The following is a 67,563-nucleotide window of genomic DNA, read 5'->3' on the forward strand; positions in this document are numbered from 1 at the left end:
CCCCCCAATCGAGGTCCGGGAACGCAGCTCTCCCCTCAGCGAGTGGCGCAGGGCTACCCAGCCCGCCAGTCTCCTTTCGCTCTTCGGACACGAGACTCGGCTGTAACAAATACGCCCCGCCGCCAGGCCTCTCCGGCAGGTCTCATCGGACCGGCTCCGGTAGAAGCACTCGGCCGTCCCCGGCACCGCATCGGGTTTCCGGAAAGCCCACAAACTGGGACCCCAACAATGCATGGGATGCCCACCCGGCGGCCTTTTCCTTGTGGGCGGCGGGGTCTGCCAGGGACCCCCTGCTGGGCGGGAGGAAGGACCTTCTGGGGCGAGCCTTTGGTTTCCAAGCCCGGCGGGGGCGGGGGCGGGGGCACACTGTTCCGCGGAAGGGATGTCTTCGGCCACGGATTCCGTCGTTCCCGCCCGCCCCCGCCTCCCGTCCCATTCGCCCAGCCGCCCCTCCTGCTTGGGAAAGAGACGGGCCGGGGCTTTCTCACCCGCTTCCTTCGGGCTCGGCGTCTGCCTCGGACGTGTCCAGCAACCCAAGGCGCTCCCCCTTTGTTCCGCCGCCCCTCAGGCCCGAGGCTGCAACCACGTGGCCTGCCCTTTCCATGGGGCTCCCCCCGCCAAAGGGCTCGTTAACAGGAAAGCGTCTCGGCATTTAATTTTAATTAGGCATCTTCGTCTCGCCGAAGAATCTGCGAGCATCTCGTCGTGCGCGACCAAGAGGCCCGTTGATGGGGACGCTCACAATGGAGAAAGCCGTGGGGGCTCTGCACCCCCAAAACATTCTGCCCCCGGAAGCCCCTCCAAATCTTCTTCCCCTTTCCAGGCAGTTGGAAGCTCCAGGGGGGCCGCCTTGCTTCCTTCCCGGGCCTCTAATACAGGTGGGAGGTCAGTGGCAGTGGGACAGAAAACGGGGGGGTGAACAGATCAACCGCCAGGCACCCTTCAGGTCTCCCGGTCTTGAGTCTCCCCGTCCCTCTTACGGCCTTGGGCTCTCCTGCCCCCCCCCACTTCCTGCCTTGGCAGGCTAGCTCTCCCTTGGGACACCCTGACCAGGAATCCCTCCAAAAATCCCCGCCCAGAAGTGGACCTGCGCAGGCTGTGCCCAGTGGAGCCTCGGGAGGAAGAGGAGCCGGAGGTCCAAAGGGGGAGCCAGGAGGACACCCTTGGTGATCTAAGCAGCCTAGACTGCCAGCTCCCTGCAAATGATTGGCACCTGAGCTCCCCGTACCTTTGGTTGTCCCAAAGGTGTTTTTTCAAGAGGCAACTGGACTTTCTTCTTTCTTTGAAGACGTTTCGCTTCTCATCCAATAAGCTTCTTCAGCTCTCAGCAGCTTCTTGGATGAGAAGCGAAACGTCTTCAAAGAAAAACCAGAAGGTCCAGTTGTCAATTGGGACAACCAAGACCGGGATGACTAAGAAGCTCCACAAAGACTTTGGGATGGCTGGCCAGAATGGCGGTTTTCATCAGAGAGGGTGGGCATCAAGGAGACTCGTCTGCTCCCCATTTTGGATGCTTTAGATCTTGGCTGTGACCGGTGTGGCCGCGGCTGCTGCTGCTGCTGAACGGCCTCAAAGCGGGAGGTGGCCAAAGCTGCATCCAGCGGCCTCCCTGGAAGCTTCGCTGCCAAAGAGAGCGCCCTCCCCAGCTCCCCAGACCGGCCCCCACTAGCCCACCTTAAGCTGAAGGCCGGACGGACTTGCTGGGCAGAGTAGAAAAGCAGAGCAGCACCATCTAGTGGCCATACTCGCATTTGACACTCTAACTGGTGGCGCCCATGCCAAGAATGGGAGACGGCTCCGAAGGTCCTTTTCCTTCTAGGCAGAGATATCCATTATAAATATATTTTATAATCATTAAATAGATGTTCTATTTCAGTTTATATCTATCGGAGTGGAGGCCGGGCGGCTGCTTGCTGGGACGTCAAAAAAAAAAAAAAAAAAAAGCAAAGTGCAAATTGTCTGAGTTTGAAAGTTTGAAATTTTTCTCTGGAAGGAGAGACCATGCAGAACCTCAAATCTTATGGATTGAAACAATTAGAAGAGATTTAAAAACTAAGTTATTATAAATGATTTAATGAAAATTTGGGGAAAGTACAGGAACAGATTTAACAACAGCAGCAATAATAAGTACATCAATAAATTGCAGCTTCCTGCTATAACAACAGCAGAACTGCAAAAAACCCTGTGCTACATCGTATATTTTAAGAAGGTCCTTGGTTGATACCTAGGACGCTGGTAGCAATCCGTACCAACCATCAGCACCAGTCAATGGTATTTGTGATGCATTTTTGAATGTTCAGTTGACTGAGGTTCATGTTTAATGAATAAAGTATAATAATAATAATAGCTTTTATTGTCATTGTACATCATGTATACAACAAAATTGGTTTAGCCTCTACTGGTGCAATCCATAACAGTACAAGTAATTGTGTGTGTGTGTTGGGGGGAAACTAGTCATACATTTCCACATGTACGTGGAGTGATTGTGATTGTGTTTAGGAGTCTGACACCCCATGGATAGAAGCTGTTTTTAAACCTGTTTCTCCAGTTGGCTATAGTTCGATGTCTTCTGCCCGATGGTGAAAGTGAAAAGAGACACCGGCCAGGGTGTGAATTATCCCTAAGTATTTTCCTTACTCTGCTGAAACAGTGAGACCTGGTGATGTCATCCAGTGGTGTCAGAGGGCAACCAATGGTTTCTTGTGCCAAATGGATCACTCTCTGTAGTGCCTTCCTGTCCACAGCTATTAAACCAGCATACCATACTGATATATAGTATGTGAGGACACTTTCTATCGTGGACCCATAGAAAGAAACCATCAGCCATTGTTCCAGCTGATTTTTTCCGCAGGACTCTAAGGAAATGAAGTATCTGTTGAGCCTTACTAACCACTAGGGACATGTTGTTTTTCCAGGTGAGATCTTGACTATTGAGCACTCCCAAGAATTTAAAAGAGGAAATCCTCTCCACAGTGGGACAAGTTCCTCTCTGTGCTTCTGGAAATCCAGCACCATCTCCTTTGTTTTGCTAGTATTTAGATGTAGGTTGTTTTTTTGAACACCACTTCTGTACTTCTTCCCTGTATGCTGATTGGTCCCCTCCAGTTATAAGCCCCAGCACAGTTGTGTCATCTACAAACTTTGTTATGTTGTTGGTTGGATTTGAGAATATGCAGTCTTGTGTATACAGCGAGTACAGGTAGGAGCTGAGCACGCAGCCCTGCGGGGAGACTGTGCTGAGCTTCAGGGTGGAAGATGTCAAGGACCCAACCCTTACTGTGTGTAAGTCTTAAGCCAGTCACAAGAGAGGGGAGGGAAATTCAGGCCAGTCAGCTTTTCAGTGGGAATGCCTGGGAAGATGGGGTTAAAGAAGGCCGAGCTGTGGTCTATAAAAAGCATTCTGACATAATTCCCAGACTTCTCAAGGTGTCTCAGTGCAGTATGTAGAGCAGTGGCAATGGCGCCTTCTGTTGACCTGTTGCTTCTATAAGCAAACCGGTGTTAATCAAAATCTGGTGGAAGACCAGGGATCTCCCTGTGCCTCCGAGGGATGGGCAGGTGATAAGGAAGGGTGATAGGGGACTACGCCCTCTGTCTGAGCCCTCTGGGGATCCTGGGGAATCAGGCTGGGCCTCCTCCAGTGTGGGGAGCCTGCGGGGGGAGTGAGATCTGGAGGGCAACTGAGTCCCTAATCCTCCTCTTGGAGGCCCTGATGACCCGCACCTCCTTGCCGGAGGTCTCCCTCCTTGCGGGCCTGGGGGGTGCTCTTCTTGGTGGAGGACCTCCCTCTGGTGACTGGGGGAACTCCCCTGGAGGCCCCCTTGCCCCGGTCTGACTCCCCTGGGGATCTAGGGCCCACTGCTCCCCTGCTCAACGCTTCCGCCATTCTACTCACGGTTGCGCCATTCACCACTTCCTCCTTCCTGCCAGCCTTGGCTCGGCTGCGCGTCCTGCCGCTTTAAGGCTCCATGCCCTCCCGAGCTTGCCGGCGATCCGCGGACTGAAAGCCGGCCCACCGCTAAACTCTGGGCCCTCCCTGGATTATCAGCAGAGTTCAGGCCCCTGCAGCCTTCCTTTGGCTCCAGTGGTGGCTCCAGCGGTGGATTCTGAGCGTCCGCAGCATCAGGCATGCCAACCACGCGCTCCACTCATGTACATCAAGATGGCCGCGATCCAAGTTGGTGACCTCCGAGCCGGCGGTCCAAGCTCTCTGCTCCAATCCTCGGGAACGCTGGGAGGATGTCCTCTTGCTGGGCCTCTGACTCCTGCAATCCCTCAATGCCTGGATGTCCTCAGAACTCGTGGCTAGGTAAGAGCTCCCCCCCCCCCGCAACCGCCGGCTGCTCGGGGCTTGTGCTAGCGAAGTGGTAAGGCTCTAGTGCTAGCAGCAGGTGAAGCACGGATGAGGAGGAGTGATCCAAACGAAGGAATAAAACTGTTGGAAAAAATCTTCGAAGTGAAGGGAGACTTAGGAAAAACACTCCTTCTGGGCCGAAGACTGAGGTTAATCTGGGAGGTCAGGAGGAGGAGCGGAGGTGTGGCCTCAAGATTTACCTCAGTCTCCAGGGCAAAAGAGCTGTGTTAATACCCAGTTGTGACTCCTCCCACGCCTCACTTCGGAGACTGGGCTCATTCGCATCCATAACTCAAGTTCATCAGTTTTGTCAACAAAGGATCTCGCGTTGGTTAGAAAAACACTGGGCAATGCAGGTCTAAGAGGCTGCTTCCATAACCGAGCTAGCAAACCAGCTTTGCATCCTTGTCTCTGCTTCTGCTCTCCTGGCCGTCCCAGGCCCAACAGCGATCCATGGAGAGCCCAGCAGTCTTACTGTGTCACTCGGTATATTATGAGACCACTGAAAGCGACAGTTAGTTGACTAGAAGATCCAATCTTTAGTGGCTCCCAGTTGGGTAGAGACTAATTTTTGCCCACTCGCTCCACTGTAACCCCAGGAGTTCAAAGGATCAGCGTCTACATGCGCCGCCCTCTTGTCACAATTGACATTTTAGAGTAAGATTAATCGGTGGACTTTTCATAATTTGTATGGATTTTAAGATTTGTGAGTCAATAAAACCAGAATGGAACCTTATGAGAAGATGACTCAAGAGTGGATTGAAACCTCTCACTGATTCCAGCATTCACACACCAGCATCCTTATTTGGGAGTCTTATTATTATTATTATTATTAATTTGAATGTATTAGCCAGTGGACTCTTAATAGAATAAACGTAGTAGAATAAGAATGTTTTAATACAAGAGTCTAAATATTTATTAGAATTTAATTAAAAATTATGGATAAAATTTAATCCTGAAGCTGAACAAGTTAAAGTTTGTGTGATTAAACAAATACATAAAATGGATACTATTGATATCCAACAATGAGAATCTTAACAGTAAAGTAATATTAACTTTACTTCAAATAGCACGCTTAAAACTAGGGTGTACATATTTTTTCATTGATATATTACTTCAGTTTAACAACTGAACAATCGTGTTAAAATGGCTCCCAATTTTTCAAAATAAATTGGAAACGTGATAAATAATCTTTCGGCTGAAAAAAGTCAACAGTTTTGGAAAGGAAGATATCTTAAGGCGCAACACATTTATCCTGCCCTCTACTTGCTCTTCAGCTACTTTATTGCCAAATTTTCATAACATTACATTATTTATGCAAAAAACCAAACCACCCCAATTGTGGAAGCCACACAGAGGGGTGAAAGCCAGGGGTGAAAGCCAGCGGGGGGTTCTGGAGAAGCAGGAGCGGGAATTTGGAGTAGTTCGGATAAACGGCCAGTGCAACCTCTGGCCGGGCCCAGAGTGGGAAGAGAATGGGGGTTTTGCAGAATCCTTCCCCTGCCACGCCCACTGAGCCACGCCCACCAAGCCACGCCCACAGAACCGGAGGTAAAGAAAAGAATGGGTGAAAGTGCTTTCATGGGGCCAGCAGAGCTGGACAACCACTTCTTGACTGAAACGTTCAGAAAAGCTCAGAGTCGGGCTTGATAAGGGCCAAGGTGGCGCAGTGGTTAGGGTGCAGCACTGCAGGCCACTTCAGCTGACTGCAGTTCGGCTGTTCAAATCTCACCGGCTCAAAGGTTGACTCAGCCTTCCATCCTTCCGAGGTGGGTGAAATGAGGACCCAGACTGTGGGGGAAATATATGCTGACTCTGTAAACCGCTTAGAGAGGGCTGAAAGCCCCTTGAAGCGGTATATAAGTCTAACTATGGCTATTGCTATATTGCTGTTGCTATTGATTGCCTTATTATTCACATCTTTTACTAGGTTGCTGCTTGTTGCACACTCTCAGTTACAGGGAGTCCTTGACTTACAACAGTTCATTTAGTGACCATTCAAAGTTACAAAGGCACTGAAAAATGTGACTTATGGACCTTTTTCACACAGCCATTGCAGCTTCCCCAGGGTCACGTGACCAAAATTCAGGAGCTTGGCAACTGGTTCCTATTTATGACGGTTGTAGTATCCTAAGGTCACGTGACCCCTTTTGCGACCTTCTGACAAGCAAAGCCAATGGGGAAGCCAGATTCACTTAACAACTGTGTTACTAACTTAACAAATTCAATGATTCACTTAATAACCGTGCTAAGAAAAGTTGTAAAATGGGGCAAAACTCACTTAACAAATGTTTCACTTAGCAACATAAACGTTGGGCTCAATTGTGGTGGCAACTTGAGGACTACCTGTATTTGGCTGTATGTGCATGATGGAATTTATGTTGAAAAGCAAATAGGATTCTGTAGATGGAAGGGTGGCTGTGAAAGAGAAAACCCGCTTGCTTTAAAAAGAACATTGGCTGCTGTTGGCCTTGGGAGACTTTTTAGTAGCTGATGGACCCCATGAAACGATCCCATGGAAGTCGGTGCTTCTGAATTTGTGCAACCGTCTTCCAGGGGGACTCCAGTCCTGGAAGGAGCTGCTCCTCCGGGCTTTCTTCCAGGCAACACACGGATCTCTTGGACTCACTGCTTTCTCTTTCTGTTGGTGGTGATGGGGGTGACGTCAGGCATGGGTGGCTTTGTCTGCCTCCTCCGTGCTGAGAGCTTCCATGACCTGGAAGCCATCACGATGTTCCTCGGGCACCTATGTGAGGCCAAAAGGAGAGGGATGATAAAAGGGGCCCCCTGTCCCCCCCCCCCGTTTTCTCTCTCCTCCAGGCCGCCTGCAAGCATCCACGGTCTTTGGATTCCAGCTTTTGGTCCTTCCCAAAGGAAAGGTTGCCGGAACCAGAACCAGTGTGTCTTTGGCCCTCCGGAGGCAGAGCTGGCCTTTCCAGGCCACACTGACCCAACGTGGCCCACGGCCTCAGAGGACCAAAGGTCTCCCATCGTGGCTATTCTGCACGTCCACCATTTCCCCTTTCCCTACTAACCTGAATCGTGTGGCTCTGTTTGCACCCAAATTGAGGTTTACAAAAGAAGAGGCACAAGCAAAGCTTCTTCACATCCTGTTCCTGCAACGAGCTCGGACTATCAGCAGGGTCACAATTCTCCCCGTCTCGTTCTAGCTTAGCATATGGCAGGAACCAAGCCCCTGTGCGACATTCTGGGATAGCTGGTGCTAAAGCTAAGCTTCTTAGGGTGGGATTGGGGGGGGTCCCTTCCACTGAGGTCCCAGAGGAAAGGCAGGCTATAAAACAATCAGCTCCCACCCACCCACCCCGGGGGGGGGGTCAGGGGAATACACTGATGTGGCTTAAAGGGCAGCCGGTTTGACCCCGAGGAAGCCTTCAAATACCTCCCAATAGATTTGATCCTCGAAGCAGAGAGCGTCTGGGGGCATCGCAAGGCTTCGCATCTTCAGGATGGCCCCTAAAAGAAGAGAGCAGTCAGAAGAGCAGGGGATCCGCATTGCAGCGGGAGGGGAGGGGGCTTTCCTGGAAGTCCCACTTCAGAATGGGATTGGCCCACCCTTCATGCCCACAGACCTTGTCAGTCCAAGAACCTGGCTGGGGGCTCCATAAGAAGAACCTTTTCTGTCTTTTGGAACATCAGGCCGCTCAATGCACCCCACCCTCTTGGTCTCCCAAAATTGCCTTCAAACCGGCCTCTGGTTTTGGCCCCCAAGGGAGTGGCCCATGGTTAGCGGACCCCCACCTCCATCCCATTCAGGGATTGCTTCCTACTTTACCCAATTTTTGTTAATGTTGTGGGGTTTATGGTTCTTATATTCTTGTTTTTATGATGTTGTAAGCTGCCCGGATGACAGTGAGATGGGTGGCGTAGACATTTCATAAATGAATAAAAACGTCAGGGCTGTTTCTCAAGCCCCTTCAGGTCTGGGGCTGCATCCCACCCCCTTCCGAGGCTGTATGAGACCCCCGAGCGAGAAAACGTCCGTCTGTGTGTGGAAAGTAGTGGAAAGAGCTGCGGGATTGCTTGCCTCCCCCATCCCCACTCACCCACCAGGCTGCCACCGACCGTGGCCATGCCCAGGGAGACCAGCAGGCCCAGCAGCTGGAAGAGGCTCTGTCTGGTGGGGGTCCTGTGCCCAGCGGCCACGAGGGGGAAGACGTCGGCCATTCTGCAGGAGGAAGACGGCCCCCGTGAGCCAGCACAGCCTGGCAGATCCCAACCGCCTGGGCAAAGCTTCTTTTGGGAGGAGAGCCAGAGTGGGAAGCAGCGTCCCTCCCAGTCCTAACCCTCTGCCTCCCCCCCCACACCCTGGTGGCACTCACCCCTCTCCATAGGCATCTGGGGTTGCTAGAGCGGCCACCAGGGCGCCAAGGAGGGCACCGAGCAAGCCGGGCATCCCATGCAGGTTGTGTATTCCGCAAGTATCCTGGATCTTCAGCCTGGCAGCCAGGATGGGCTGGGCAAGAGAGGGAAAGAAGGTAGGAAGCCTGAGAACCGGACCTCCTTCTCTCCTGGCTGGCACCGTGCCCACCTCCCCTCCTGGGCTCTGCTGCCGAATCCTCTCCTGCAGGAGACACCAAGGGGCTTTGGCAAAGCTCGGGTCGGGCGCTGGGCCTACCGTGAGGAACCTGAAGCCGAGGGTGGCCACCAGGCCGGCCACGCACCCGGCGATCAGGGCCCCAAAGGGAGTCAGCACCATCTCGGCCGAAGTGCCAACGATCACTCCGCCAGCCAGGGCGGCATTCTGGATGTGAACCTGGGGAGGGAGGGAGGGAGGGAGGGGGCAGAGAGAAGAAAATGACCCAGGAGGAATTGGGGGGAGGAATTCCAATTTCATTTGGCATACATTACACTTAAAATTAAATTCCATTCAGTTAATAATCAAATACAGTATTAAACATAATAAAAGGGGAAAGTAGGAGACAGGATTACTGCATACGTATTCCAGGCAGTGGACATGGCTACCCTTGGTAGGAGGAATAAAAGAGGTGGAATAAAATAATAGAGATGCTCCCGGTAGTTAATGGCCCCCTGCCTGAATTGTGATTTGGAGGCAACATTTGGAGGGGCTCAGGAGCCACCCTGGGCCTGCCGCAAACCTGGCCTAGGACCCCTGCAGTGGCTCCTTTGAGTGACCCACAGAAAACATCAATTAGTGTAATGGAAGAGACCCCCCCCCCACGGCTTTTAAAGCAGAGGAGCCGTTGCAGACGCTGGCAAAGCAGGTGATTTTGCAGTCCTGCCCCCCAACATCTGGGGGTACAAATCAGACCCTCCCTCTCTGGAACTGCCTGGGGACAAGGGCCGCCTCACCATGTCCAGCTGGCCTCCGCGGTTCACCAGGGCAGAGATGGCGAAGGTGGCCAAGGTGCTGGACGCCAGGGAGAAGTAGGTGTTCATCACCGTCCGTTGCTGGTCATCCCCGTGGGCGGTCACAGCCGAGTTGAAGCTGGGCCAGAAGACCCACAGGAAGAGGGTGCCTGCCAGGGACAGGGGGGGGGGCAGGGTTTCTTTCAGAAGGAGCAAAGCAGGCCTTCCCTCTCCTCCGGTTCCCAAGAGTGGCTCACAGGCTAATAAAGGGATGGGCAGGGACGGTCGTGGGCAGCCCTAAGGCCTCCCTCCTTGGACAACGTGTTGGACAATTGCTAACGATCACCCGTATTTGTCGTGGCGTACACAGACCCCGAGTGAGGTTGAAGGGGATTCTAAGCAAAGCTTCCACCAGAACCATAAAGGAGAGACCTGCTCAGCTCCCTCCACCGGAGCCTCTCCGGATCCAGCTCCTCCTCTCCTAGAGGTGCAAAGCCCAGCGCCCCTTTGGCAGCCTCACCAATCATAGCAAAGAGGTCCGAGTGGTAGGTGGAGCCTTCCCGCTGCCGGCTCTTGTCTAGGTGGGGCCGGAAAAGAACGCGGGACACCATCAGCCCGAAGTAGGCCCCGAAAGCATGGATGGTCATGGAGCCCCCGGCGTCCTTCACCTGAGCCAGATGGGGGAAACACTGCAGGGGGGGCGGCTTCGACAGCGCTGGGCCAACCAGCGTAGTTTTCAGCACCAACAACTTTTTAAAACCTTCTACCTCCTTCAAGGCACCTCCCAGGATTGTAACCAATCTTTATTCCCACAATTCTCTATTCGTGTTGATTCATTTATTTATTTCAACTATTTATGGAGCTACCCATCTCACAGCAGCGGCTCCCGGTGCAGCACCTGTCCCCCTGGTAGAAATAAACCAGCTCAGAAACCAAAAGCCACAGAGCCGACCAAGCCTCTTGAGCCAAGGGCTCCAGGCTCAGAGGGCCCAGGGAGACCTACTGAAGGAGCACCAGGGATGAAGACGAGTCTGCCCCATCCTTGGAAGGAGGCTGCCCTGGCCCCAGGCTCAGGGAAATGGGGGCCAGAGCGAAGACTCAGTAGGTCGCAAGACGCAGGGGTACCAAGAGACCCCCTGCAGCTGGGTAACATGGGTGGGGTGGGGGTGGGGGGAGGGAGGGAGACGTTCTTTGGGGCTGAGGATCGTTGTCAGAAGTCAAGGACAGGAAGCCAAAGCTCTGCCAATCGTGAAACTAGGAATGGGTTCATACAACTATTAGCCCCCCACCCCCCCCCTCAAAAGGATGGCATTGCACTCAGTGCGGGTGGGAATCAGGAGTGTTGCACTTTATGTAGCTAACTGTGATGGGATCTGGGGCTGAGTTGCAAAGAGCAACATCGTCACCCTTGAATCGTTCCTGGGCGCAGAGAGGCCGTCCTTAATTCTTCGCAGAGAATTACGCAGGAGGTGCTTTTGCCCAGCAAGATGCTGTCCATTTATGGCTATTTACGGCTTTCAGAACTTCCTGCGTCGTTCTGGGCTTCCCCTGCCTGGCCTATTCCATAATGTAGGCTTAATGGTGGTTTGAACGGATTGACTTTGGATAACCGTCTCTTGCCCTGTGCCCATCCCGTCCCAAGGGAGGAGGGATCAGCCCCCCACAGGGAGCAACTCACCTGAAGGAGGCTGAGCAGGACATACTCGTTGATGCCAAAGAGGGTGACTTCCAGCCCGGCCATCAGCAGCAACTGGACGGGGCTGGTCTTACCCAGCAGAGCCCCAAAGGAGATGAGGACGGAGCCCGCACAGAAGTCCGCGTTGATCATGCTGGCAAGAAGACAGAAGTGAGGGGGGGGGAGAGAAAGGGCTAGCGGGAGATTTCTCCCCCATTCATAAGGATTTCCAAAGAGCCTGCACTTACAATGCTTGAAATGGGGAGGTTGCGGGTGGAGAGGGAGTGGCTCCCCCACCCTTCCTGCCCCCACCCCACCCTCAAAGCCTCCCTCCCTGCAGGAGAAAAGGCCGCCTTGCTGTGCAAACGGTGGCTCAAGGCTGCCCAGGCTGAGCTGGAGACAAAGGCAACGATAGGACCGGCTGAAGCCAGAGGTGGCCAGGGTTGGCTGTGCCGGCTTTGGGTCCTGTGGGGAGGAGCAGGAGGACATGGCAGGAGAATCTGGGGCTGCAGCTTTGCCTTGCACCGGGCAAGAGATGCACAGGACCCCTCCCCACCTCCCTACTCCTGGCTGAAGCCCCTCTCAAAGTCCAGTCGGGGGCAGCTCTGAGATCCAGATGGCAGCCGATGGGCAGAGCAAAAGAGCTTTGAATCCAACCTCTGAGTTACCATCCACCATCAGCTGGAGGTTTCAGAGAGCCCCTTCTTTAGCTGCAGACTGCACCCCTCCCCAGGCCTCTTGGTTTTTGACCTTGGTTCCTAGTGCCCCACCATGATTGCCTTGGTGTCTGCAGGGTGGCCAGAAAAATTCAGACGGGGAGCTTTAGTGGCACACTTGATGTTTCTTAACCACCCCCTTCAGATACTCTGACGGCCAGTCTGTGTCCGGAGGAGGGGGACTCCAGGTCTTCAACAAGGAATGGGGGCGGGATTCGGAGGCTGAGTTGGCCGCCCAGGGATGGGCTCCCACTCAGCTCCATCTTCCTGTCCTTCTGCTGCCTCTGCTTAAGCTCAGGTCACCCCTTTTGGGGGCTCAAGGAGGCCAAGCCTTGCTTGCTCACCTTTCTATGCCCACGTGGATTTTGCCGTTGTGAAAGGTGTGGAAAAATCCCTGGATGAGGACAGACCACTGGAGGGCAAAGGCGGCTATCAGGAAATTGAAAGCCACCCCACCGAAGCTGTAGCGTCTCAGGAAGGTCATCAGGAAGCCGAAGCCAAGGAAGACCATGACGTGGACGTCTTGGAAGCCTGCAGGAGGGGAAGGGCCGGGTCAGCAGGGGAGGAGAAGGAGGATCCCGGGCTCTGAGGGGATGCCAGCACCCGCCTGACAAGCCAAACGTCTCCCTGACTTCCAGCTAATCCCCTGCTCAGCTTTGCCTCTTCAGCCGGGGGCTCCAAGGCTGAGACGGCGGCGGCAGCTGCATAATTGGGTCCCCAAAGTGGCCTCATTCGGTCGGGCCGATAAGAGTGAGTGTGTGTGTATCACCTGCACGGCAGAGTCCGTTAACGGCTCAGCAGGTTGTGGTGCAGCTGCTCTTGGCCGGCTGAGCACAGCCCCGTCTCTCAGGGCTGCTGTTGCTGGAGTGGGCGGTGGCAGTTATGGGGCGGGGCGGCTCCTCCTAGGTTGAACCCTAAGCCCGGCTTACGTGCAGCCCGAATTCAGAACTCCCAATGCATTCAGGAAGTGGCAACGGCTGAGGCCAAGCAATCCCTGGTCTGAAAGAAACGAGGTTTCCTTTAGGTTTGCACAGCAGCGTTTCTCAGACTTGTGGACCTGGAGCTGTGGGGACTTTAGCTCCCAGAACTCCGCAGGCAACACGACTGGCTGGAGAATTCTGGAGCCAAAGTCCACAGATCTTGAAGTTGCCAAGATGAAGAAACCCGGCTGCCCCCTCACCCCTTGCGTCTCTGCTGCTCAGGGCCTGGCTGCCTCCCAGGGGAAGAGCTGGGGGGGGGGGGGGTCCCGGAAGACAATTCAGGGGAGATGCCGGTGCAGAGGGCAGCAGCTGCGGAGCGAAAAGAAAAGTGCTGATGATTGCAGAAGGCCGGGTGGCTCAAGTGGGTCCTCAGCAAGAAACGGGCATCAAGCATGAAGAACAGAGCAATGGGAAGAAGGAAGTGGAGGAGGAGGAGGAGGAGGAGAATCCTTTTCCTGCTTCCCAAACTAGCTGTCAAACCACTGTTTTGCTTAAACACCAGGGAATCAGTCCCTGGGTCTTTTCCCCACGAGACCAGCTGGCCTTTCTGCAGAGGGGGGGGGGGCTAAATGTGTGCAGGATGTTCTGGCGAGCTCAGCGTGGGGAAGGAGCAGCCTCTCTCCGGCTCTCGCTGCCCATCAGGAGAAGGAAAACCTCCCACTGGACGGGCGGAGGGACGGCGGAAGCTGGACCCAAGAGGGCCATCTGGCCTACTGGGGCACCTGGGGCCCCAGGGACCGACTGGGAGGAGAAAAGAGCCTTGTGTCCCTCTGGGAGGGGCTGGGTAGGACCAGCTGGATTCCCAGCTAGGAAGAACGGATCCAGCTGGACCCAAGACTGGCCCAGGTGTGCCGGGCTGGGACCACAAGCTCTGGGACCCTTGTGACCGTTTGCCCACTTCTGCCAAAAAAGGCAAAGGTGGTAGCTGTGTTGTGGGGGGGGGATCAGCTCCTCAGCCGCCCATTTTGTGAGTGTAATCGTGGCCTGATCAAAGAGCCAAGGTGGCGCAGTGGTTAAATGCAGCACTGCAGGCTACTGCTAGATCAGCAGTTCAGCGGTTCAAATCTCACCGGCTCAGGGTTGACTCAGCCTTCCATCCTTCTGAGGTGGGTAAAATGAGGACCCAGATTGTTGGGGGCAATATGCTGACTCTCTGTAAACCGCTTAGAGAGGGCTGAAAGGCCTATGAAGCGGTATATAAGTCTACTGCTATTGCTATTGCTAAAATAAAAGAGGGCGCAGTTGGCCTGACTCTGGGAATCTTGTTGCTTGCTAATGCCAAGGATCCCAAGGCAGCTTCGTTGTCTCAGCCGTTCCTTCCTGCAGGGCCTTTACAACCGAATCAAGATTTAGCTGTCTTTTTAAGAATGCATAAATACATCCACAAACTGGTTTGCTGGATAGTCAGCCCCCCCCCCCCAAAGTTAAGCAAGTGATGGGTGGAGACCAGCAGGTGGGACTGAGAAGGTGTGGAAGCCATGTGGAGGAAACCAAAGGCTTCCTCCATGAAGCAGGGCTGGATGTCAACATCTTTAGCAAGGGGTTCTCTGCCAGGTTCCCTGCTGGGTGGCCGTGGCATGGCGGGGGGGTGGGGGGCCTTTTTGCTCTCCCTGGGATCCGGAGGCTTTCCTTGAGCCTCTGGGAGGGCGAAAATGGCCTCCGGAGGCCCCCTGGTCTTCCCGAACCTCTGGGAGGCCCATTTTTCACACACCCCCGAGCCTCTGCACATGCCCTGCACTTACCTGCGTCCAAAATGGGCCATGTGGGAACTCCTGGGAGGGGAGGGGTGGTGGGGCAGGGCGGGGCCAGCCGTGGGTGGGATTTGGGGGCTTCTCCAAACTGCACAGAATCTTAGCTAGAGGTTCTTCCGAACCCCTGTGAACCCCCAGTAGCCCATCCCTATGAAGCTGGGACTTAACTAGGTTCTGCACTCAAAAACACCATTCAGAAGGCATCTTGAGGCGATGGCAGCTTCCCCAGTTGCCTGGGGCAGGGGAAGAGTTGATCACAAGCGCTGCTTTCCCCTGTGAATCAGAAGGGATCCCCAGAGGATTCCCAAAGCTTTCACTTCCTCCCCCCTACAGGAACCAAACTGAAGCGAGAGGTGTGTAAGTGGGGAGCGTTTGGGGTCCTGGCTCATCCCAGGCAGGAGAGCAGGAGATACTCACTTGGGTAGCGTGGGTAGAATTCGTGGTCCAGGGGGCCTTTGCTGTGCAACTGCACATCCTCGTGCCACAGCCGAGGGCTGGTGTGGCTGTCGTACTGGACGAAGAAGGCGAACAGGAGAACCGTGGCCAGCTGCAGGAGAGCGCAGAGCAGGGGCAGCTTCACCCTCAGGTTGGTGGGGTGGCCCGACATGGTGGGAGAGAGGAGAGCCGGGTGGGAGTGCGCCAGGAAGGGCAGCCGCCGAGTGCCCTCTTTTCCCCTGGGCGTCCTTTGGAGGAGGAGGAGGAAGAGGGGAGGAGGCTGTTTGCTCTCTGCTCACCCTGGCCGGGAGCCACCTGCTCTGAGGCGGGGCCAGCGGGGGGGAGTGTGGGGTGGGCAGGGAGCGGGAGGGGCGTCCCGGCCAGGTGAGGGAAAGCTGGCTTGGGCACCTTCTGCCTCCAAAGAGGCAAAGGAAGCAGGTTTGGCCTTGGCACCCCAGCCGCGCGATTGGGGGACCCCCTCTTTGGACCCAAGTGGTCCTGAAGGTCCCTCTTTGGACCCAAGGAAGGTTCTCCCCTTGCAGAGACAAAGGACCAGGAGACCCTCTGGAGGGTGCCAATTGCTCACCCTGGCATCCCTCTCTCGGTGGCCCCGGGTGTTTGGCCAGGGAGGGGCAGGGCAGGTGCTGCCAAGGGAGAAGCCCAGAAACCAGCCCCACCTTGAGAGAAAACAACCGCCAAGGCTTCCCTTTGATGAGGCCTGGGGTTGATGAGTTCCCCTCCCCTCTCGACCTGTGTGGCTGTGTGGTTTATTTTAATCACGTGTATTGTGTTCTATGTTCCCTTTCCCCCCTTTGAGTTGTTCGCCGCCCTGAGTCCCTCCCAGAGAAGGGCGGCATACAAATAAACGAAATCTGGAAAAAAAAATATCTTCCTGCGCTGCCCCCCCCTCCACAGAACAGCCACCAGGCCTCAGTTTCTGACATTAGTGGGGTCCCTGGTCCCCACACCACGACCTCAGTTTTCACCCAGGCTGCCCGGTGGGAAGGCTCCATCGAGGCTCTGCCAATCTCCAGCAGTGCCAGGCTAACCGTGTCAGCCGAGGAGCCCCCCCCCCGTCCTCAGAGGGGGCAAAAGCAGCCGGAGGCAGCCAAGGTTTGGCTCTGACCGCAACATGTGGGGCTCCTTCACACCCCCAGCAGCCCCCCCCCCCCGCTTCGCTGAGCTGGTCAGATGCTGTGGGTGGCCCCTGCACGTGGCAGAGGGCCCTGGGGACACTGGCCCCCCCTCAGCCCCCTCACCACTGACCCTTGCTCCCCTAGTGAGCAGATGCCGCCTTTTGCCCTAGATTGGAAAGCAGAGGGCACCCAAGTAGAAGAAGCTCATTGCTCAGTTAATCATTAAGTCTGCCGCTGGGGTCTGTTTATCTTCGTTCCCCATCTGGTCGTTTCAAGGTCTTGCAGTCCCTCCTTGTGGTGGGCTCTGCTCCTAGGATGCTCTGCCCGGGTGCCGGAGGGCTCAGTACCTTTCCTGAGTTCCAGCCACTGGGCCCTGGGCAGAGCCCGGCAGGGCTAAGCGGCTCCCAATGGACGGACTTCAGGGAAGAAGCCAAGGGAGGGGGCAGAAAGTCCCCCCCCCACTCAGGTGAAATGCCAGGTAGCGATGGGGGGGGGGGGAATCTGACAGAGGAGGCCGAGGGATCTCTCTGCATTCTTGGGAGTCCAGGCCAGGGTCCACCTTCGCGGGGGATGCCAAGGGCCCTTTACTGATAATTGCACCACATCCATGTTGGCTTAATCCTTCTGCCCTTCCTGCAGATTAAAGGAGGCTTTGTTCACCCTTTAAGCCCTGAAGTGGTTGTTACATGTTTGCATAGCCGCCATCTTTGCGGCTCTCCCCGGCCCCTCTCAGAGTTTTGAGCCAGAGTTTCTCAGGGTAAGAAGGTCCAACTTCATTGTGTTAGCTCTTCAGTCAAAGCAGTCAATAAGTACAAAATATCCAGGTATCTTTTAAGAAACCAGCCCTATTTCAACAGGGATGAAAACCAGAATGAGCCCCAACAACCCCAGCAGAAAGACGGGGGCTCTCCAACTTTTGAGTTGCAGTCGCTCCCTTCACTTTCCAGGAGGATTGCTCTGCCTCCTCCTCACCAGAAGGGGGGAGGGAACTGCAGAGGAGTCGCCCCCAAAGTCCAGGGATCTCCTTTTCTCAATGGAGGAAAGGCGGACAAAACCGCTTCCAAATGAAGTATTTGCAGAGTCCCAAAGGCACCAGAGGAAACTGTTTGTTCTGCTTCTCGGACCTGGCACGGATTCCTTTCCCTCCCGTTTAACCTCCCGTGTAACCTCTTTTTAAATATCGCTGAGATTGAAACCATTTAAAAGGCTTCCTTAGTTGGAGCAGCCTAAAGCTCCCTGGCCAGAGAGTTGTACGGAACTAAGAAAGGCACACGTGATGGACACAGAGATATGTAGGAGTGTATGGGGGGAAATTCCATCTGTGTTTACTGTGATCACAATTATGCACCTTAAATTCTATTTAGAAAAAGTCTGTAAAGTTGAAATTCTTCTTTCCTCAGATTCAGGGTTTTCAATACAGCCGGAGACCAGCTCAGCATGGACTCCCCAGATGGGCTTCCTTTTCTACTCTATCAAGCCAGTTTGTCCAGGCAGAAGAGGAAAAACGGGAGGCTTTCAACTGAGTGGTAACCCCTGTATCCGTTTAACGACGGCTTCTCATTAAGTGGGCTCCATTGGCCAAACGCTGTTTAAGAACTTGGGAAGGGGACATCCAAGCAAGGTATTGTGAAAAGGAAGAGCTGCTCTCATCATTTATTGGGTTTGTATATACCGCCCACTCGCAAGAGACTCAGGGCGGCTCCCTGGACCAGCCTTGCAAAAAAACGAGACTCCAAGGAAGTCCCTCCAGGGCCTTTGCAGGAAGCGGGCACGAGGGCAGGGCCTTCTTTCTGCCAGCCTGGTGCCTTTGCCGGCTGTGACATGTTGCCAAGAGTGTGACTGTCCCACAATCCCCACGATGGGGAAGGGCCGGCTTCTTCGGACCCCCTGGTGCGTCTTTCAATGATCCTAAGCTGCGAGGCTTTCACTGCGCAAGATCCAGTGGGAAGGGAGCGAGCCTTAAAGAAGTGGGCTGGCACGAGCTGAACGTCCAGGGCAATAAGCCACCTTTAAGCCAGGTATAAGCCTCTGGGCAACCCTGGGCCGAAGTGAGCAGGAAAGGGAGGCGGTTTCTGATCCATCGTGTGCCAGTCACTATGGAGACCATGAGGCTGCCTTTTGCAGAGCAGGAACTCATCAGCTGCGCAGCCACAGATGATGGACTCTCACACAAGCAACGGTTTGTTCGTGCTGGAGGGAACAAAGCGTCCTGGGCCTTGGTGCATCGTCACACACAGCCAGGACTCTGCAACAATGGCCCAATTCTCCTGGCCCCACGTAGAGGGGGTGGCACGGGGAGTGGCATCCTTCCTCCCTTGCCCCCTTTGCAAGGGACCCTAACTCAATATATGCCCTTGCATATGGCCCTATGGCTTTTTCCTATCTGGAGCAGGGAAGGTGGCCCAGGAATTTTGCTACATCTCCTGCTGGAGTCCAGCCACAGAAGATTCAGCCTGGTCTGAAGGAGCATTTGGAGGCCTGAGTTGGATGGGCAGCATTTCACCACCCCTCTTTCTCCTGATGGCCACTGTCAGCCCTTCGACAGACAAGGAACCAAACTGTGAATTCTACTGGATGGTTAAAATACAGAAACTGAATCTTGCAAGTGTGAAAGCTTCTCTTCCTCACTTGCTTTTACTTCCCAGGAACTGTGTGTGTGTGTGCTTGTGTGCTTGTGTGCGTGTGTGTGTGTGTCTGTGTGTGTGATGCTTCTGAGATGCTCCCCACACCCATTCGTCTGTGGATGCTGATTGTTGCCCGGCTGCGGCTCCCTCATTCTACCCCTCCAAGGATATCCCCGTAGACAGTTGCATCTCCAACTGCCCCTGTATTTCGACTAGGGCTGCCTGGTTGTGTGGATCAGCCATATGTTACCCAGGAGCATCTTTGTGGCCAACCACTAGAAACCTTAAGATAGACTTTGGCTGCAATCAGATTAGATGGTCCCCTACTTCTCTGTCATCTGGCCAAGGAGGCAGAGGAGTGGACTAGGAGGGTCAGGTGGAGGGAGGCAGCTCCCTCCACAGGGAAGCAACCTGTTGCTGAGTCCCAGATGCTTGGGAGGAGCACTGCCTTCCCACCACGCCTCTTCCTCGCAATCGCCTCTTCCGCCTCTCAGCTCCTCTTGACGATCACACAGAAGTATTTTCCATTCAGTGAATGTTAAATGGAGTTGGGGATTTGTCTGTATTTGTGCTTGTGGAAGAACAGCATTTTAAAAAACTGTGTCGAAAAAAAATGAAAAGATTGCTAAAATATATGCTTAAAATACATGCAAAGATGCAGGAATATTATAGAAGCTTTCTTGAGCTCTGAGAAACAAATGTTCTCCGCTTTCTCACTCACCGATTGCAACTCCTGGCAATTGGCTACCGGAACAGGAAGATTTTAGAAAGGCCAGAAGTCCTGGCTGCACCAAGAGATGAGTTGGGTCCACTTTAGAGGAACCTTCCACTGGATTCCAGGGATTCAAATCACCTTGGAGTTGTGCATCATTTTGAGCACCACACGTTACAAGGAGCAGGGAGAAGCTGGCGTGAGGAGACCCCTCCCAGGAGCACAAAAATAATGGAGGGCGAGGCTTGGGAGGGGGCTCCAGGGGGGCGGGGGCCTGCTTGGGTTGCAGAAGGGAAGACAGAGGAGAGAGAGACCTCCCAGGGGGTTTTGAATGGGAGAGCGGGAGAAGGGCCAAAAGGCAGGTTTTTAAACTCCCACTCAAACGATGGACACGAGTCGGCCCGGGCAACAGAGAGGTGCCAGGTTTGTTGACATCAGGTGCCCGAATGCTGAGGCTCAAGGAAAATCGCTTCTGTGGTTGGAAGCTGCAAGTGGCTGAAGCTGGTGCATTATGGGAAACTCTCTGGGGCTTTCAGCATCCCTGCACTTTGGTCTTTGGTCTTGCAGGTCCCCAACCCAGCACTAGGAGGGTGTTGACCGTTTGTCTGGATTGTTCTTCCATAAAGGCAGGCTTGTTTGCTGGGTGTTGCCCTGTTTGCCAGGCCAAACAATGGGCAGCTGTTTCCCCTCCTTTGTTTTCGTGTGTCCTTGGAACAAAGCCCTGGTGCTGGGGGTGCAAGTGGCGACCCAGAGAGAGAGACGCAGAGGGTGGCAAGGCGAGCGAGAGAAGGAGGATGCCATTTCCCAGAAGGACGAGGGGACCCTGCTGCTCCTCTCGGGCTCTGAGCTCCAGTCGGTCCTGATGTGGCCTGTGGTCCTTCCTCAGAGGCACCGGCAGATCTCTCTTCCTGCACCAGGATTTGGGCAGATCCCTGAGGCTGGATTCAGAGGAAGAATGACCGGTGGGTCACTTTAAGGTGACCAGTTTTGATTGGGGATTTGCAGATGAACTGCTGCACCAGGTACAGCTCTTATTGATTCGTTTGTTACTTTTATATGCTACCCAGCTCGTTATCCGAAATGATTCTGGTTGGCTGACAAAGGCATAAAAGCTTAAATGGGAAACCTTAAAATTAACAGCCTTAAGTAAAGACTAGAAACCAAGCGCTCCTCCTCCCAGGTCTTATCAAAGACCCATCATTGCTCAGCAAATCAGTTGTAAAAATAGTTTGAGTTAGTAATTAACAAAGCAAAAGTGTCCAGAATTTATTCAGCCTTTTTTCTTTTGTTTCCAAGGGAAGATCAGGGGAGGGGAGCCGAAAACAAACAGGGTCAACCTGAGAAGACTTCAGCAAATATTTGGGCGTAGGTAGAGGTGAATCCCTGCCTCGAAGCCCCTGGCTCCCATTTCCCCCTCATCTTCAGTCTTCTCCCATGCACCCCAAAAGCCCTGCTGGTCCTCTGCAGGCGAAGAAGGACGCTGGCCAAACTAGAAGGGGGTGGCAGCATGGAATGAAAACGGCCTGCAGAGATTCAAACACAGGGCCGTCCATCGTCTTTTGCTGGCGTTCTGGCAAGAAACGGGTGGTTGGGCATGACTGACCGAGCTTAGTTCTTCTTGATTTTCATTCTTCAAAGGCCCAGAACCTATTCAGAAGCTCCACTTTCAGGGTAGATGAAGATCTATGACAGGGGACTTCAGACAAACGGCTGCCCAGTTTTTAAGCACCCACGATTTCTGAGGGCAACTTCTGTTCCACTGGTTAATTGTCCTCACCGTTAGGAGGTTTCTCCTTAATTCCAGGTTGCTTCTCTCTTGGATTAGTTTCCATCCATTATTTCTTGTCTTGCCTTCTGCTGCTTTGGAGAACAGCTTGACCCCCTCCTCCTCTTCTTTGGGGCGGCCCCTCAAGTCCTGGAAGGCTGCTATCATGTCTTCCTTAATTCTTCTTTTCTTTAGACCAGCCAGACCCAAACCCTGTAGCTGATCTTCCTATGCTTTAGTCCCCAGGCCTTTGATCCTCTTGGCTGCTCTTCTCTGAACTTCTTCCAAAGTCTCAACCTCTTTTTTGTAGTCTGGTGACTGAAACTGGATGCAGGATTCCAGGGTTTTATAAAGCGGCATTAATTATGCTTCGCATGATCTTGATTCTATGCCTCTGTTTATACAACCCAGGACTGTATTTAGCTTTTTCGGCTATTGCTGCACACGGCTGGATAAGCCCCCCCCCCCCCGCCGCTTTCGTTCTCTGTATGGAACAAAATAGGCCCTCCAGTCATCATTTGCCCCCTGAGTTGGCAGCGGCAACTCAACCCTTGAGCCTGGCTGCCTCTTCAGGTCTGTAATGCGCTCTACATGGGGCTGCCCTTGAAGAGTGTTCAAAGACTTCAGCTAGTCCAGAATGCAGCCACACGAGCGATTGTGGGTGCACCCAGGTACACCCACGTTACACCTATCCTCCGCGAGCTGCACTGGCTGCCCATCGGTCTCCGGACACGCTTCAAGGTGCTAGTCGTTACTTTTAAAGCCCTACATGGCATCGGACCTGGGTACCTGAGAGACCGCCTCCTGCCGATTACCTCCCAAAGACCAATTCGATCGCACAGGCTTGGCCTTCTCCGGGTTCCATCTGCCAGCCAATGCCGGCTGGCGACCCCCCCGGGGGAGGGCCTTCTCTGTTGCTGCTCCAGCCCTCTGGAACGAGCTCCCCGTGGAGATCTGGACCCTTACTACCCTCCCGGCCTTCCGTAAAGCTACCAAGTCCTGGCTGTTCCGGCAGGCTGGGGGCTGTTAAAGCACCCAGCCCCGTTTTAATTGTGACTGTTGTGGGTTTTAAAATTGTTTGTATTGTCTTATTTATTCCCTCCCCTGTTCATTGTGAGCCGCCCGGAGTCCTTCGGGAGTGGGCGGCATACAAAACCAATAAACCTAACCTAACCTAAGCTTCCCTATTGCTGAGGGTGCCAAGGGCCCAAGACCCACCTGATGGCAGCAGGAGTTGGAGTTGGGTTTTGCCGGCCCTAACAGAGTCATCCCTGGGGGGGGAGGGGGGTGTCCAGAAGGCATCCATCAAAGGGAGTCCCATCTTTCCCCATCTTTCCCCATCGTTTCTCATGCTGGTTTTCTGTACGTGGGAAATGGGGGAGGGAGAAACGTGTCTGTTTTGCAGCTCCCCCCTTCGACTCTCTGGCACCGGGAAGCCTCTCTTGCTTGGAGGGTCCAGGAAGGCCGTCCTGCTCTGAGCCAGTCTGGGGCGGCTGAGACAGTTTGGCCTTTTCCCGCTGGGTGTCGGTGAGGTGCTGCTGGGCTTCAGTGGGCGCTGGGGTGACGGGGCACCTCTCTCCTTTTGCAGTCACACCAGGCACCAGCTGCTGCTCAAGGGATGCCTCTGTTGCTGCTCCTGGTCTCCCTGTGCCTGTCTTCTGCTCCCGGAGTCCCTGCCATCTACCAGAGGCCGAGTGGGACTCAGCCAGGTATGCCATGAATGCCCCTCCTTGGCCCAGCTGCCCCCGGTGGTGCCTGCCCCAGAACGCTCACCCCTGCTTGCAATGTGGCCGGGGCCCCTCCTCCCCGGAAGCCCCTCGTCCCCCTTCTTGTTCCCGGCTTGTACTGGTGCCCAGGCCGTTTCCTCAGGGCCGCCCAGTGGCTTGTTGCAGATGCCAATGTCCGTGCCCTCTTCCCTGCCAGGGCAAACTTAATTAGATGGATGAATCTGCAGCCCAAGGGAGCTTCCCCTCCTTGCTGTTGGCCTTATGGCTGCATGAGCATCTCTGTTCCCCCCACAGCAACTCCTGCCCCCTTGCAGTACTTGCTGGAGCCCACAAACAAGATAGTGCAGGCCCGGCGGGGAGCTTCGGTCACCCTGCCTTGCATCCTGTGGGTCGTGCCCCAAAACTACAAGATCAGGTGGAGCAAGGTGGAGCCAACAGAGTACCTGGAAGTTGCCATCCTCATCAGCAATGGGGTCCATCACAAAACCTACGGCCCGCTGGGCAGCCGTTCTCACCTGAAACGCAGCCACCGCTATGACGCATCGCTGACCATCTCCAACCTGACCTTGGAGGACGAGGGCCGCTATCGCTGCCAGCTTGTCAATGGCCTGGAGGACGAAAGTGTCTCCCTTGTCTTGCACCTAGAAGGTAGGAGGGGCTCCCAGGGAAGGCACAGGGCCCCCCACCCCAACTGCGTCCCATCCACCCAGGGAAGCAGATAGAAGGAGCCTTTCGGCAGAGGGAGCCCATTGTGCCGCATCTCCCGTCCCTTGAGCAGGGCGACCGTCCGTGGCACAGCCTCCTCCGCCTCCTCTGAACGGTGGGACTGTCGAAAGGGGGACTGTCATCCTGCTTTGTGGGAGGGGCTTCTCTCCCAGAGGCCAAGGTTCTCGGTCGCTGGGGGTGCAAAGCAGACAAGCTGCAGACCCTTAACTGGGGCAGCCCTGGCCTTTTGTGGTGAGGATGGGGAGTGTATCTGCACGGGCTGCCCAGCCTCTGTCCGCTGCCCCCTGCTGGCCTCTCAAGGTCTTGCCCCTTTTCCTCCAGGGGTCGTCTTCCCCTACCAAACCAGCCAGGGGCGCTATCAGTTCAACTACTTTGGGGCCCAGAAAGCTTGCCAAGAACAAGATGCCCGGCTGGCCACCTACCAGCAGCTTTACCAAGGTAAGCAGTTTGGGCCGTGCGCAGGAAATGATGGGAGACTCGAGAGGTCCTTTTGTTCCCACTCACAGCGAAAATCTATCTATGTGGGGGCTGAAAGTCAACACCAACCTGATGGCGCATAATCAGTCCATCGCTCCCCCTCCCCAAAAGCCCTTCCAAGGCAAAGCTCAAAGGTGACGCAACTGGAACATCTGTTTCCTCACTGCGTCGTCACCTGGGAGGTGATGAGGCAGTGAGAAATAATTGGCCAAGTTTCCGAACCAAAGATAAGTGCGCTTGTAACCCTCCCATCGTAATTTCATAATTCAGTGAATTATTAGCACAGCAAATAAGGGTTGTAAGGATCCCTGGAGATCATGTAATCCAGCCTCCTGCCCACTACTGAAAAGTACCACTTATGGCACCCCCATCAGATGAGCCCCCAGCCTCTCAAACACGGAAGCCGCGGAGAGCCCCCTGCTTCCTGAGGCCCCGGGGGAGCAGGTCCTCCTAGGAGGAAATGCCTCCTGAGGCCCAGTCTCTTTACTTATGGCTTCCACCCAGGCAGCCTCATCCTCCCCATGGATCTTGCCCCATGTTCTACCCTTCAGCTGTGGCAGCTACGTGGTCTCTCTCTGTGGGCTTCTTCTCCATACCAAACACCACCCAACTGGAGCCCAAGCTCTGGTCATCAAGATCACTCAGGCAATGAACGCCCCCCCCCACCAGGCATTCCAGTTATTTGGGTTGCCATCCTCCTTTCTATGCCCTGCAATTCTCAGGAATGAAGGGCAGCTGGGTGGGGGGTGTGTGTGTTTGCATTGGTTGAGCTTAAGGATTCCATCCAGCTCCTCCCCTCCCCTCCCCTTTCTTCAGTACATGGACACTGTGGCCTCTTGTGCTCATGGTCAACTACGGTCCTGGAAGTGGGGAGGGGGAGGAGGAAGGGAGGGACCTGGATGGACAGGCTTGGGAAAAGGTCACGTCAGCAGAAGAGAGGTGCTTGGGGCAGAAGGTAAAGAACGCTTATGTGCTTCTTAATGGTGGGGGAGATCTTTGGACCAACTCCTTCTTTACTTCTCCAGAGAGCAGGGTGGGAGGTTGTGCTTGTTCACCCCAGGATGGCAAATAAAATTGGGGGGGCTTATATAATCCCTCCACACCCTTTCAGTTTCTTGCTAAACTTCCTGTCTCTCTGTGGCTCCTGCGGCCCTAATGGCTAATTAAAAGCAAATCCCTGGTGGCCTCCCAAGGGTCTTCCGGGGCCCCCCAGGGCGGCAGGAGCCAAGGCCTCCCCCTCTCTGCTCCTCTCCTAGCGTGGACGGAAGGGCTGGACTGGTGCAATGCCGGCTGGGTCATGGAGGGAAGTGTGCACTACCCCATCCGCAACTCCCGGAAGCCCTGTGGAGGCCTTCTGCTTCGGCCCGGGGTGCGAACCTACGGGCCCAAGGACAAGCTGAAAGATCGCTTTGACGCCTTCTGCTTCACTTCGAGCGGGCAAGGTAGGTGGAAACTGGCCGAGGGACCCCACCAGTGAGGCCCAGATTGGGGGCAGCTTCTTTTCCCCCATTCTGGAAGGGACCCAGAAGGCGCCAGTTTCTCGGGCCTCCCCTTGGAAGGAGGGCTGTGGCATGGATGGGCCAAACCCATTTGGCAACTTCCAGACTTGCCCCTGGTGCAGCTCATGAAGCTAATGGGCACAGTGAGGCAGGCCCTCCACGCCACTTCAGTCTGGACTGGGTGAAGCTTCCAGGTGGCCCTCAAGGGAAGCCCTACGTAGAGCAGTAGCCAAACTGCAGGGTGACCAGGCTGCCATTGTCCAAAGGGCCGCCTGAGGTACCAGATGAAGCTGCTCAATGGCTTCCTGGGCAGGGCTGCCAGCTGCTCTCCAGGAAGACCTCCAGCTTGTGGGCCCTCATGAATGGGGAAGGGCTGCCCTGCCTGATGGAGCATCGCCCAAGATCAGATTGCTAAAAGCGACCCCACCCAGAATAAACCCAAGCCCCCCCCCTCTTGCCCCTCCCTCTCCTCTGGTCCTCTTGCCAGGTGGGAAGGGTCCATTGGGGGGAGTGCAAAGCTTTGGCTGACAGCAGCTGCGCTGGGGAATCTGGGCCCTGTAGCTTCTTCAACTCTTGGTTTTTTTTTTGTGGGAACGCACCCCCATTACTGCTAACCGCCCTCCGTTCTGATTTGGGCTGTGAAGCTTCTTCCCAACTCTGGCTCTCACGTAGCCACCCTCTCTCTCCCCCCCACTCTCGCCCCCCCCCCCGCTCTCTCCCAGGCCGTGTCTATTTCATCAGGGGCCACTTTAGCTTTAAAGAGGGCCTGCAATCCTGCCACAATGACGGAGCCACGGTGGCCAAGGTTGGGCAGCTCTACGCAGCCTGGAGATTCTCCCAGCTAGACCGCTGCAATGGGGGCTGGCTGGAGGACGGCAGCGTGCGCTTCCCCATCACTGCTCCCCGCCCGCACTGCGGGGGGCTTCCAGACCCCGGCGTCCGCAACTTCGGCTTCCCCAGCAAGCTCCGGAAGAAGTATGGCGTCTACTGTTTCTCTGCCAAGTAGCAGCGGGAAAAGCCCCCGGCGGCCACGGCTGAAGGCAACGACCCAGGACGCCAACAGGCGCGGTTCTCCTCTGGCCAAAATCCACCCGGCTCCCTTGACGGGGACTTTCCCTCATCCCTTCCTGGAGTCAGAGTTGGTCCTGTTGGTCCAGGCTGTGGGGGCTTTGACCAAACGCCTGTCAGGCTGAGCACGGAGTACGGGAATGGCTTTGTAAAGGCCTCCATCTCAGTGCTGGGATTCCAAACTTTTTACTACCGGTTCTGTGGGCGTGGCTTGGTGGGCGTGGCTTGGTGGGCATGGCTTGGTGGGCGTGGCTTGGTGGGCGTGGCAGGGGAAGGATACTGCAAAATCCCCGTTTCCTCCCCATCAGCTGAGATTCGGGAGGCAGAGAACAGATGGGGGCGGGGCCAGCCAGAGGTGGTATTTACGGGCTCTCCAAACTCCTCAAAACTTCCGCTCCCGGTTCTCCAGAACTGGTCAGAACCTGCTGAATTCCACCTCTGCTCCGTCCCTGCTGATATCCTGGGAAATTGCTGCCGTTCTTGAGGTCTTAGTATTAAAATTGGTCAGCCCTTTGCTTTTGTTCCACTCTGCAATCCTTTAATATAAGAAACGCTGCCTGGACGTCGCCAAGGGAAAAAGGACGAGGCGAAGGACAGAGCAATGTGTCTACTTCAATGCCCTTAACAAACTAGGTTACCAGCTCCAATTTCTCCACTGAAATAGGGAACGTCTTGGTTTCACTGACATTATTTAATTTAAAAAGTTATAATAGAAATATTAAAACTTTTCTATTATTATTTTATCCTCCGTATTACACTTTCTATGGACATTCTGTTGGCAAATATGACAAAGGATACATTACAACATGGTGAAATAAGTTGTCCATGATGAAACAAGATATGAACAATTATTAAAATAATCCAGCAGATACGTAGCCCCAGGACTGGGCCAAAATATACAGAAACTCAGCATTCAGTGGGTTGCAAAGGGCGAAGAGGGAATCCCCCCAACTCAGTGGCCATGAATGAATCCGGTGGCCTTGAGCAAATCTCCAGGACCCTCTTGGTGGGTGGGTGGGAGGCATCCCAGGGACAGAGTCCCATCAGCCAGAGAAGCAGGAGGCTCCCCACCACTATTTGGGGCGGGGTGGGGTTTAAGGCTCTTGGGGAGAGCTGTGGGTTTGAAGAGTTAGCTATAAGGTGAGAAGGGCAGCCCCCACGGGGGATGGGAGAAAGGAGGCCACCCTTAAAAAGTCTGTTTAAAGAACCATTTAGTTATTAGATTATCTTTATGTGTACACAGACAGTATAATAATAACGTAAAAAAAACCGAGTAAGAGCAAAAGGCACCACATTCTCCTCCCTCTGTACTAGATCACTTAAAGGTCTCTTTTAATTTGCCCTGTGGGGGGAGGGGGCTGGAGGGGGGGGAGTAGAAACATCACTTATAGCAGGAGAATGGGGAAGGGGTGGGCAAAGCAGCCCCTGGCATACAGGCTCCCCTTTCTCATGCCCTCAGTAGAAAGAGGCTTGCCCCCCCCCCTTCCTGCTGCCCTAGGAAGCCCTCCCCTGCCTTGTACTTCCGGACCCCCTCAGTTCCCATGGCAATGAGTGTTTGCACTCGGGAGCCCCTTCCCACAATGCCCCTGGCCCACCCTGCTGGGGCACCCAGGGCTCCATCCCCCCCAGAGAAGCCCCCGGCTGCCCAAAGTTCCCCAGGGCCCCTGGGCTGGGGCAGCCGGCCTCTAGGACTCCGGGGGGCTGCAGGCAAATTGCGGCTGCTGCCACTGGCCGTTCTCCTGGCAGCGAATGAGGGGCCAGCGGTGCTGAAGAAAGCCTTCTGGGCACCAGTATCGGAGGACGGAGTTGACTTCGTAACGCTGCTTTGGTTTGCCAAATATCTGCGCATCGGCCACTTTGGGAGGGGAGCTGCAAGAGACTGGGGAGAGAAGTCCAAGGCTCAGTTGGGTCCCCTGCTGCTCAACAGCTGGGAGGGGGGGATGCCCAGTGTGGTGCATTTGGGTGCAGCATTGGACCATAAGTCCCAAATGACCCTGGTCTCCAAAGCAGCCTCGGCCGGAGGGGGATGACAAGGCCCAGCGTAGCTGAAGGGCCCCTTCCGGCACAGCCCCAGGGCCCCTCGCCCCACAGGGGAGGCCCTGGGTTTCTTTCAGACAGAGACTGTCCAGCTTCCAGTGCCCAAAGGGTCGGTCGGAGGCCCCTCTCGGCTGATCCTAGTGTCCAGGGACCCCCCCCTCCCATTCAAGATCTCCCTGCCAGGCAAGCAAAGGGGGGTCACACCCGGAGCCTCTTCTTCAGGCCTGTGAAAGCGGATGAGCTCAGGGGCCCAGCCTGAATCCTCCTCGGGTGCATCTCTTTCCCCGACTTGTTGCTTTGCCGTTGCTTAGACTTTTGCAGGGTCCTGGAGGGGAAACCAGGAGGGGGTCTCGCTTTGGGGGTTTCTCCCCTCGGATACTCACTCAGTCCCATCTTGCAGGTGAAGGGCAGATGGTAGCCACAGGGGACGTCACTCCACTTCCCGTCCTTTCGCCAGGAGAGGCCCACGCAGTTCTCCCCGTAGAGGAAGTGGCTGTCCGGCTGCCCGTTGTGCCAGTTCTCGTAGAGCTTCCAGAGCAGGCAGAGAAAGAGAGAGATCAACCACTCGGGTCTGGGCTGCTCGTGTGGGCAAGGCTGGCAAAGGGCGAGGGTTGCCCAGGACGCTCGGCCCAAGCAGGGAGGGACTTTCCCTATTTCCAGACTGGAATGGCTGGGCTGCTCCGCGGCGTCAGTGGGGGAAGCCGTTTTCCTTAAAATCTCCCCTGACTGACCGGATAAACACAGGCAGCTCCAGTGGGCACTGGGCAGCTGCGGCGCTGTGAGCCTTTTGGCTTGGTCCACTAGTAAATGCGAAGGATGAGCCCACTCAGGATGGGGCACAACAGACAGAAACCTCAGTGGGGCTAAGGACCCCCCTCCAGCTCAGACCACGCAAGGAGGCACCACAGGCACAGAGTTGAAGACCCCCTCCCACTTGGGAGACCCCACCCATCCTACCCCAAAGGCCTCCTTTCGGAGGGCCCCCAAGGCCTCTCCAGAGGCTGGCAGGGGCTTCTGTGGGGGGGGGGTTCTACAGCCTCGCCCCTTTCCCGAAGCTTCAGAGTCTTCAGCCCAGGGAGCTTCCTGAGCTCCACTTACCAGAGGACTCCCGTCGGACCACTGGAAGTCCCCTTCAATCGTGCGGTCGTTCAGGCCGATCCACTGGTATTCTTTGTACTGATCTGGAATCCAGGAAGGGACTCTTCAGGGAAAACACCCTTCAGCCCCCCCTGCTCTGGCCCAGATAAGGGAAGGGCACCACAAGAGCAACCAGAGCAATGAAAGCTTCCTTCCTTCCTTCCTTCCTTCCTTCCTTCCTTCCTTCCTTCCTTCCTTCCTTCCTTCCTTCCTAGGGACCCCTGGATCCCCCACCCCTTCCCACTGCACAGGTGGAAAGGCCAAGAGGTGAGGGAGAAGAATGGGGGCCCTCAGTGAAGGGGAGACGCCCAATGCCCGCAAGGGCTGCTGGCACAGGTTTGCTCAGGCAGCCACGAGAGCTGGACAATCCCACCAGCCCTGCAGCTCCAAACTGATCCAAGACCGAGACCCCTACTGTTGATGAAGCTCTGCTCCTCTGGAGACATGATGTTGGCCAAGTGCCCCCCGTGCTCTCGGCATCGGGTCTCGGCATCCTCCCAGCTCCTCCGGGCAGAGAAATGCTTGTAGCAGAATCCTTGGAAGGCATCCCAGCCGGGCTGGCACTCCCTCAGGCCTGGAGAGAGAGAGAAAAGCCGGGATGACCCCTGCGGCTCAGGCCTTCCAAACGTGGAAGGAGGCGGGAGGGCCAACTGGGCCTAGAATAGCACGGGATGCCCCCTCTGCCCCACAGGATCCAGCCCCCTTGCACAGCATCCCCAGGAAGGGGGCCTGGCAAGTGGGAAAAGGGCGGCTGCTGCTGCTGCTGCTGCTGTTTGGAGGCCTGTGAAGTGACCCCCAGGAGGACCCCCTTTCTGGACCCCTCCCCTCTGGCTCAATTAGAGGCATTGGCTGCTGCTCAGCCCTGAGGGAAGCCCTGTGCCCGGACCCCCTGGCGGGCTCTTGGCCAGCTTCCCTGGGCCCCAGTTACTCACTGACATTGCAGGCGTCCCCTCCGTATCCCGGCAGACAGAGGCACCCCGGGCGCCCCCTTTCTTCTGTGCAGGTCCCTCCGTTCCTGCAGGGGTTCGGCACGCAGGTGTCTGAAAGCAGATGGGGGAGGCAGTGGGTCACCCCGGAAGGTTTAGAGAGACACCCCGATCCCCCCACTTCCCTTTGCCCAGCAGACGAAGCTCAACCTCTTGCCCCAGCTGGGCCCTTCAGGTGGACCTATGGGGGGGAGGAAGCAGGTGGCAATCAGGAGGTGATCAGGAGGGCTGGAGAAACAGTCCAGATAGAATTATGACCGTGGGAGATGGCTGGGTTCACACAACCCCCGCTCTTCTACACCAAGGCACAATGGGCTGTGGAATATCCAGGCGCCACATCAAGCGAGTCCCGTTTCTGTGTGATGCCATGTTCAAGCGACAGGCTTAGCCTGCTGGTTATTTTTCTGAGCAACTGAACCATGAATTCCTGCAACGCTTTAAGCCACAACACACCAGTAGTGGGTTCCATGTCCTGTTGCAACCGGTATGCTGCGACGGGGCCGGGCATGCTTGTTGGGCACGCACGCTGCGCACGCCTGCGCACACCACTGCCCAGCCACACTCAGCTGCTCGGCGGAGGTCGCGCAGGTGCTGCATGCTGTGCGTGCGTGTACGATTGGCCCATTTCCCTCAAAAAGCGATAAGGAACGTGGGCGGGCGGGCAGTGGCCATTGCGCCCAGCTACCACCTGTACGCCCGTACTGGGGCACACCGCCCGGAACCCACCACTGCAACACAGCTGAGCCAAAACTAAAGCTGAGCCAGCTTCACGCCTGACTATGAGAACAAAGGCTGGACGGTGGCATTGGATCCTGGGCAAATGTGTGCAAATGCAGCCGTGTTGCCTTGAGTGTTTCTGTGACGGATGAAATGGAAACCCAGTTTGCCAAACAATTGCAGCTGATTAGCCAAGAAGAAGGTGGAAGGCCATCCCTGGGAGGTCCCAGTTGCTGGGGAGGGAGACCATTGGCCCCCTGCTGCCTCAGGGGACTCACCTGGATCAGCTACAGCCCAGGTGTCCGCAGCCTGGTGGAGCTGAGCCAGAGGCAGCCTCTCCAGTCTTGGGGGCTGTTTGCTTCTCTTGGCAGACTTTTCCCACCCTCCTCCTTGCCTTGCCCCCCCCCCCCAGTCAGCAAGGATGGGCAGGAACCTCAGCAAGAGGCTGGGGGGGTGGGCGGGGAGGGGGGAATGCTGCAAAGATGCTTCATCAGCCTGGGATCCCGGGTGGAGGGCTGCCTCGGTCACTCCTTAGAAGGTCCATGACAGGTCAACACCCAGGTTGGGCATTGTTAGGGGCTCCAAGTGTCGGAAATGCCTGCAAAGCCCCCCCTTCCCTTTCATCTCTCAGAGGATTTTGTTCCGTTTCCCCCTCCCCCTCCCTCCCAGGTGACCCCACCTCCCTAGAGCGAGCACCGTGGGGAGAGGCCGAAGTTAACAGGGGATGAACAACCTGACACCCGGTTCTGGAGGTGGAGCTGGTCACAGTCCGTGGAGTGGAAAGGCCCCAGGGGCTCCGTCTCTCCCCTTGGCCGCCCTGACACTCCGTGCCTGGTTCTCCCCTGCATAGGCCGGCTGCCTTTGGCCCGGCAGCTGAGCCAGACCGGATTAAGCGACCGCAAGGGCCTTGCCCACCTCAGCTGAGCCTGCCTGGCAAGGCAACCCAAGGGCAGCCTTAGGAGAGGAAAAGCAGGCACAGAACGAAACGGGGATGGGATTAATTCAACAAAACAGGCCTCAAGGAAACGGAGGCCCCGAGGAAGATTGCCCGACATACACAGCCATTCCTCCGAAAAGCTACTTTTCTATAGGCAGAGGATTCATGATGGAGCTGCTCTGATGTGTCACTGCTGCCCTTCTGTGGGCCGGGCTCCTGGGCCAGCAGCTGCCAGCTCTTCTGCTGCTCCCACCACTGCAGCAGCTGCAGCACACGAACTTCTCATGGAGAAGCTGCCGCCTGTGGCTTTATAGACTCCTGTAGCTGGCGAATGGATGGCCCAACGCTCCTTCTTCCTCTCAACAGCCAACGGAAATGTCTTTGAGTGGGAAGGGAGGGAGGGAGGCAGGGATAAACCAGGGAACCCCGCCTGTTGCCCACGGACTTTGGCAGGGGCTGATGGAGAATGCAGTATATTCTTGACGAGGAGGTTCTCATCCTTCTAACGTTGGGCTGGGGGCAGTAGTGAAAAGTGGGGGAGGGAGGGCAAGGAAGGGCCAAGCGTTGGCTGTTCCGAGGGCTCCTAGCTTCCATCTCTGCTTCTTTGGCTACAGATACGCCCTGTTTCCAAGTTGCCCCGGAGGAGAGCCAAGACAGAAAGGTAGCTAAATACAAACATTGACAGCCCATTCCCCATGGCTGGCGCTGCAACCATTTTGCCAAAGAGAGAGAGAGAAAGCGATGCCAGGCGACAGGACATGAGCAGATGGCAGTGACCAGGGAGGCCTCCTCCTGCCTCCAGATGCAGCCGTGGGACCTTTAGCCTCTGAAACTTCCCAAATTCCTCTCCACATTTCATCTCTTTTGGTCACCAACCAAAACAAAATGCTTGAAAGACCCAATTTTGAAGGATCTCAGTTGAAAAACCCAGCGTTTCTGGTCACCTGGTGCTGAATTCCAAGCCCAGAGCCTATTTCACCCTCTTGTGGAAGTGAGAAATGCCTGCCCAAAAAGCCTCAATGGGGGCCATGGTTTCCCCAGCCACACGAAGGGGGAGTCAGGGGTCAGAGGACCCTGAAGGCCTCCCCTAACCTTCTTTCGCCCTCCCCTCCCCAGACGGATTCTGAACCCTGGCCACATTCTCCCTTCCTCCATTTGAGAGAGAAGAGAAGCTGCTTGGATCCCAGCGGTGAGCAGAGGGTTGACTTGATGACCTCAGTGCCCCTTTCAGCTCTAACGGGGCTCCAGCTATTCCCTGAACTCAGAGGAGGGGAAAGTTCATTAATGCAGGAGAGATAAGGAGGAACAGGAGGGAAAGGAAAGAAAGACAGAGACAGGTAGAGACATCCAGACAGTTTTCTTCTAGAAAGCTTTTAATTTCTTATTTCTTCCTCTCTTTCAAATTAGCCTCCTTCCTGGTCCGTTTTTTTCGTGGAAACCGTGGTTAAAAACACTTCATAGAAGTAGGAGAGGCTTAAAGAGCCCGAACTCTCTAGGGTGGTTTGTGTCTGCGGGTGACACACGTGTGCTTCTCTGGTTCCTTTGCCTTCCCCAATCCTGGAAATGAGCAGGGGGGAGGAGGAGGAGGAGGAGGAGGAGGAGGAGGAGGAGGAGGAGGAGGAGGAGGAGGAGGAGGAGACACAGGAAAGTGCAGCCTGAAAGGAGACGCTGAGCCAGGGATGGGCTTAGTGTGGCAGGACAGCCAAAATAGTGGCCAAGGATGCCAAGGCCATAGAGCCAAAAGGATTACCTGACACGCTGCCAGATGCTCCAAGGCTGGCACTTTCAGTGGGCAGAACTGGCCGAGGGTGGGTAGTAGTCAAGGAGGCCTCCAGGAAGGGGGTGCTGAAGAAGTTCAAGCCCAAAGGGCCTCCAGAGGGGACGGCCTCCGGGTGCCCTCCTTTGTCCGCAGCTGGCACCGTTGTCCTCAGAGTCGGTTCCGGCTCCTCCTCCGACGCTTCAGCCCAGGGCTCCTCCTTGCTCTCATCAAGGCCAGCAGAAGCCTTCGAGGCAGCCGCCGCGGCCTCATCCGGAGGGCTGGAGACGGCGACCGGGGAGAGCCCGGCTGGAGGTGGCCAGGAGGAGCCCGAGTGGTCCCCACTCTCTTCGGGCGAGCCGGCTGGGGTCATGCTCAGGGACGGGAGCAGCAGGAGAACCGGGGGGGTCCCTGGGAAAGCGGATGTCCCTGGAGGCTCAGCTCCTGCCTCTCGGGGAGGACTGGGGTGGCGAGGGACTGCCGGCCCAGAAATGGGGCTGCTTTCGACTCTCCGGGCAGAAGAGGTTCCTGCGCCAGCTTCTTCCGGTGGCCTGGAAGCGTGGCTGGCACTGGGGGTCCTTTCGGTGGCTGCCTCTGAGGGAGACACAGAGGGACCTTGGGGGACTTTGCCTACGGTCTCTCCCTCTGGGCTGGGGGAGACGCTGGCTGCCGTCTCCCAGGAGGGCTCCACAGGGCTGTGCACACCGTGGGGCCCCTTCTCATCCCTGGCCTCTCCATCCTCAGCCTCCCCTTCATGGGGAGCTGCCTCCAAAACCTCTGGCTCGCCTTTCTCCCTCTGTTGCCTTAGGTCTGGGGTGGGGGCCTTCTGGGTCCTGAGCGCCTCCTCTGTGCTGGGCCCCATGCTGGGCTCTCGCTCTGAAAAGCCAAAGGAAATGGGTGAGGGAGAGAAGACGCCCAGGGAGGAGCCCCGGCCGCCCCCTTGGCACCCACAAAGCAAAGGGAAGCCCCAGCAGCACAGCTTCGCTTCACACAACAGGCTGCCTCTGCCCTCCTTTTCTGTACAGGTGGGCATGATCAAACATTCGTGCCTCTTGTTGCTTTGTGTCAAATTCTAATCAATTTCCAATTAATTGATCCAACATCAACCATCAGATGTTAATCAGCAGTTCCGATCAACCTGCTCTCAAATATCCAGGCAAAACTATTAGGGGAATCTGGTGGGCATGGAGGTTCTCTTGTCACACACAGGCACCCACACACACAACTACACACCGTGCCCCATCAGGCACAGGGAAGCCCACCTCTTGCAAGGCCCCAGCAGCTGCTGGCCTCCAACTGCCCCTCCCATCGCCTGACAGGGTTGCCTCTCCAGACCATCAGGGAGATGGCCACAGGGATAGAGCCCATGGCCACTGCTCTGCCACTCCTGAGTAGAGCTGGACAATTGGGGTCTAGGATGGCGATGCCTAAGCTTTTCGGCACTGAGTGCCAAAACTGGAGTGTGCAAGTACACGCCAGAGCACCAGAAGAGAGTAGCTGTCCAGCGGGCATGCGCCTGGCAACACCTGGAAGAGCAGCTGGCAATGGCGCGCGTGCCCACAGGGAGGGCTCTGCCCTCAGTAAACATGTGCCACATGAGGCGGCTGGGAAGGAGGGGTCAGCTGGGGCAGGGGCCCGGGGGGGGGAGGCAGCTGGGGCCAATCGTCCCGTTCCGGACAGTTCTGCCTCCCCCCATCTCTCTTTCCTGCCTCAAGAGGGCCTCCCTCTGACCGTCGTCTCTAGTGCAGACTACGGGACAGAGTCCCACATACAGACGTGGAGCTTCTTGGTGGGATCTCACCGCTGTGGATTGTTTTGGTTTTGGGGGAAACTGAAAGCGCTTCGTCCAGGGTGGTTTGAAAGAAAACGGGGGCAAAGGAAATGAGCCTAAAGCCTGCAAAAACCGCTGGCCCCCTCCACCCCCCCCTCCCAGAACAGAGGGATTGGAGATAAATAGACCTCAGCACTAAAAGCTGTTTGGGTGGTCTGACCATGGCTCTTAGCAACGGGGCTGCTGGTGCAGCTTTCAGTGTGTAAAAGAGCACACAGCGTACTCTCTCCCGCACTCCCTTCCTCCTATCCCTCTTCTCCGAGAGGGAGGGAAGGGAGGAAAATACACAGGATAGGCAGTTCAATGTGCTGACTGGAGTGGAGATGGTGGTGGCTGAGGAAGGCAGCCAAGGTCACCCGTGGTTCTCAATTGGTACAAAGTTATTTTTTCAGCACCATTGCAACTTCGAGTGGTCGCTGAATGAAGGGTTGCTAAGCGAGGACTGTCTGCCTAGAAATCAGCCGCTGGAGGGAGCTAAAGTTCCAGGCAGCGAAAAGAAAGGGGAGTCTACCAAATGGCAAAGGAGGGTTCGGCACTTCGGGCATTTCAAAGAATTCTTGAAGAACTGGGAGAGAAACGTAGAAGAAATTAGGCAGCAATTTATAGCGCCTGTAAATGTATTTTTTGAAAAAATAAACAAAGAGAAGAAGTGAAAAATACGACAGACAACAATACGGAAGAGTTTATGGATAGACAGGATTAAAAGAGGATGCAAATTGCAGCTGATGGGGAAATATGGGAAAATAAAGAAATTGAGGATTACAAAATAGCAAAGACAATCTGAGTAGAAATACAAATTACAAATCAAGAGATGAAAAAAGATCTGGGCTGGGACTTCTTTCTGGACTTACAAAGGAGGGTTTTTAAAACCCCAAGAAATATTTGAGACGGGAGAAATGGTGAATGGAAATTCAATCCTATTATAGCAACTTCATGAATCAACCATGAACATTGATAGAAAGAAAGGAAAGGAATATGAAGTTGACTTGTTTGATCTAAGCTAAAGTAAGAAAAAAATTATAAAGTTCTGGAAACCCTTTATAGACGTTTTGCTGACAATTGAACAGAAATGAGGATTTTTGGATCTGTGTGTGGCCAGGGGGGGGGATTATGGGAAGAAATGAATCATGTATGTAATCAATTGGGGATTTATTAATTTGCCAGTATTTGTTGCAGAGTATTGCGAATTGCCCCTTTAAATATTCCTTTTCACCCTGTCTCCTTTTGTTTCCTAATTTCAGTTTCTCTTTTAACTCGTCTTTGAGTATTTTTTCTTTTTAAAAAGATGGCCCTTCCCTCCCCACCACCTACCAGGCCCATGTCGCCTGTCACAGCTGCCACCTCTTTCCTCCCGCTCTTCTTGGCCTCCGCTCCGCCTGTCACAACCGCCTGGGCCACCCTCCTCCTGGGGCTCTGGGTGGCTGCCCCCTCAAAGGCCCTGCTCGGCTCCTCTGGCACCCCAAGGGGGTCCTGCAAGAGGGGCACAGAGTAAATGGCCCCCCTGGACTCCTTGGCCACCTCAGGCTCTCTCTCGGGCAGCTGCAGCTCCTCCATCTTCTGGGTCACCGTTGTGATCTCCTTGCTGCCCTCTGCCTCCGGGACGGGAGACTCCAGGGAAGGGCTGGTCTCCTCTGCAGCAGAAAGAGAAGCAGGGGTTACTGCCCGAGCCTCCTCCTCCTCCTCCTCCTCCTCCTCCTCCTCCTCCTCCTCCTCCTCCTCCTCCTCCTCCTAAGAGCCGCCTGGGCAGGTGGGCTGGGCAGGGGCCTGGGAGCGGTGGGGCTGCTTGCTTGGGAATCTCTCCTCCTTGGGCAAAAAACGCGGGCAGAGGCGCCCTTTCCACAACCACATCTTGCCGAGAGAAGAGAGCTATGGGTCTGGCCCCCAGCGTCCCTTTGGAGGGGAAGGAGCAAGGAGGAGACTGGCCGAGGGCCGTTCATGGGAGGAGATGCCAGAGGGCCACGGGGGTGGGGGGCAGAGGCTGCCCTTCCTTTCCCTCCTTTTGTGCTGTAGTCATGAAGGAGCACAGGCAGCCCCCCCCCACCCCTCTGGATGTTAAAGGGAAGAGAGCTGGGAGGGCTGGGCGATCCAGGGGCTCCCAGAGGCAGCCGGTCTCCGGATGTTACTTGCAGGAAGCAGTGGCTGGCCTGGCCATCGGAGGGAACCAGAGGGACCTACTGCTGGGCAAGTCTCTTCTGCCAGATGTGGTGAAGATGACCACTAGGCCTGCAAGTGGAATGCCACCACCCATCCTGTCCAGCTGAGGGTATCTGAGACCTTCCAGTGGACGACACGGAGAGGCTGCCTCTGGAAGCCCTTTGCTAACAAGGGGAATTCAACATCAGCAAATCATGTCCTGGCTGGGAAGGGAGTAAGCAAGCCCCCCTCCTCACCCCCAGGGCCTTCAGCTCCACTCATTGAGCTTTTCTTGGCAACTTGGATGCTTTGCCGGTAGCTTTGCCTGGCCAAAAAGACCGAGGACACTGCAGGAAACACAACAGCTCATGGGGGCCCAGCCCGACTCAAGGAAAGGCAAACCAGCTAGACTTCCATGGTCCTCTTTGCCCTGGGCGGGAGATAAACGATGGCCAAGGCCACTCCTCGCGATGCAGGAGCTGGCCAAATACCGCAGAGGTGGGGCCCTGAATCCCTCAAGTAAGATCCCTGCTTACCTCTGAAGCAGAACACATCGAACTTGCTCTGGGGATCTGGGAATCCCGTCTGATTGCGGAAGAGGAAGAGGGTTTTGACGCCGGGCATGTTCCCTCCGCACTTCTCGCGGGGCGTCACAATCGGGTAGCGCACGCTGCCGTCTGCCAGCCAGCCTGGGTTGCAGTGGTCCATCCCTTGGTTCCAGGCGGCATAGAGCTGGCCGGTGGTGGCCATCTCCACCCTCAGCGATTCACATGCGGCTTTGGCCTCTTCCCAGGTGAATTTCCTTGGGGACGTCATCACAAACAGGTCCCCTGAGGGCAGAAATGCAGCAGCTCATAATGCTTTTAAAAAGAAAAGCGCCGGCATGTTTTATTCACTGAAATTCTGACCACACAGAGGATTTTTTAGAATCAGTTTGGCTTAAAAAAATAATCAGAAAAATGAAATTTACTGATAGGAGGCAACAGGGGGTTTCTTGTAATGTTTCTATTCTACAATCAAACCAATTTCAACGGAAGATGTTTTTAAAAGTCTAGTTCACAGCCCTGGGGTTTTCAGTGGCCCCTCATGGTAGATCTCCAAGGGTTTCTAAAGAAACGACAAGCGAAATGAGCCCCCCCCCTCCCTTAGGCTGAACCTACCTCCATGAAGCTAAAAACAATAAAACAAGATACTGGTTTGGCTATCGAGTGCATGTCTGGAAGCCCATTTGATTATTGGAGTGAATCTCATGCCAGGCTCTTCCCACCCCCTGGCAGAAGGCAGCCCACCAGCCCCCGCCCCAGAAGGAGACTGAAGGGGACGGGAGCCACGAGGGGCAAAAGGCTTCTGGCCACTAAACTGACCATAAAGTTCTTCAGCGTAGCAGTAGACGTCGTACGTGTCATCTGGATCGACTACACCATAATTGCGGATTCCCGGGAAGCCATTCATGTCTCCATAGCAGGCTTCGCGAGGGGCATGGATGGGATACCTAGAGGTGATCATAGTGTGGTTACACGAAAGGGAAAGTCAGGACTGGCTGCCTGAAGTGAGTCTGGAAAAGAACCCAAGAATGTGAAATGGAGATAATCAAACCAACCAGCTTATGAGAGGAAATGACAAATGAAAGTGGAAAGATTCAGCCTGGAGTTCAGCTCCGATCGGCCTCTTCTCTTCCTGGCTCCCCTGAGCTGCTTCCTGTCTTGGGGAAGGGGGAGCCACATGGCCAGAGGCTTCCTGCCCTGAAAAGTGTTCGGAGACTGCAATTGGCCCAGAATGCAGCCGCGCGAGCGATATCGGGTGTACCGAGATACACCCATGTCACACCTATCCTCCGCGAGCTGCACTGGCTCCCTATCGGTCTCCGAGCGCGCTTCAAGGTGCTGGTTATCACCCTTAAATCCCTATCATGGCCTAGGACCCGGATATCTGCGAGACCGTCTTCTGCCACATACCTCCCAACGGCCGATAAGATCTCACAGGATGGGCCTTCTCCAAGTGCCGTCGACCGGACAATGCCGGCTGGCGACTCCTCGGGGGAGGGCCTTCCCTGTAGCTGCTCCGACCCTGTGGAACGATATACCCCCAGAGATCCGGACCCTTCCCACTCTCTCGGCCTTCCGAAAGGCCACTAAAACCTGGCTATTCCGGCAGGCCTGGGGCTGTTGACCTCTTGACCGAGGTCCATCCCCGCCTACATCGAGTGCATGACGTGTTTCTTTTAAATCTGTTTCTTCTTTTCTATTTTTATTATTATTATTTTTTTTTAGAATTGTATTCTGTAAGCCGCCCGGAGTCCTTCGGGATTGGGCGGCATATAAATTCATTAAATTTCAATTTCAATTTCCTGGTGGACCAGACAGGGTGTCAGCAGAGGCCCCCTATCTTCAACCTGCCCAGTTATGTATGAACTGTGCAATTTCCCCACCTAAGCTCTGAGAGACGCAGTGTCCGCTTGAAGAAAAAACTGGATTGAGGAAAAATCCATAAAGTACATTTATTACCATGCAAATAATTCAATTCAGTAAACTAGAAACTTCTTTATTTTGCTGGCCTATGTTAAGAAGCAAATGTATCTTTGTAACAGTAAAATCTAAAATATTTATTTTGGAAAAGTAGTTCCAGGTCAGAAGGCATTAATATTTGCATTCTGCTTCTTTTTCTCCATATATGCATTGAAATGGGTTTCTGGGTAAAGAATACAGAGGTATTTCCTAGGCATGAATACTGAACAGAATTATAACTAAGAAGTCAACTAGATTTTGTTAATGCCTGCAGACCAGAAAATTAAGAACTGAAAACAAAACTTTAAGAGGCCTAAGAAAAAATGAAATAAAAACACATAAATTTCAAAAGTAAAATGTTTTAAGCATCCAGAATATTCTGTCCAGGCAAAGATATTCTTAGGGATAGCGTTGCAGCCCATCCCAGGAAATGCGTTTTTGCTGCAGGATTTTCAAAACGTTTTTGCGTTAAAATAAAATTCACAGCAATACCGCTGTTAAAGGTGCCTTTTACTGTCCCAGCAAACCTGGTCACTAGCAAGCGGGACGGACTCATTCCGCATCAGTCCCGGGGCTTCCGGACCGACGACGCACAGGGCCAGCCGCCCACCCGCCGCCGCGCCCCCTTACCTGACGGTCTGGTCCGCCAGCCAGCCGGCATCGCACTGCTCGTAACCGCTGCGGTAGGCGGCGTGGAGCTGCTCGGGGGTGGCGATGGCCGCCCCGATGCGGGCGCAGGCGGCCTGGGCCTGGGGAAAGGTGTACGCGTAGCGGGAAGACCCTCCCCGGTAATGGAAGACGACCCCTGCAAGGCGAGAGAGAGGCCTGGGCGCCTGGCGGGACAGGAGGCGGCAGATCCCGGGCCCCGCCGCCAGCCCCGGCTGCTTCTCCTCGCTGGGGCCGGGTCCCTCAAACGCTCTTGCCACCCCGCCCTCCTCTCGCCGGCCCCGGCTTCTGCCTGACCTCTCCCGGGGCTTGTTCGGCTCTCCCGCTCTCTGTCGGGCGGGAGCGGAGAGTCGGGTCGCCGGAGCCCAGGGGGGAGGCGAACCCAGCGCCTTTCTCTCGGAGGGGGCTGAGGGGAGCAAGAAAGACCGTTGCAACTGCCAGGCTAACTTCCCTAAGCCCCCCCCCCCCGCCCTCAGCTGTCCAGGTAGCTTCCTGGTGGCCCCTTTCTTCCCGCACCTAAAATGACGCCCCCCCCCCCCATGGGCCGCTTCCTCTCAGCTCTCCCCCTCCTGGGGTGGGACTTTTTCACCGGATTTGCTCCCAACATCTTACTCCCTCTCCCCCCCCCCCACCCCACACAGACTACAGCTATTCTTAATATAGGAGACACGGCAATGCCTGCCACCTCCGAAGGGGAAGGATAGACTTTTTGTTGTGTTCACTGTTAAACCGGAAGGCCCCCCCACAAGGCTGGGTTCTCTTGGGGGGGCCTTTGTGGGATCTTCACGTTATTAGGGCCTTCTGCTTCGCTTGGCTTCATCAACTAATATTGAAGTTTTCCTTGACAGTCTTGGCTTGTATGGGGAAAGCTGTCAGGATGTTCATTGAGAGAAATAGATTTTTCTATCCTAAAATGATGTTTTTAAATTCTCTTCATGTGGATTTTGCTTCATGGAAAGTAAGAAAGGAACATAGAACAGTATAACCATAGAGTTGGAGGTCTTCTAGGCCAACCTCCTGCTCAAACAGGGGACCCTCTAGTGCCATGCTGAAGAAACGGCTGCCCAACCTCCTTCTGGAGCACTTTCTGGAGAAAAGCGATTCCACTGGTTATTTGCCCATTAGGTGATTTCTCCTTAGCTCTAGGCTCTCTCTCTCTCTCCTTGGCTAATTTCCAACCGTTGTTTCTTGCCTTTTGGTGCTTTGGAAAAGAGTTTGACCCTGTAAGAGCCCCTCAAATATTGGAAGACTGCCATCATGTCACCGCTAATCAATTCTTTTCTTTTCTAGGCTAGACATACCCAATACCCGTATAACCACTTTTCCTGTTTTAGCCTCCAGAGCCCAGACCCCCTCATCATCTTTGTTGCTCTTTTCTTCAAGGAAATGGTTGCTAGCGCTTATTAGTCCACCACTCAGAATATAGGGATCATAAATTGAATAAAGAAGAAATAAATAATGTAAATACATAGCAGATATATTCGGGGAATAGTTTGAGAAAAGTTGCTTTGGATCATAGTAAGGAAGCGGCCAAATGAGAGGTTTTAAAAGCTTCAAGGAGAGCTGCATGAAAGAATTGAAGCAACAAATGTGAAGCTGCTGCTTAGAAATCCATTAAATGATTTCACTGTGCTGCGTATTGCAGGTTATGGATTACGTTACGCTTAAAACAAGCCAATTCCTGACTGAATTGGCTGTAAAGTTCACCTGGTATTCTGAACTTTCCTCAGAAATAGAGCCAGGCATGCCACCCAGCCTGAGAGAGGGGCCCAGCGGGGAGCTTGGGCTGGGAATCTCTTACCCTTCACCTTCACCTCCAGGGAATCCTGCCCATCCTCAATCCCGTGTTGAGCATCACAGCGATACAACCCGGAGTCGTTGGAGCGCAGCTCACTCAGGACCAGGGTGGCATCCGTGGGCGAGTCAGGGTAGAAGGGCAGGAAGACTCGGTCGCGGTAGATTTCGCTGACTTTGACCTTCAGGCCCCGGGCCACAAGGATCTCGGCCTCTTTGCCCTCAGCAAGGAAGGTCCATTTTACTCGGAGGGTGCCCCGAACCCCGTGGCGGCTGGCTGTGTCGGCAGTGGGCAGTGGCCGCAGGTAGGTGATGTGGCAGGGGATGGTGAGGCTGCCAGACAGGACGGCTCGGATGGGCGGATATTTGGAAATGGAGACCCGGAGAGCTTTGAGGTCATCTGAGGGGAGAAAAGGAGAGACAAGCCTTGAGAAGCGGGGGTGGGGTGGAGGGCGGGGGGGAGGCACCTGCAGAACTGGCAGGACTGAATGGGTCTTTTGGGACGGTCCTTTCCCCTTGTGGCTGCTCCTCCACCCCTTTCTTTGACTTGCAAAGCTGAGGCAATGGCTGAGAGTGGCATCTCCGGAGGGTCAAGTGCAGCATCCTGACCCTGGAGATGCCTCTCCCCTCCACCAGTTTTGGGAGACAGACCATGTTGTGTTTTGCCTCTTCCATCCATTTTCACCAGCATAATCCGGGAGGAGCTCCTGAGAGGCCTGGGGGCACCGGAAGCGGCCATTGCCCTCCGGCCCCTCTTACCAGAAGGACAGAAGCCTCCTGCAGCCTCTGGGCCTGGCTGCCATGCTTGCCTTCTGCGAGCCCCTCCCCCTCCAGAGGGGGCTTGGCCCACCCCTCCCAGCCGCTTCTTCTGTCCTGCCCCCCCCCACCACGTTACCTGTGCTTTCCCTGACAAAGTGGAAGGCTGCCCCCAGAGACACCAGCTGGGCCAAGGCAGCGCAGAGCAAGAGGTCCCGGCAGAGGGCCATCCTGGTCCTGCTTGTGGGGAGGCAGGAAGCTGGGCTTAGAGGGAGGGGAAGCTTAAGCAGTGGCCTTTCCCCTCAAGTTCACTAAAAGGCGAAGAAAGAAAAAGAGGGAACGTTTCATAAGTGGCCAAGAGGCCAAATGCTGTAATGGTGATTGTTTGGCAGTCGGACAAGGCTCTTTTCTGCACCCGATTGTTACCCATAAAGACCTGGATGTCACACACCCCTGCCCCCCTATAGCACAGTAGTCAATTGGGGACTGTTCTCCAATTTGAGAAACACGCCCCCCCCCCCGGCACCCCAGGGAAAGGAAGTATTCAAAGTGGACCCATTCCGACCGCTTTGCAGTCTCCCCTCCAGCTTCTCCAGCTCCATCGCCCAAAGAAAAGAAAACAACATTCCCTGCGACCCCCCCCCCCCCCGGATTCACCCAGGACGTTAATTGGGCAGCGCAAGGCAATGTTACATTTGCCACCACGAAGGAGCCGGGAAGAGAAGCGCCTTTGGGAGCACAGAGAGAAGGCGCTTTGGAAGGGGGGGGGGGGAAGCTCCTAGAGAGCACAATGTGGAAATTGCAAGGCCGCCACCTGCTGGCCTTTCATGGAGAAGAAAAAAGTAAAAGAAATCCTCCGGGAGGAATTCAGATCGAACTGCCTTTGGTGAAGAACGAACGTATACTGTAAGTATGGTGTAGAGGAAGCTTGCCAGACTCTGCCAGGGAGGAAAAAGACTCGTTTAGTACTGACAACCTTCACCCAGGGAACCACCACCGTCCCCGACCTCTGCCTTTTATCGCCAAATAAACAATCTCCCAGCCCTCGTGGGGAGGTATAACGGAAACAGCTACCAGAGCCCAGTGCTTCTGCCTCTCTCGCTCTCTGCTCCCCCCCTCTCCTTCTCCCCTGCCACTCCCTCCCTCTCTCCACCCCCTCTTCCTCCCCTCCCTCCCTCTCTCATTCCCTCCCTTCTCTATTTCTCCCTTCCTCTCTCTCTCCTCTCCCTTCCCCCACCCTCCCTCTCTCCACCCTTTCTTCCTCCCCTCCCTCCCTCCCTCATTCCCTCCCCTCTCTTTTTTCCCTTCCTCTCTCTCTCCTCTCCCTTCCCCCACCCTCCCTCTCTCCACCCTTTCTTCCTCCCCTCCCTCCCCTTCATCCTCCCCCTCTCCCTCTCCTCCCTCCCTCCCCTTCTCCTCCTCTCCCCCTCTCCTGTCCCACCCTCTCTCATCCCCTCCTCCTTCCCCTCCCTCTCTCCACCCCCTCTTCCTCCCCTCCCTTCCTTCTCCCACTGTTCCTCCCTCCCTCCTGGGTCCATCTAAGTGGGTTTGGTTCGAAAAGAACGGGGGAGAAAGGCTGCAAGAGGCTTTTGCAACCCTCCTGTCTTGCCAAGGCGAGAGTCCAACCGGTCCAGAGCGATAGAGACTCATCTCTTTATCGAAGAATCGGTTGTAAACTTTTGACAGGTACTTTAGCAGGAGAAAAAAAATCACCTCCTGGCAGATATAAAATACTGATCAGGTGGGCTTTGTTCCAAAGAGATCGATGAAAGACAACCTGAGGTAACTGGGGATGAAGAAGAGCAGCCACGCCCTTTCTCGGTGCACAAAAGGCTTTTCGTCCTTTGGAAGTTTCTGCTTCGGACTCTCAACCCTTTCATGGTGGATTCAAAGAATACAGAATCCTTTCCCGAAGGAAACGGCAGTCAACTGTGGGACTCCAAGTCCACGTCCAAAGTATCTTCACACTGGATAAGGAAAGTCTGGGTTCGGGATTCTGCTTGCTCCAGAGGGGCGAGACTGACAATGGGACGAGACTTGGGGGGTACAGAGGAGAGAGGAGAGCATAGAATCCTAGGGCTGGGAGGGACCACCTGGGGTGGGGAAGCTTTTAGTCCAGGAGCCGTAGACTGTCCCGGGCAAATGGGATGAAAGAAAGGAATCGAAAATAGGAAGAACACCTTGACAGCTGTCAGTCAGGGGACGCTTCCTCAGGAAGGGATCCTTCAAACCGAAGCCGAGAGTTGTCAAGGGGGACGGTGGGGCGGATCCTGCAGCGCGGGTGGCCTTAGACCCCATGACCTGTTAGGCCACTTCCAAGCTCCGCCGTCCTATCCGAGGGACTTCTGGGACGCGAGTTCTGCCAAAGGCCTTTTGCCAAAGCGAGCCTTGGAAAGCTGCCGATGGGTGCCTCCTCCGCCTTCCCCTTGGCTGTGTGGGGCGCCGGGGCCGGGCTCGGAGGCTGCGCCAGGCGGCAGCTGCCAAGATGCGAAACGAGGAAGACGCTTTCCCGCCCTTCTTTCCAGGGGTTGCTAACCTTTCCCGACGACTCCTCGCCTCCTTTAACCGTCTCCTCAGGATTGATCGGCGCGGCTTTGGCCTGGCTCCTCGCAGGGCCGCCTTTGCCACATGCGGACCGCGCTTCTTCTGCCAGGCAGCGAGGCGGGGGAGGGCGAGCTTTGGTCCGCCAGAAGCGATGAAGCCAAGCAGCCCGGTCCTCGCCTGCAGCCATCCCGGCCTTTGCTTCTCAGGTCTCCCGCCACCTTCTCGGGGTCGCCGCAACAGCCGCGGACCGGACCTCCAGCTCTCCTGGGAAGGCGCGCGGTATTCATCCTCGCCCACGCGGATCGGACCATCCGCCCCGAAGGCGCGCGAAAAGCCGACGCCCCAGACGGAGGGCGCCCTAAAAGGACGCGGTCGCCCCGAAAGGGCTCCGCGACCGGCAGCCCCAGCCCTCAAGCGGGCTTGGGCAGAGTTCGACGTCTCCCTCCGGCTGCCCGGCCGTTCCCCGGGCGAACAAAAGTCCGGCTTCGTGGAGGTGCACGGAGCGCGTCCGGCCAGGCGCAGCTCAGCCCAAGTGACAGCGGCGGATGAAGGCTCACTGATGCCCTAAGCACTGGCGCTCTTGGTGTCCCCCCCCCCACTTTGGACATTCTGTGCAAATCTTCATTGCTTTTCCTTTCTCAACTTTATGGCGGCCCCTTGGTGCCCTCGGCGCCTGCTTAGTCTGCTTAGTGGTTAATGCGCCACTGGCGGGCGAGCCTTGTCGCCCCCAAAGGTTTTGCCTGCCACGGAGTTTGGCGAACCGATCGATGGTGGCCACGGGGACAAAAATCTTTCTGGAGGGGGAATTTTAAGCCTCCGCTCGCTCTAGTGGCAACAAGGGGAAAGGAGCTGCGTCCCTCCCGGCTTCTTCTAGGCGACGGCTGGGCGCCTTGAGAGGGAGAAGCTTGGCCCTGCGCCCAGGCGCCCCTCGGCTCCAGTCGGCCCTGAGCCCCCCCCCCGCCCCCAGCCCTCAGGCTCGGCCTCTGAGAGGGCGGCCGGCAACTCACGCCTCCTCGCCCGCTTTGCAAGAGACTGGACGAGAGCGGAGAGGGGGTGTAGAAAGCTGGGCGGGAGCGAGACTTTTTGCACCTGCAGCGTCTGTCGAAGGTTTTGCCCTTTTTCTGGAGACGTTGCCGCCGGAATCCCGCTTCTTCGCTCTCTCTGGCGCTCTCTCTCACGAGCGCCTGCGCACACACCCAATGCTACCGTTGCGTGCAGCGGTGAGGAAATGTGGGGAAAGGTCCGGATCGGCTTGGGAAGTAACCAGTTTTTAGAGCGGTAAAATGAGTAAGGCTGCCCTCCTCGCCAAGTCACCCCCCCCCGCAACAGAATACATTCCTTGAAAGGAACCGCTATTCGTCCAGTCCCCTTCCTAAAGGCCTGCTCTGGCCTTGGCCTCTGCAAAGCACTGGGTGACGCCCCCAACTCCGCCTCCACCCTCAGTGCTGACTCGATGGGCTTGGTCAGTTGACCCCTTTGGCTTATCTGCAAGGTAAAGGTGGGTGCCTGCTGGGAACTTTCCAGTGCAATCGCCTGCCTGTTTCACCAGAGACCCCCGACCCAGGTCAGGGCTGCCTCTGTGGCAAACGCCAGTCTTGAGCAGAAGGTTGGAAGAGGTGACCTTTGGCCCTTATAGTCTTTCTATGTGAAAACTACCCTGCGAATGCAAAGTCATTTAAAGAAAAGATGCGACCTTCAACCTCTGGGATCCTAAAAGACAGGCGGTGTGGACAATATTTATAGACTGCCCCAATTACATGGGAAAAACCAACATAACTGAAACCAAACCAAGACATTATTTAGATCATTATGAATCAACCAAGGCCAAAGGCTGGCAAGAAATGGTCTCAATGAACGTCTGAAACCCAAGGCCAAATCAGGAAATCTAAGAACGCCTGGCCTTGTAGGGTCCCCCAGGGGGTCTTTGAAGGGCCTCTTCAGGGACTTCCCTTGCTCTGCTGAGTGGCTACCACTTGCCTTTAATAACACGTGGAATGTGTCCTTGGCAGGAGCCCATGTGAAATCGCAGGAAGTGGGTGTTTCTCTCTGCCTCATCAGTCAGAAAAGCTGATCAGAAATTGGGCCTGTTCATCACTTCAACCTCTTGTGGAAATTCTGCTCCTTTGTAACTTGGGCTGGCCAACAAGTGTGTTAGGATACTTGGCTTGAATGGACTATGGCTTTAATTACATTTTGGCTCACTCTCCTCTGGACCTTTGAGCACCAAAATCCCTCCAGGTAAACTAGGTGGGACTCTGAGGCAGGTGAGAACTGTGCGTGTTCACCTGAAGTCACCTGCCCCAAGCAACTGATTGCTCATCAGGTTTCTGCGCCTGTGTGGAAAAAAACCGAAAAAAATCCGGAAGAATCTCATGCATGGCCAACACCGGTTAAAGAACTGACAGCTGAGACGTCGCATTGTTGTCTACATAATCTCAGTCTCTGTGTGTGTGTGTGTGCTTGAGACAGCCTCCTGACAGGTTTTAGAAGGTAAGGAAAGAAGGTAAGGAAAGGGGAGGTTTCCTGTGTTGCCTTAAAAATGTTGAACATAGAAAGGAGAAGAAGAAGCAATGAAGAGGAGGGAGATAATTAAGGAGGGCAAAGAAAGTGAGAGCTCATCATCAGCTGCATCAACTTCAGCTGCAAAGGGAATGAAACTTTTTTTTTTGAGGGGGGGGGAAGCTGTGCCTTGCCTGACATTTCTTCTCTTGTGCTGGTAGGAAGTTCTGTAGTCAATTAATGGGCACGGAAAATAACAAGAGCGGCACCCAATGCCAGCCGTGGGAGCTGGGAAGGTTCATGGCTGATGGAAACATTCACCTAGATTCCACTGAAGGTACCCACACATGTGCTGCCCACACTACAGAACTCCCATTCTTTCTGGAGCACTTCTGCTGGCAAATCCATCCACAACTGGAGCTGCAGAGACAAACATGGAGATGAAACACCCCAAAATCAAGGGGGGGGGCAGCCCCAGAGGCCACCTTCTGGCAGCTGCTCCTTGGTGTGGAAAACCTGTGGATCTTTATCCCCATTCGTGGGAAGAGGAAGAGAAACGGGACGTGTAAATCTTCAGATCGAACACGACCCAGGCAGAATGTGGGTGGGGAGGGGGGGGGATTGGCTGCTCCTCAGGGACAGGCATGGATGGACCCAGAAAAAGTGGAGGGGGGGGTGAGCTCGTGAACAGAGGGCTGGTATACAAGGGACATCCTGTTTCCTGGTGGGAAAAGCTGAACATGCCTGGAGTGTGTGTGTGTGTGTGTGTGAACACACATATCTCCCCCCCCCTCCCCACACACACATATCCCTTGTTGGTATGCATTCCCTGTATTTCTTCCTGCTTCCACAAATGGAGAAGCATTTGAAGAGCGTCCATTCACTGTGTCCAATGGGCCACTCCAGGCCAGCAGCCAGGAAAGCTGGAGCGTTGCCCAGGCTCTTTTCAGGCCTCTGGGAAGCCCCTGGGCTGGATTCACACCCGTCCCTCTTTTTCTGCCACCTGCTGCTCTGGCTGGAGTGTGGAGGAAGCTTCGGGCAGCAGCAGCCTGTGGGCACAGGTTGGGCTCCCTTTCCTGGGCATCCTGGGGCCTTAATGGGGAAGTTTACCCATGGACTCCAAGGGGGAGGGTGCACTCCCCAAACGTGCCAAGGTTGTTGGGAATTAGACTGGAATGTCTCCTCATCCTCGGAAGTTGCTGAAGCCCGCTTGAAAGGTGGTTGGTGCAAAATGGAGCAGTTTGGGGGTTTCACCCACAATTTACAGTTCCTTAAACCTGGCAGATATCGAAGAGTTTGTAGAGATCGGAAACGAAATCAGGCATTAGCAGCTTCTACCAACTTGGGGCAGGAGATCCGGGAGCCCTTTCCAGACAAGTCTTGTCATGTGCCCCAGTGGCTCTCAGGGCAGGCGGCTCCTTGGAGGGGGGGCATCTCCTTGGGATTCAGCAAGAACCCCCAAAAGGTCATCCGCAGCAGATCTGGCCACAATTTTAGCCTAAAAGTGGAGTAGAATATGGAGGCATGGAAAGGCAGCTGCACGACTCAACCGGACACCCCAGGGAAGAGAGGACTCAATCGGACACCCCAGGGAAGAGAGGACAGAGTTCGCCCCTAATGTTTTCACTTGCCCCGGAATGAAGAGGTTCCACAGCAAGGATCCCAGCCGGCCTTTGCTGGGTCTCCCTCCTTTTCCACTTGGGGGTTCCGACTTTGGGTCCCCTGCCTCAGATCTTGTAGGCTAATCTGCTCCAGCGGGCAACGCCCACCATCAAAGGAAAACATCTTCTCAGCTTCTCTAGTGCCATTGAAGGGGGGGGGCGACCATAATGAGTTATTTCCAGGCAACAGCAGCAGCAGAGAGGCCGCTTGGCCTGCTTGAAAGAATTTGGGGACTGAAAGGCTCCCAGGAGGGCGGAGGGGGGGCGAGAAGCAGCCTTTTGTGAAGAGGGCTCCTTCCTGCAAAGGACTTTGTCCTGCCAGCAGTGACACCCAGCACCCCCTGCAGAAAGTCCTTGGCTGGCCTGCAAGACCAACACCATGGCGCTCTCTCTGGAGAGCTGGCAGGGGGGCTCTTTTGGGTGGCAAAAGGGGGGGAGGAGGGGCTCCTCCTGGCTGCAGGGCTTTTTCTGCTCTCCTCCTCTCCGAGGAGCTCAGCAGTGGGGGGGGGGGTCTGTAGATGGGCCCTGGCAGAGGCTTCCCCTCCCTGTCACTGCTGGGGGCAGGCCGCAGGGGCAGCCTTCTTCTGAAAGAGGCTCAAGCTTTGAGAGAGATCGGGCCCAGGGGAAAGACACGCTTGTGCCTTGAAGGTCTATAATGGCGCTAGACTTTGTCAGTGACAAAGGCTGCCCTCAGGAAGAAAGGCAGAAAGTCTTTTCCTGGGACCCGGTGGCCAGTTTCTGGGGGAGGGGATCATCTCCAGACCCTTCAGCAACAGATGATCCTGCTGGTCAGAGAGTCGGTGTCTGTTGAGACTTCACTGAAGGGAGGAACCCACCAAGTTTTCACGAGGAAAAGAAGCCGAGGCTGAGGCTGAGTTGGTGTTTCCGGCTCATCTACAAGAGTGCTAATCTTCATGTCAATTTCAGAGCCTCCGTTTCATTCATCTACACACAACCAATAGTGAACGCTCCATTTCTTAGAAAGACAAAGCGGGTCCATTTCAGCCGTAAGGTCCCTGGAAGCCCCCAGCAGTCCAGGAAACTTCGGTGGTTCTCTGGCGCCGCTTCCCTGACCCTGACGGTGCATGAACTCCCAATGAAAGCACAGGAGACCCACTTGGAGAGATCAATGGGATCTTCTAGTCCAGAAACCCAGTGCTGACCTCACACTTCTTGCAACCAGTAAGGTCTTTGCTTTACAAAGAAGCGAATCAAAATAAAAGTCAGAAAGGAGGTACTGATAACATCTTCAGAAATGTATCATCTTGATGTAGGACCAAATCCCTCCCTAAAATGAAAAGCCCACCAGGAAAACACTACGGAAACCGCCGGAGTCAAACTTCCTCAAGAAAATGAAAAAAAAAATACGTTTGCCACGAAGGATGCTGGACAATTGGAAACCTCTTTAGCGAAGGGGGGGGGGGAAGCGCCCGATCCCCCCTTCCCCCCTCCTGGATAGATTAGCGGAGCGTGAGAAGAACTTTTAAAGTATCAATTCTTAATTCCCCCTTTAGCGGAGAATCTTTGAATGCCCGGTTGCATATAAAACCCACCCCATCTTCAGAGGGAGGCTGACTCGGGATACCTTCCTCCTGGCTCCGGAAAGTAAGAACCGCCACCCCGAAGAAGTCGACGCTGGCCCGTTTCCTTCTCTCTTTCTCGGGCTGCCGAAGCCAGAAGGGAAGGGAGCGTAGAGGGTCCCCCGGACTCCAGCTGCTCCCCAAGAATGCCAACGCCCTCCTGGGTCACCTCCCGAAGTCCGGACCGCAGATCGCAAGCCCGCCGCGGCCGGCCCGCTCGGCCAGAACCGCCATCCCACTCTCGCCGCCTTGGTCTGGGCGGCGGCGCGGAAGATGCTCCGCACTTGGGCCAGCTCGACCTGCCTTTCCGCGCGATCCCGGGTGACCCCTACCGCCTCCCCGACAGGGAGACGCGCGGCGCGTTCGGGACTCACCAGCTTCGGCGCGGAGAAGCAGCCCGCGCCCCCCGGGAGAACGGCCCTGGCGCTGCGGTGGCCACTGCGGTGCAGAACTGCGGCGCTGGGAACCCGGCCGGGAAGGAGGAGCAGCGGGACGGCCGGGAGGGCAGGGCGCCCCGCCTCTCCTCTCCTCGCCCGGCCCCTCGCGCAGCGCCCCGTCCGCTGGCTGCGCCGGAGCCGGACCCCCCCCCCCCGCCCGCCCGCCCCTCTGCGGACCAGGTTCAAGTTAGGGGTGCGGCGGAGGGAGGGGGGAGCAGGTCGAAAGCCGCCGCACAGAGGGGGCGGCGGTGGAAAGGCAGCCAACCGGCGAGGAGCGCCTGCAAGCAACCCGAGGGGAGTGCGGGGCCTGATGCGGGGCCTCTCGGGATGTCCGGCGGTTCTGGAGGGTCCAGCTGCTGCATACGGATGCTGCCCGAGCAGGGGCTCAGGTTTTGACGGCTGCAGAAGCGCCTTGGCGTGCGGCCCAGCGCTGGGTGGGGGAAGAGAGATCATTTCTTAGAGAAACGCTGCCCCCCCCGCCCCCCTCCCCGCGCGCTTTGGTTCAGGTGGCGGCAGCTGAAGGGTCCAGGGCCAAATTCTGCACTCCTGAAATCCCGCAGCGCCGCTGAAAGAGCATTTTGGAGGGAAGGCGAAAGGGGACGGGGAGGGGCAGAGGAGCCCGGGCAGCTTTTCCGGATCGCGGGCAATTGCGCTAACCCGGAGTCTCTTCCCACTGCGGGCTTATTATCATCCTGTCGCCCCCCCCCCCGCTCCCCTCGAGCTCTTCCTCCTGCCTGGTCCCCCTAGCGTCCCCCCCCTTTCCCGGCAGGTCTGGGACGCCTCTCGAAGGACACGAGTGATGACTCGGCCAGCACCGGGCGGACTCCTCGGCCGCGCCCTCTCCCTCCCTCCCCGGATGGTCCCGGAGCCTTTCCTTTCGGGCAGCGGGAAGCCCTTGCGGAAGGTGAGCTGGGGGGGGGAGGCCTATGGTTCACGACCAGAGGGGTAACTTCCTTTCGCCTCTCTTGCTTGCTTGTCCGTCCCCGGCAGCTGATCCTAAGTGGGCAGGGAGCCCACCCGTGGGCCACCAGGGTGGTGTGCAGGAATAGCTCTTCCCTCCGTTCCTGGAAGTGACCACACGCCTTGTGGATCGGGGCCCAGCCATCTGTCAAAAGTCACCGCCTCCTGGGCTCCCACCACATACTCCGGTCCTGCCTCTCCTCCCAAATCCAAAGCCTTCCCTTAATTCATCCCATACGGACCGAGCGCTGGCTCTTTCGCCTGGCTGGAAGATGGGACAAATGTCATGAGGAAGGGAGCCCTTCCCTCCCGCCCCCTTCTTGGACCTGGAGGGGCCAACTCCAAGTTCTGGAGGACGTGGGTGGCGAAAGGAAACGCAGGGCCCCCGCAGCTTTGACAATGAAAATGCAGACGGATCTGCCCTGTTTTCTTTCGTCCCTTGCCTTCCCCCAGGTAAATCCTGGGGCTTCTGCAACAGCTGCCTCTGAGACCCCTGGGTATTTATTTATTTGTTTGTATACTTACTTATTCGCACATGGCAACTCAAGGCGGCTTACAGAATATAAAACCTCATTTAAAACAATAACACTAATAAAAAATAAATTAATATAATAAAGTCACACACACATGCACACACACACACCAGCAACACGAGCTATAGCAACTTTCAGCCCATAAACCTTAGCATTCAAATAGTAACTCAGAAAAGAAGCCGACTTCCCCTCTCCCATGGGGGAGAGAGAGAGGGGGGGGGAAAGATTAGGATTCTCTTCTGGATCAAATTAGTCACCTTACATCATCTTATTTGAAAAGTAACTGATGGTTTCCAATGCAGCATCTTGAATTCTACTGGATCTTCTGGGGATCTCCAGACAACAAAACCACCAGAAACGGAGCAGAAGTGAAGTTGTTCTCTGACTGGACACTCAACGGGGCACCTAATGGTACAAAAGAGCAAAGCTTTTCAGCCATTCCGAGATGCTCTTTTGCAACCCTCAATGTTACTTTGCAGGGCACTTTGGAAGCAGACTTGGCCTCTTCATGCACTCTGCTTGCACTCTGCTTTTGTACAGGCCAAAGTGCCCAGTGGGTCATCTGGTCCAATTCTTTAGTGTGGCTTTTAGCACTCAAGGTGTGGATAGGAACACGACAGTTCTCTGACCTATAATCTTGGCTTGTTCAGCTTAGCCCAGGGGGGAGGTCTATAGACCCCTCCCCCCCCCCCACCCAGGTCTTTAAAGAGGCAAAGAGAGGCCTATTCTGAAAGAAATCCCCCCCCCCCAAGATTTCAGAAATATCCTTTAGGCCCACTCTGGAAACCCAACCAACCTTGTTCGCTCCTTTTAATTGAACTCCTGCTGGAAAGAGGCAGAGGGAAGTGACCGGTTGATCCTGTTGCATCGCTCAGCAGCTTCCCCTAGCATTGACTAACAGCCTTCTCAGTGGGGAGGGGGGGGTGAGGAGAAAGAGGCCCCTCTTTCTTCAAGAGATGAGCTTAGAGAAGAGCATGTCCAAAAGCTCCCCCCTCCCCCCCCCCGCTTCAGTCTCCATTTCCCAGGAAGAAATGGGACGATGCCACCAGGAATGGTACCAGCTCTGCCGTTCCATACCATTTGAACGAGGGAAGCTGGTCATGTCCCGAACTGTGTCTGGATGGAGGGAGGTGTTGGGTAAGAAGCTGAAGCCCCGGGTTCTTCCCTGGAGGCACTAGGGTTTATACACCCCCAAAGTAGAAGAGAGCCTGCTTGGGGTGTTCCCAGAAGGGGCCCCTGTTGAGGGGCCCAGCCATTCCTGGCCAGGGTGATCTGAACCACAGTTGGGAACCACAGTTGGGAACCGGAATGGAAAGACTCTGTGTGTGTGTGTGTGTGTGTTTGTATACACATGCAATAGGGGGTGGCTGGCATCAGTGATGAAGCAGGGGATCAGGACCTCAGCCTGGCTTGGGACACAGGCTTCCCTTAGGGATGGTTGACTCTGTTGTTCTTCCTGACCTCTGTCTTTGTCCTCACACAAGAAACCGTCAAAAGGACCCTGGAACCCTGGAGAGTTTTGAGAGGAAAGATCAAGCGAGGGCAGCCTCAGAAGACATTTTCTCCCTTCCTGACCACACTCAGAACTGTTAATGAAGCCAGAATTATGAGGTTAATTTTATGTCTTAAGGCTTCCTTTCCAATACATTGTGCAACTTTAGAGACCTGCCCAGAAGGCTCCTCCAGCAGGAGGAGGAGGAGGAGGAGGAGGAGGAGGAGGAGGAGGAGGAGGAGGAGGAGGAGGAGGACTGGGCTGGCCCTTTTGGTTCTTCTCCCTTCGATGCTTGGAGGGAGCCAGAAGATCCAAATAACTTTTGTGAAGAAGGAGTTTTTCTTAGAAGGCTGCGACTTCTTCAAAAGGTCCACCTGGTTTCACCAATTTGCTCTGGGGGCTCAGCAATGTCAGCTTTCCCTTCAGCTTTTAAATCTTGATATCTCTCATGTGAGAAATAACAAAACACGGAATCTTTTTTAACCCCTCCAGAAGCATTGATGTAATCATGAGGCTGGGGTCTCCGAGAACTGTTTGAGCCGTGTCTGGATTCTTGTCCCCAGAATGCCAGACCGAAAAGCATTTGGGGGAGGGGTCTGCACGTGGTGTGTGGACAAAGCACCTGATATACAGCAGGGACAATGGTCTGTTCCCACCTGGCTTTTTTTGACTCCTAACTCAGGATGCCATCCGATTTCCAGGTGAGGCTGATCAGGAATGTGCGTCTGCTCAGAGAAGAGAGCAGAGAGTTCCGAAGGCCAACCTCTCCATGCCTGGAAGGGGTCCTTCCCCATTGCTGCTTCAGATCACCTGCAGCGCCCGTGTGGGCCAAGGACTCCCAGCCTGGGACGAGCACTAAAGGCAACCAAATGCAGAAGGGAGTGGAGGCAGTGACCCATTTTGAGCTGGCAGGGAGGAGATCCAGGGGGGCTACCCTACTTATTGCTGGGGGTGTAAACGGGGCACTTCAGCTGCCACCCATTGAAATCACTGTGGGGAGGGGAGCAGGAATGTTTTGGTGTGCACAGCCATAAACCTCCATCCTCCTACTCAAGTTGAAAGGGCTTCAGAAAGCCCCCATGGGTGCAAGGGCTGGAGTAGGAATGAAGTTCAGGAGTGACGGGGGGGGGGTCAGAGCAGATGGGATCCCCTTCCAAACGCTGGCCGGGTGCCGTGGGCAAAAGGGTTGGAGTCCAGGGGCCTTAACCTGGCTCCACTGCTAGAGCTTGCAGGAGCTGCTTCCCACTTCCAGAGCTTTCTAGGCAATTGCAACAAAAGCAGCTTCTCTGCTCCCAGATGGAGTTCCTGAGGGAGACAAGACCCCCTTCTGTCCCCTGAGCAAAGGCTTGAGGTGAGCAGAGGCCTCCCTCCAAGCAAGGGGATTCTCCTGGGGCAGACTGGCTGAGCCTCAGAGGGAGGGGGCAAGAGAAAGGAGAGCAGAGAGGATGAAGGCTGGCTTTGCAACTGTCCGAAGAAGGGAGGAGGCAGAAGCCACAGCGCAGAGCCAGGCAGGGCCCCAAAGCCACAACAGGGTTTGGCCGTTTCTTGCTGGTGCCCAGATCTTTCCATTTGGGAGGAGGGAGCCAGGCTCACTGGAGGAGCAGCTGCAGCTCATTATGCCGCTGTCTCCTCCTCCTCCTCCCCCTCCCCCTCCTCCTCCTCCTCCTCCACCACCACCACCACCACCTCTACCTCTACCTCCTCCTCCTCCTCCTCCTCCCCCTCCTCCTCCTCCTCCTCCTCCCCCTCCTCCTCCTCCCCCACCCCCACCACCTCTACCTCCTCCTGTTTCCACTGACCAATGGAGTCCAAATGCAGCCAATCTGGGGAAACGTTTGCTGCCCTTCACAGCCCAGAGCCCTAAATGGAAAATGTGCCATTCGCTCCTGAGAAATGGTGACAGCTTCCTGCCAGGATACCTCAGTTGTTGCTTCATCCTTGTAGCCTTCAAGTCTTCCAAAAGGAGGGAGGGACTAGGCTATTGTGGAAGATGCTCCCCCCCCCTCCAGAGCCTGTCTTTGGGATGGACAGAGCTGCTGGAGAACTCCTGGGGGTGCCAGTCTGACCCTCTACTTCTCCAGAGGAGTGCGTGAGAATTGTGGGTGCAGCTAGGGCTGGCTGGCTTGCCTGAGACAGCACTGAGGAGGAGGAGGAGGAGGAGGAGGAGGAGGAGGAGGAGGAGGAGGAGGAGGAGGAAGAAGAAGAGAGGCAGTTGCACACCACAGCACAGGAGCACAGGAACCGGGGAGTTTGGGGACCAGAGGAATAAGCGGAATTCATCCCCCACTGCCCCCCAGGGAGAGTGGGAGTTTGCCAGAAGGGTCTGCTCATTGCACTGATGCTGCAGCCCCGCCCTTAAGTCTGGGCCTGGTTTGTGTGCATACAGGGGTCTGTGGGGGTCTTCACACACATCCTGTTCCCTCCTGGCCACCGCCTGGACAGGTCCCTGAAGTTTCCTTGGTGGTTTGTCTCCTTCCCAGGGCTGAGAGACCAGGACCGGCCCAAGGCCACCCTCTGGTTTTGGGCCTCAGGCAAGAATAGAATTCAGGCTCCCCAGGTTGGTAAAGGAAAAGGGGGATCCCCCCATTTCCTTGGGCTTCCTCCTGCACCCCTTGGCTTTTGCTGGGGAGGACTCCCCAGCCCCCTCCTGCAGGCTGCCCAGAGGAGGCCCATGACGGCTCCCTCTCGCCCTCCTCCTCCAGCCTCAGATGAGCCTGAAGGGTCCCTGGGACTCTTGGCAATTCCCTCTCCCATCCTGTCCTGATGCAACCTTCTGCTGCTGCTGCTCTTTGTACATCCTTGAAATGGATGAGGAGCAGGAGGAGGAGCGGGAGCCTCCCTCCCTCCCTCCCTCCCTCCATCTCAGGAGGCTGCAAGCAAAGGATGCACAGCCCTTGATCTGGACTGGTCTGAGGATCCCCGCTCAGAAGGCAGTAGCGTTGAACCTTCAGCCCTGTGATTCTAAACAGCAAAAGTGTTATCATTCCTCTGCGACCAAAAAATATTCTTTCAAGTTGGAAAATCTGACTTTGTGGTTTGGAGAGATGCAGAACTCGGTTGCAAAAGTGATGGAAAAGACCAGGGCTGGTGTGGATGTGGCCTCCTCCTCCTCCTCCTCCCTCCTCCTCCTCCTCCTCCTCCTCCTCCTCCCCCTCCCTCCCCAATGTCTATCCTGGCTCTCCATGGCAACCTGGAGGCCTCCCAAGCCATCCCCAGGCTGGCTTAGGCGCTTCCGCACATGAGATCATTTGTAGGGGAGAATGAGACGCCTGGAGCTGCAGACTCAGCACGGAAGACTGAAACCGCTGCAGCTGGCCGGGCAGCTGGCCTGGGGACTGCGGTGCTGAGCAAATGATGATGCCCCCGTCTCAAGCCAGTAGTGCAGCCTCTGGGCTCGCCAGGCGTGTCCCACGTGCAAAAGCGTGCACCCCTCTGCCACGGCACTTGGCTGGTCATCTTGGGCTGAGCCGAGAGAGATCAGGCTGGCGACTGAGCACGACTCCTGCAAAACGGAGCAGAGCTAAGTGCAAAGGAACCCCCCCCCACCACCACCTGAAGACTTTCTGGAGACCCTGAAAAGGGCAAGCTAAATCCAGGAAGGGGGTCCTCCCTTGCTGTGTTCCAGGATTTCCATTGCAGCTGCAAAACCTCCTAGATATGCCCATGGGGGTGGGAGGGTGGGAGGGCTGTCCTGGTGGGGTGACTCTAAGGATGCCCATGGGTCAGCTGAGCCAGAGGTTACCCATCTCCTCTGGAAGGGGGGTGTTCTGAAAGCAGCAGTCACAGGGAACCTCCCCCCCCCAGGGGAGATGCCTGCCTGTGCCTCTCAAGGGCCCCCCCCTGGAATGAGAAGGGCCGGCTGGAAAGTTAGTCTCCAAGGGTCCCTGCTTCATCTGGGCCATAAAGCAATCAGATTGGCTGCCGGGACGGATTGAGGGAACCAAAGTGGGAGGGGCCTCCTGTGTACCACAAGATATTCCTACCCTGCAAAGGATGCGGCCAGGACAGCCCCTCTTCACCCCCCTCCCACTTTCCATGGTCCTGCTTCTCTTGCTGGGGGGGGGAGGCAGCACTTCAGCCAACAGCCCTCCCCTACCCCCCCCCCGATGCCCCCGCGTCACACCAGCAGCAGCGGGAACATTTCTCTCCCAATCCTGATATGCCCCCCCCCCAAGAAAAAATGGCAACCAGAGCCCTGCCACCCCCCACCCCCAAGCTGGGATGATGATTCTCCCTGAAACTGGAGACATCAGCCTGGACTCAATTCTGATTCTGTCTGGCAGAGGCAGGGAACTGCCCTTCCATGTGGGGTTTTTTTTTTGGGGGGGGGATGAAGTGGAAGCAGGTTGGCGGCCTCTGTGCCTGCATTCCAGGCCTCCCTGTCAGTTCATCCAGCACGGGCGGCTTTGGAGGCTTGCAGCCAGGGTTTGAAAGGGCATCAAGGGCCCATTTCACAAAACAGGGGCAATTTCCCAATCGTAGCCACTGCGGAAGAGGGAAGCCTCAAGGTTCAGCATCTACCTGAAGCATGTGCACACGTGGTGGAAACTGCTCAGCTCTGGATCTTGGCTTCTTCCATGGGAGGCCCTTGCTGGCTGCACAGGCCAGCCCTCCTTGCAACGCTTTGAAACGCGGGACGGAATTATCCTGCCGTGTCAGGACCTCAGGACTTGGACTCTGCCACGAGGCCTCTATCTCTCTGCCCCCCAAAGGCTCTCTGTCCTGCGCCTCAGGGTGCCTCACCAGAGGAGACCCTCTCCCCCCCTCCCACCAGCCATCAAGAGGCATCCGTGGCCACTGCTTTTTGCTCCCTTCTGCTTTCCTCCTTTCAGCCGGCCAGCCGGTCACTGAAGGGAGAAGCTTCTGTGCTTGATTAACTTTTATGTGGCCATATGCTTTATCTATGGGTGCCCTTTTGTCCTCAGTACATCTCAGCACATTTCTGCGTGAAGGTGAACTGCGCTAAATTCACAGCCAAGTCTGGAGCCGCGACTCCTCCGTCTGTGCTGCTCCCTCGCTTGCTTCCAGGTGGGTCCAGCCCTCCACCCTTCTGCCTCTGGCACCCTCCCTTGCAGCTCTCAACCCAGAGGAGCCTGGCGACATTTCAGCAGGGCTGAACATGCAGAACCCACAGCTGTTTGGCCAGAGCGCTCTCGGCTCCCTCTCTTGGCCCCTTTGGCAACTGGCCCCGGGGGGAGCAAGCTGGTTTTTGCCCCCAAATGTTTTTTAATGGGATTTCTTTGATTGGCTGCTCTAATGCCCATCAAAACTCTTTTGTCCTTCTTCAGGCAGGGCAGATAAATCCAGAAGCCCGCGAGATGGCCGGTGGATGGCAGCTGCATTTCCAGGTCCCCTTGGCCACTAACTTCACATAACACCCCAGGCCCCACCATCAGCCAGTGTGAAACCACTTCGCTTCACCCAACTGGTCGCACTGAACCCCAACGAGCTAAGCCAGCTTGGGCGTCCCCTGGCCTCAAGTGAGAAATGCCAGGACCAAGACTCCTGCCACCCTAAGAGAGCCAAAGACGAGGGAGGGACTGACATGGAGAACAGACTGGCGGTCAGCTTTGGGTTCACCGTACTTGGAGGATCTGTGGCAGTGGCGGAATCCAAAAATGTTCCCTATTGGCTCTGTGGGTGTGGCCTGGTGGCCACGTGACTGGGTGAGCGTGGTCAACTTGTAAAATGTGGTGAAACTCACTTACCGACACTCTTGCTTGGCAACCAAAATTTTGGGCTCAATTGTGGTCATAAGTTTCCTTCCTTCCTTCTCTCTCTCCCTTCCTCTTTCTTTCTCTTTGTCTCTTCTTTTCTTTTTTCTTTCTTTCTCCCTCCCTCTCCCCTTCCTATTTATTTATTTATTTATTTCTATTTCTTTCTCTTTCTTTCTCCCCCTCTCTCTCAGGGAGAGCTCTGCTGCCACTGCTGCTGCTGCTGCTGGGCACATCTGTGCAGGAGGAACCCCCCCCCAGAATGGCGGAGAGCCCAAGCAAGCTCTGCCTCCATTGCCGCCGTCGCCGCTGACCAGCTTGCGAAGGCCGGCAGGCGGAAGGCCACGTGGAAGGCAGCCAATCATGTTGGGGCTGGCTGGACTTGGGGAAGGGGGCTAGTAGCCTCCTCCCCTCCCTGCAGCCCTGCCGTGCTTGCCTGCCTTCCACGCAGCCTTCCCAGTGGTCCCCATGCCTGCTTGCCTTTGGAGGCCAGTGTCCAGCCTGGCCTGGCCAGTGGGCGGCTCTTGGTGGAAACGCAGCCGCTGCTCTGGGGCTGAGAGGGGCAGTGGCGGTGGCAGTGGTGCTCTGGGAGGGCAGGCGCCAGGCGGACATCCTGGGGCTGCTGCACATGAGCACTGCCTGCTCTCCGGGAGCACCGCCACAGCCGCTGGTGCCCCTCTCAGCCTCAGAGCAGCGGCTGCATGGAGACCAAGGTCTGCCCACCCACCCGAAGGCAAGCGGGTGTGGGGGACCACCGGGAAGGCTGCATGGAAGGCAGGCAAGCACGGCAGGGCTGCAGGGAAGGGAGGAGGCTGCCAGCCAGCACCCTTCCCTGCAGCCTTCCGCCCCCCCCCCCCACGACATGTTTGCCTGCCTTCCACGTAGCCTTCTGCTTACCTTAAGAGTGCAGCACTGCAGCCACTTCAGCTGACTGTTATCTGCAGTTCAGCGGTTCAAATCTCACCGGCTCAAAGGTTGTCTCAGCCTTCCATCCTTCCGAGGTGGGTGAAATGAGGACTCAGACTGTGGGGGAAATATATGCTGACTCTGTAAACCGCTTAGAGAGGGCTGAAAGCCCTATGAAGCGGTATATAAGTCTAACTGCTATTGCTATTCCTTTGCAAGTTGGCCCTGGGGACACTGGGAAGGCCACGTGGAAGGCAGGCAAGCATGGCAGGGCTGCAGGCCGCAGGGAAGGGAGTAGGGGAGGCAGGCTGGGATGGTGGAAAGCAGAGACTGGGCGGGGCAGGGGGAGTCAGCGGCAATGGGGGACCGGTTCGGGGACACAGCCAGCCATCAGTCCCTACCGGTTTGACAACCCAATGTCCACTACCGGTTCTCCCAAACCGGTCTGAACCGGTAGGATTTCATGGCTGTGGGAGAGTTGGGGAAAATTTGTCTGGTTTAGGGTCTCCTGCCCAAGCAGAGGGTTGGACTAGAAGACCTCCAGGTTTCCTTCCAACTCTGTTATTCCATACTCTATAGAATGGAAACCGCCCCAAATCAGCCTTGCCAAGTCACTCGGGGGTCTTTTGCAGCTCCGAACACTGATAGATCAACAAATGGATGCCAAGGAAACCGTTGGAAATCCACTGGTCCCTTTCCTTGTGTAGATCTCATGTGTTACACAAGCCATATGACTGCCCATTGCTGCTGATCCTTGGCTGCCCCGTGGGTGGGTCTGAGCCTGGGCTGGGAGGGCTTTCAATGGTCCCCACGATTCCAGAATGCAGAGCAAGTATCTGGTTCCATTCTTTTATTGAAGGCACTTGAGGGGCAAAAGTCCCCCCATCCTCTTTCCCCCTCAACATCCCAAGAGTCCCGGGAGATCCCTGAGGATCTGGCCAAGGTGCCTGCAGCTGGCCAAGTGCCAAAGGGGTGGGGAGATGGGGGGGGGGTTGATCAGTACGAGGAGGACTCTGCAGAAGAGAGAGGCCGTTGCGCTTCACAAGCCTGCTTGAGGTGAGTGGTCCATGTGGCTGCCCAACCCTTTCTTATCAGCAGGTGAGAACCAGGGTCCACCAACCAGAGTGCACGAACCAGTGCCCTGAACCTCCTGGTCTTCTGGGTGCTCCTGCAGGCCATCTTCGAAGCCTGGCGCAGTTCCCACTGGAGGAGGAGGAGGGTGGCTGTTCTCCACGCCAACAGGGACGCCCTCCCCCCCCTGCGGGGAAATTGTCCTCCATCCTTGCTGGGGCCGTTGGTGGTGGTGGTGGTGGGGCTGTCCCAGAGGCTGTCTGGTGGCTCTCTGGGGTCTGCTCTGCTCTGCTCCTCCCAGGGAACTGCTTCCAGGAACGGCCTGTCACCGTCGGTGGGCGGGCAGGGAGGCCGAGCGCATCAGCCTCAGTCTGTGTACGTTGGCGAGGAAGCTCTGCCAGCCCCTCTGGAGGGAACGGTTGACCTGCTGGGGGCAAGCAGAGTTAGGCTCAACACCCGAGGTCTATCCTGCCTCTCCTCTGGGCTTTCTACCACTGGGGTGTGTGTGTGTGTGTGTGTGTGCGTGCGCTGTCTACATAGAGCAATTATTTGGACGTAAATGGGAGGATAACAATGGGGGCCTCTTCCTCCCCAGTGGGGGAAATCGGTTTGACCCAGGTCTGCCTCAGCTGCAGAAAACCACGTGGGTCCTTGTCCCCAGAGGCTGAAGAGGCCGGGGTCCCTGGTGAACCCCACAGAGGCCTCTGGGGGCCTTTCAAAAACTGCCTCGGCTGAGCAGTTCTGGGACATAAAATCCGCCAGTCAAGACAGGAAGAAGAAGAGAAGCGGCTCCCCTCCCAGCTTCTTTTCGCCTTCCTCCTGGGAGGGTAGGAAATACCACCAAGTGCACTTCGCACGCTGCTCTGTGGCACCGAGAAAAAGTCAGAGACCTTTGGAATAGGTGAAAAGGAGCAGAAGAATTGTGTCCAAGCAGGTGGCCATCTGATGAAGCCATGGCTGGCAGGGTCTCTTGGGAGGAACACAGCAGGAAAAGTAGGGGAAGGGGTGTCTGTGTGTCTGTGTGTCCCCAGAATGGCAGCCAACTAAGTCTCAAACCAGCTTTAGCAGCTTCCACACCTGTACAAGGCAAGGCCACGAAACTAAGGTGGAAGGAAGGGGACCGTCTCCCTTCGGCAGCAACCTGCCCTCCCCAAAACGGCTGGACCCTCCTCTCCTTACCTTTTGGCACCGCTTCACCCTGTTGCTGGCTTGGGCTTTGCCACGAGCCTGTCCAACGAGCAGCTGCCCGTCACTGGCTTCACCTGCTGGGGTGGGCTCTTCGTCGTTCACGTCCTGGCCCTGCAGGCTCAGGGCTCGGCCTCTGCCCTTCTTCCTGGCTGCTTCCTGGGAGGCCCCTTCTTCCTGGCTGTGGCCCAGGCTGCCCTCCGCCCTCCAAGGGGCTTCCCAGGGGAGAGGGGCCTCCTCCAAGGAGCCATACGAGGAGGAGCTTCCGGGGACACGATCCAGGAGCCCCGGGGCCTTGGGCGCCCTCAGCGAGCAGGCCCTCCGGAAGCCTGTGTGCTTGGTCATGGAGGGTTGGGGCCTGGCTGGCTGCAGGACGGAGAGCCCGAAGAAGCAAGAGTCCGGTGGCTGCTCTGCTCAGCCCTTTTCTCCCCATCTCTTGCGTGACTCATTGGGGTGGGGTGGGGAGGAGGAGGAGGGACTGGCAGACTTGAACTCTTTGGACTTTCTCAACAGCCCTTTTATCAGCTGCCCCTCAGGCGGGGGGGGGGGGGGGCAAAGGTCAGGCCAGGCCCTCCAGACACGTCCCCAGGCAGGGAGCAAAGGGCTTGGGGGCCTCTCCCTGCTTCCCACGGCAGATACCGCACCCTTTTTCAGGAAGGGGAGGATGGATCTTAGGAAGCCAGGTGGAGTTTGGCCTCAGCAGGGCGGTGGCTCTCTGGAGGAGAGTTTTAAGCCCAAAGCAGCTCCTGCAGCGCTTAGAACAGGCTGCAGAGAAAGGAGAGGGTGGGTCAGTCCAAAGGACACCTGTTCGGGCTCGGCACAGCCGGAGGGGCGCCGGATTAACTCCCCGGAGCCCAAAGGCCAACGGTTACTCAGAGAACGGGGGGCCCTTCTCAACCCCCCCCCCCAGTGAGAGAGGGGGGGGGACCAGCATGGGCGGCGGGCGCGGGTCTCCCGGGACCAGGGCAGGCAAGCGGCCGAGGAAGCGATGAGTCCCCTGGAAGGGTCCCGGCTCAGCACTTCCCGGTCTGAGTGACCCGGGCAGGGCGGCCCCAGTCCACGCGGAGACTGCGGGCGGAAGACCGGTGCGCTTGGGCTGCGGAGCGCTTTTTCCTCAAAGACGCCGCGCGTCCGGCTCCTTCCTCCACCGGCCTCTGAAATGCTCCAGTGGCCGGGAAATATGGACACCGCCCTTTCATTTGTTCCGCCCAGGCCTCCCTTAGCGCAGCGGCCGGGAGCGGCTCTGCGGGCTTCAGCTGGGCATCGGGGAGGGAGGGAGGGGGGAATCAGCCCCTCCCCGCGGAGATCGGAGGGGGGGGCAGACAAGCGGCAAGCGCGCGACTCTCACGCCCCCTGGTGGACGTCCCGCGTTTGTCTCTGAAAACGCCGCTGCCGGTGCGAGGCGAAGCGGGGAGCGCCTGGGGGGCTCTGGGTGGGAGCAGTTGGGGTCGTGGGTCCCAGCACAGCCGATGGCGCTTTTTACTGGCCGGCGGGTTTTTTGAATGTCTAAGCTGCGATCCATTATGAACAGAATGGCATCAAAATATTAGCTTGATGAGGCAGTTTTGTGTATGGTCAAGGCGCTGGCCTAGAAACCAGGAGATGGTGGGATCTAAATCCGCCTTAGGCATGGAAGCCTCCTGGGAGATTTGGGGCCTCTTTCCCAGTCCCCCAGCCACCTCGCGGGGTTTGTGGAGAAATGAAGGAGGGGGAAGGGCATTGTGTACGTTTGCCACTTGTTATCTACAAAGTAGTAAAAGGTGAGATAAAAATGTGATAAATGCCAATAAAAGAGAAAAGGCAACTTCAAATGTTATACGTAAATCTTTGAAAAGCCTGCGCGGGAGCAGATTAGGACCTGCAGAGCATCTTCCCATAAAGGTAAGGGATTTCGGTGCTTTCCTGGCAGCGTTGCAAAAGCGCCTCCCTCTTGGCCTTCTCCTGGCAGGGGATTTTCTCCTGGTCTCCCATCCAAGCATGAACTGAGTCAGTCGTTTTATTCCACTTTCTCACTTCTCCGGCGGGCTCCTGAGTCGGTGGCCGAATGCTTTCAGACAATTAATGAAGAGATGAACCCCGCGCAGTTTTTCAAGATCAGCCAAGATGGGCTCAAGGCCGCCACCTCCGTCCCGCGGCTCAGCGGCGCTTCTGAAACGGCCAGCAGGGCAGGAGGTCCCCGGCCTCGCCCGGCCGTCCGAGCCGCCCGCCAGGCGGCAGCAGAAACGACAACAACAACGGGAGGCGGACGGCCAGTTGTGCGCCACGTGCAGGAGCCTTCGAGGGAACGCCCCCTCCCACCAGCAGCCAATCAGAGGCAGGGAGAGGCTCCGAGGCATTTTTCCTCTGTCTCCTTTCTGGCGGGGCGGAAGAAACCAACCTCTGGCAAACGACTCGATAGAAGCGACGAGGTGGGACCTCCCGGCCAATAGCTGCTGCTAGAGAGCCGGGTGTGAGGACTGGCGTCAAGAGAAACCACTAGGAGGTTACGCCCGGCGAGAAAAGCAGCCAACGAGAAGACAGAATTCCGAAAGGTGGGCGGAACGATCGGCTCGAAGGCGCCAGGCTTGAAAGTGTGGGTGAGTGACAGGGGAGAGGCGGAGGAAGAGGGGGCGGGGCCACAGAGGGAAGAAAAGGGGCGTCTTCAGCGGAGGCCAGTGAGAAGCGGGAGGGTCGCGGGAGCAGCCAATCGGGAGCGAGCGGGGTCCGGTGGTAGGAAGCGGCGGCGCCGGCGGCGCGAGGGACCGGAGCGCTACC

The 67,563-nt window shown here is 56.0% G+C and overlaps 4 protein-coding genes across 5 annotated transcripts in view; 2 read left to right on the forward strand and 2 right to left on the reverse strand.

The window, feature by feature from the left end:
- Positions 1 to 6,256: 6,256 nt before the first annotated feature.
- RHBG (Rh family B glycoprotein) lies at positions 6,257 to 15,503 on the reverse strand. The gene is made up of 10 exons (XM_087702948.1): positions 15,222 to 15,503; positions 12,418 to 12,604; positions 11,361 to 11,511; positions 10,203 to 10,350; positions 9,686 to 9,852; positions 8,991 to 9,128; positions 8,695 to 8,828; positions 8,419 to 8,540; positions 7,755 to 7,828; positions 6,257 to 7,100 (listed from the first exon to the last, which is right to left on the reverse strand). Exons 1-10 carry the CDS (start codon positions 15,409 to 15,411, stop codon positions 7,020 to 7,022), a joined length of 1,392 nt encoding a protein of 463 aa, XP_087559074.1. The 5' UTR covers positions 15,412 to 15,503; the 3' UTR covers positions 6,257 to 7,019.
- A 7,564-nt stretch (positions 15,504 to 23,067) lies between these two features.
- HAPLN2 (hyaluronan and proteoglycan link protein 2) lies at positions 23,068 to 27,683 on the forward strand. Its single transcript, XM_087702933.1, has 5 exons — positions 23,068 to 23,185; positions 23,498 to 23,851; positions 24,251 to 24,367; positions 25,663 to 25,848; positions 26,628 to 27,683. The coding sequence occupies exons 1-5, from the start codon at positions 23,095 to 23,097 to the stop codon at positions 26,909 to 26,911; spliced, it is 1,032 nt and encodes a 343-aa protein (XP_087559059.1). The 5' UTR covers positions 23,068 to 23,094; the 3' UTR covers positions 26,912 to 27,683.
- An 800-nt stretch (positions 27,684 to 28,483) lies between these two features.
- On the reverse strand, positions 28,484 to 52,978 carry BCAN (brevican). The gene is made up of 14 exons (XM_087703041.1): positions 52,886 to 52,978; positions 44,367 to 44,538; positions 43,479 to 43,871; positions 41,642 to 41,816; positions 39,872 to 39,999; positions 39,044 to 39,337; positions 37,686 to 38,005; positions 35,869 to 35,998; positions 34,538 to 35,419; positions 31,080 to 31,187; positions 30,563 to 30,721; positions 30,109 to 30,191; positions 29,394 to 29,538; positions 28,484 to 28,852 (listed from the first exon to the last, which is right to left on the reverse strand). The coding sequence occupies exons 2-14, from the start codon at positions 44,455 to 44,457 to the stop codon at positions 28,659 to 28,661; spliced, it is 3,102 nt and encodes a 1,033-aa protein (XP_087559167.1). The 5' UTR covers positions 44,458 to 44,538; positions 52,886 to 52,978; the 3' UTR covers positions 28,484 to 28,658.
- A 14,485-nt stretch (positions 52,979 to 67,463) lies between these two features.
- Positions 67,464 to 67,563, forward strand: part of PC (pyruvate carboxylase) — a 130,306-nt gene continuing 130,206 nt past the window's right edge. The window contains exon 1 of one of the 2 annotated variants that reach the window (XM_087702963.1): positions 67,464 to 67,563. This exon is cut by the window's right edge and continues 8 nt beyond it. The gene's annotated coding sequence lies outside the window, so the exon portion shown is untranslated. The other variant, XM_087702966.1, reaches the window with a different exon arrangement.

The sequence above is a fragment of the Thamnophis sirtalis genome, unplaced genomic scaffold (genome assembly GCF_051295495.1).
Source record: "Thamnophis sirtalis isolate CommonGarterSnake01/CBP01778 unplaced genomic scaffold, rThaSir2_p1.2 scaffold_18, whole genome shotgun sequence".
NCBI classification, from domain to species: Eukaryota; Metazoa; Chordata; class Lepidosauria; order Squamata; family Natricidae; genus Thamnophis; species Thamnophis sirtalis.

Bases quoted from the DNA above. Each gene is read 5' to 3' on its own strand.
- RHBG (XM_087702948.1), bottom strand. From the start codon at position 15,411: ATGTCGGGCCACCCCACCAACCTGAGGGTGAAGCTGCCCCTGCTCTGC. The intron at 9,129-9,685 runs GTGAGGCGGCCC...CTCCCTCCCCAG, and splicing joins GCGGAGGCCAGCTGGACATG to GTTCACATCCAGAATGCCGC. The intron at 7,829-8,418 runs GTGAGTGGGGAT...CTCTTCTTTTAG, and splicing joins GGTCGGTGGCAGCCTGGTGG to GGGCCATCCTGAAGATGCGA.
- HAPLN2 (XM_087702933.1), top strand. From the start codon at position 23,095: ATGCCTCTGTTGCTGCTCCTGGTCTCCCTGTGCCTGTCTTCTGCTCCC. The intron at 24,368-25,662 runs GTAAGCAGTTTG...CTCCTCTCCTAG, and splicing joins CTACCAGCAGCTTTACCAAG to CGTGGACGGAAGGGCTGGAC. The intron at 25,849-26,627 runs GTAGGTGGAAAC...GCTCTCTCCCAG, and splicing joins CTTCACTTCGAGCGGGCAAG to GCCGTGTCTATTTCATCAGG.
- BCAN (XM_087703041.1), bottom strand. From the start codon at position 44,457: ATGGCCCTCTGCCGGGACCTCTTGCTCTGCGCTGCCTTGGCCCAGCTG. The intron at 35,999-37,685 runs GTAGGTGGTGGG...TGCACACTCCAG, and splicing joins TGACAGGCGACATGGGCCTG to TTTTGGCACTCAGTGCCGAA. The intron at 28,853-29,393 runs GTGAGTATCCGA...TTCTCTCCCCAG, and splicing joins CACCTGCAAGATGGGACTGA to TCTCTTGCAGCTCCCCTCCC.